The sequence below is a fragment of the Camponotus vicinus genome, unplaced genomic scaffold (assembly GCF_025532165.1).
Source record: "Camponotus vicinus isolate PSW18456_S1 unplaced genomic scaffold, iyCamVici1.0 SCAF_3, whole genome shotgun sequence".
NCBI classification, from domain to species: Eukaryota; Metazoa; Arthropoda; class Insecta; order Hymenoptera; family Formicidae; genus Camponotus; species Camponotus vicinus.
In genome coordinates this window covers 8799869-8871957 of record NW_028141967.1, presented here as the reverse complement: position 1 = coordinate 8871957, position 72089 = coordinate 8799869, and the positions used below count along the sequence as shown (strand labels likewise).

Here is a 72089-nt window from a genome sequence, read left to right as displayed (position 1 = left end):
CGCTACCCCGAAATTTGCGCAGTCAAAGCACAACGTTGCCGGTGGTATGACCGCATTAGGGAAGAGGTGCGACAGGATCCAGCCGCCAGACCAGAATACAAGATACATGAGGGAAAGCTGTACAGACACATCTTACACACGCTAGACTTCAAGGAGACGAGCAACGAGACACAGTGGAAACTGTGCGTTCCAACATCGGTACGGCAGCAAGTGATGCGGAAATTCCACGACGAGCCAATAGCAGGGCACTTGGGAATAGCAAAGACAATCGCACGAATAGCTGAAGGATATTACTGGCCAGGCATGTTCCGAGACATCACGAAATACGTCCGGAATTGCGGAAACTGCCAAAGTTACAAGGCAGCACAACAAAGACCGGCAGGGAAGTTACACGCCACAGAGGTCAAGCGTCCCTGGGAACAAGTCAGCATTGACCTTATCGGGCCGTTACCACGATCATAGAGGGGCCACACTTGGCTACTGGTAATGCTGGACCGATTTTCGAAGTGGGTAGAGCTGGTACCGCTACGTAAGGCAACCGCCGACGTTGTCACACAAGTCGTGACAAACAACGTCATTCTCAGGCACGGAAAACCAGACAGTCTGCTCTCCGATAACGGTACCCAGCTAAGATCAAAACAGCTGGAACAAAGATTAAGAGAGTGCGGAATAAAACACATTACAACACCGGCATACGCCCCGCATTGTAATCCTGTAGAGCGAGCAAACAGGACGATAAAGACGATGATCGCCCAATTCACCGGCAGGGATCAAAAGACATGGGACGAGAAACTAACATCGCTGCAATTCGCAAAACCGCAGCACATGACGCTACCGGATATATACCGGCCTATCTGAATTGCGGCCGCGAGCTCGTATCTCCGATGTCCGAAAAGTCATCGGACGAAAGAACACCCGCACCAGAAATCATGAGACAGCAGCTCGAAGAAGCGTACGAATTAGTCCGCATCCACCTCGCCAGAGCTTTCGGAAAACAGAAACACCATTACGATCTAAGAAGACGAGCGTGGAAACCAAAAATCGGTGAATGGGTATGGAGGAAAGAACATCTTCTATCGAAAAAGGCAGACAGCTTTAACGCGAAATTGGCGCCAAAATACAGCGGGCCGTACGAGGTCCGTCGGCTAATTTCGCCGGTAATCGTGGATTTCCGAAATAACCGAGGAAAGTGGTTGCGACATATACACATACAGGATTTAAAACCGGCAACCGAAAAAGGAGACGACACGGAGGACGACGACACGGTAAACAACAACACCGACAACAAAGGAGACAACGACGACTAAGCCGAGATGGAGCGTCACAAGAGCTCAACATGTCGACCAGCGAAGACATATTAAGAGCGATCGAGATATACCTCGGCGAATCCGCCGACACCGAGACGCAACCCGCGCCACCGGCTCCATCACCTGAGCCGCAGCAGCCGCCGCAGTCGCGGCCGCCCCGAGTCGGAACGATAGTTCAGCGTTCCGACCGAGAAAACGCCAGGAAGCGGGAAATTTTCCTGGCGCAACCGCCGCCAACACCAGCCAGGCGTCCGACGAGGCCTTTCGAGAGGACACCGCCACCACCAGCAAAGGCGACGACCGGGCCGAAGGAAGAGATCTTGCGACCGATGGGGCCTCTGACAGTACCGCCCATCAAGGTCGAAATAGAGCCCGGCCTAATTGTTGAGGTACCGCACTTCGCGGTACATGTCAGCCGGCGTTACAAGCCGCGAACGCCGCAGGGACGGTGGATCCTCCGTTTCTCCGGGGACGGAAAACTCCGTTACAAGCGGAAAATTGATTGAGAGATTCCGGCCGTCCGCTTGTCCGTCCGTCCGTCCGTCCACGGATCCATCCGTCTGACCGTACATCCGTCCGACCGCCGCTCCGAACAGCGAGCATACAATGGCCTCAAATTCAGGCACAATTCTAAGGGGGGGGGTGATGTAACGATGCACCCTGCGCACCCCCTTGAGATGCATCGTATTCCCGGCATGCGATCCGCCGGAAGCTGCCGCCCGGCAGAACACCCGCCGGGCAGAGGCAGGGGCGCGGTGCGCCCACATTTTTAAATGTTGGAACACACCGCATTAACGGCTTTAAGCCGTTAGGCTAAAATTAGCCGAAAAGAACCGAGCGTCGCCGATGCGGCCCGAACTGCCGATCGGCGAAAGCTCGCGTTCGGCGCACTTCCCGAACCCCTCCGAACGGGCCCGACCGTACCGCTTTTCCGAAACCCGTTCGGAAGGGGTAATACCGCCGCGCGCCGACGCGGGTAATTAGCCGGTATAAAAAGGCCGCATTCGGCGAATTAGTTACCTATTTTTCCTATCCGCTCACGCAAGTGAAACGATCCGAAACCTAGACCGCTCCAAAGAATTAGCCAGCTATCAAGATCTGGAGGTAGAGAGAACTCTTCCTCCATCGAGCACTCTCGATTCTTGTAACAGGCTCCTTCCATCTGAGCATTCTTCCGACCGAGAGAAACCGAATCAGAGTGCACTCCGGTTCGATCGAGAGATCTCGATATCGGTCTAACATCCGACCGCCTAAACGCCGGTGCATCTAACTCGAGGTAGAGAGGAGAGCTACCTCGGACGAGAATTCTCGTCGGCACGGCGTTCCCGAGAATATTCCATCGGAAACCGGGAATTATAAAAACATTTCTGCGAAAGCGACGCTAAGCTCCTCATAAAAACGGGGCTAGACTTATCGCCAGACGCGCTACAAAAACCGCCGAGACACGCGCTACGTCAAACGGTCATTGACCACGAGCTATTGTAAACACGCGCGGTATACGAACATCATAGCATGCGAACGCGTTTCGAGATATATCGAAACGCGAATTACGGCTGCACATCTAGCAAACCGAATCCGATTGCAGGCGAACGCATCGACGAACCGTTCGCAATCGCATATTATATTCACGCGTCTTAAATCCATCGTGTAACGCTTGATAATAAAATCTCAGTCTTTTGTTCCCGTACACACGCTCTCGTTTATTTCGACCGCTCATCGAACTCTGATCCCGACTCCGCTTATCCGACGGCATTTCGCGCGGAAGTCGTCCGTGACAGGCTTTTGCATTGTTTAAAGAATTTTGTAGCGAAACCCTTTGGCTAAAGGGACACGAGTCGTAGAGTCAATATTAGGTAGGGTCCGTCGTTCAACCGGAGAGGTGGGAGCCTTTGGCTATGGAAGCGCGGCCTCATAATCTTCTTGGGACCACCGCGCTTTCGAACGGCAGTCGTGTCGCGTAATTTTAAGATAGCTACTGATTAGGTAAGACTGCTCCAACCTCAAAAATTCCGACTGTCCACAGACCGGCACCTGGGTGTGTCATGAGGCCACATCCTACCCACCCGTCCTAACCACATCCCACTCCAACCAAATCTCCGGCCGACAGGGTCAGAAAGCGTGCATCCGGGCAGGGTGCCAATGGACAGGCCTTCCCGTGGTTCCCCGTGTACACTGCCAGTAGGGGGTGGAGCAATGAATCGGACGCGAATGTGCAGACCGGCGGCTTTAGGTGCTCCTGGGTGGCGTGGTAACGAGGCGCCTCACTGGTATGTGACCGAACTGTCCATTCCCGCGATAAGGATTCCGTGGGCGCATCTGGATTTTTCCATCGCCCGTCTCGGGGCGGTTTCGATAGACAGTGGATGTATATAATGTGGCGTATGCCCGAAAGGGCGAGGTAGCACGAGTCGTTAGCATCTGTGGTAACGGCTCACACATTAACTGTCCCTATCTACTCAGATCTCCCACACCAGCAGGAGCCCGTGTATGCAAAATTTACGACGACGAGGTGAGGAACACCCTCAAAGTCTCCACGAGACGCCTCGGAGGCATTCGCCATGCATACGAAGAAGGTCTGGTAGTCCTCGGGCCCAGGGAAGCCCACTGAATGATGTTAAATGATTACTTTCAGTCCCTGGGGTATGGTGTTAGAGTCGGGGAGCTTCTCCCGCGACCGGTCGCCAAATTGAAACTGTGTTAATGATATTAAGGAAAACTGGCGACACCGAGGCTGGCAGCTGGTTGTCTCGTCGTCTAAGCTAATTGAAATGGGCAAACGATGGGACTGTTGGACGATGGTTGGATTATTGTTGCGTATGCCTTCGCGGGCGAGGAAGTACGTGGAGAGATTCTTCGGAGCCTCGACACAAATAATAGCTGTCCCTATCTACTCTCTCTCGTGGGGCACGACCTTGACGTGGTGAGGGAGCTCTAAAGCTAACAGTGCCTCGTACGACCGTCCGCTGGAAGTCGTGCACGGCGGGAAACTGCCGGCCGTTTCCACGCGTGAACTGGCCGTAAAAGTAGGGGAAAAATCTACGTGGGTAATGGTACTCCAACTATCCCAAGAAAGCTGATTTAAACAGTGAATATTTCGGTAAGTGGCAACGGGGTAGCAGGTAAGGACGTATTGTTGCTTTACGGGACGGGCTTATCAATAGCCGGTCCCAAAGGTCGTAAGACTATTTAGAGACAAAAAGTTCTAGAACTCGAAATGTTGCACATCCGCTGACATGCGCTTCGAATGGTAGGCCATGCCCTAGTATTGCAACTTCAGACCTCGTCCTTGCGAGGTAGAGGTAATAGTGCTAGTAAATGCAGCACCGAAATTCGAGCAAATAGGTAGTCCGTGGCGGAGCGCCGGCTACGCCTGGAGACGAACCTTAACTACTGGGGTGGCCATTCCACCCTCCGGCGCACTATAGCCCTGCCTCGCCGAGCGATAGTCGTAGCGAGACGGGACGCTTGTTGTCCTCTTACCTGCTGTTGCTTGTGCAGAGGCGGGGCTTTTTACTGCAGTCGCGCTGAGGTTTCCCAAAAGGGCCTATGACCACGGCATCCGGTATCATTCCGGGCCATAAAGTCCCGCTGCAGATCTCCCACACCAGCAGGAGCCCGTGTATGCAAAGCCAACGACGACGAGGTGGGGAACACCCTCAAAGTCTCCACGAGACGCCTCGGACCGGGGGAGGTATTCGCCATGCACACGATAAAGGTCTGGTAGCCATCGGGCTCAGGGAAGCCCACTGAATGATGTTAAATGATTACTTTCAGTCCCTGGGGTATGGTGTTGGGGTCGGGGACCTTTTCCCGCGACCGGTTGCCAAATTGAAACTGTGTTAATGATATTAAGGAAAACTGGCGACACCGAGGCTGGTAGTCGGTTTTTCCGTCGCTTACGCTAACTGAAATGGGCAGGCGATGGGACGGCTGGATGGAAAAATAGGTTATTGTAGCGTATGCCTGAAAAGGCAGTGAAGCACGTGGAGGTCTCTTCGGGGTCCCTTCACGCACAATAAAACTTGTCCCTATCTACTGTCTGGACGTATTGTGGGTCGTTGTCCATGCATATTTTGCTGGAGAGATCAGAGTTGCGAGCAGAACTGACACATAATGTATGAAAGGCTACACTTAGGGACGAAAGCACAGATCTTGGTGGATAAAGCGAAGCCGGCTGCGGCTGGTGGTGCCACTTGGAGTGGCAGGCATACAAATTTGACCTCTGGCGCTTAAGCGGCACGGAGAGAAGCAGCAGAAGGCCCTAGTAGGGGGGCCATAATAGTTAACATCCAAAAAAGAATGTAGGGAGAGGAACGTATCTTCGCGATGCTTTGGCTTGCCTGCCGGGCTCCGATGGCGTACCTGCTCCCGAACGGACTGATCTTAGGCGCGGAATTGCGCTTGGATGGAGACTGGTCATCATGTGTCGCAGCGTGTCCTGACTTCTGTAGGGGCGAGACGCGCGCTGTTGATGCGTATACCGGTTTTCATCTGAGTGCAATCCTGAAGATCAGTCCAAGAGCGCTTAGCGCTCGTGTTTGTGGCAGCGTCTCCCACGGCACGCGTTGCGACGCACTAAGGGTGGCTCAATGCTCTCCACCCTGAGAAAATATTTTCCCTCAATTTTTTATTTTATTTCATTTTTTATTTTTTTTCTATTTTATTTTTTATTTTCTGCTGCTTCTTTCCTCTTTTATTTTTCTTCTTTTGAGAAAAACTTTTTTTTTCTTTTGGGTCGCGGGCGCCTCAGGCTCAGCTCATGCTGAAGCCTCGAAGCAACACGCCGCAAACCATCTTAGGCGTTTCGAGGTCAGCTTCTGAAAGCAACACGCCGCCAGACAACTTAGGCGTGACCCAGGGAACATCATCTTTCGTAATTGAAAGCAACACGCAACCAGCAAACATCATCTTTCGTAATTGAAAGCAACACGCCGCCAACAAACAGGCGTGCCCAGGTATGACGGCAAATTTTCACCTCTTGGTGCTTAGCAGAACGCTGACCTCGTGGGGTCATATCTTGTTATGTCTGCTGCACCATATTGGTGCTGCTAGCAACACTGGCCGGGCCATGGAGCGGCGCCGCAGAATTTTGGCGGAGCGGCAAAAGCAACACGCCGCTGGAAATGCTGTCTGCTACACAGCATCAGCAGATTTTGGGCACCGTCAGCATACGCCGGGAACGGTGGCCCTGGTAGTGCATGGCCTGCTTGCTGCTCTGGTTGATCCAGCGATATAGGAGAAAACACCATCTCTCTCCTGCTGGGCAATGACCCGTGATACGGGGCGAATGCGTTCTCCCAGAATAACCATGCATCTCTCTAGGACGTCTAGGTGTCACTGCTCTGCTGAGCTTGCGTCTGAAAGCGCAAGTGTAGAGCAGGTAAGCCCAGGGACTTGAGAAGCGATGGTTGGACCGTTGATGCGATTTAGACCTCTAGTTAGGTTTAGCCTCTCACGAGCCCCGAGAATCTGGTAGAGAACGTGCGTTGTCGGGTACAGGATGCGCATTCATCAGCCTCTCTGTGTCAATTCAGTGCTTTCACACCTCCTCGTGGTTCCCGACGGTAACGTTGTGCCATCCAGTACAACGGCTAAGTGATCGCTGGCGCCGTATGCTCCTTAACAGCCGAACACCAGGCTAAAATAGTGCAAACAGGTCATCCTAACAGAAGAAAATATATTATATTACGAATATACTTATCAACAGCAGAAAAAATGTGGATCGAAGCGTACAGTCAGAATCCAAGGTTTGAAGGCACCATGCCGATGGATGCATGGCCGTTGGGACTCAAAGCTGCAACGATCGCGAATGGTCCCTCCAGGGTATCTGCCGTCCCTCTGAAGCAGACTAGGCTTGCCAACGTATTGAGGGCTCTATGTGGGTCGACCTCTGTTTCCCTCATACTCGTGGGACTAGAATGGATAAAAATAAATTAAATCTAAAATTAAAAACTGGACTGATTAAAACGACGACGACCAAGCCTAAGACCCCAGACGCGAAATGGAAGCGGAAATATTTAGAAGGAGTACCTCTACTCCTAGATCTCCGCCAGCTAAGAAAACAGAGTCTAGGATAGACTCAAATATAGAACAGAGAACCTTGACTACGGAAATGATCGAACTTGACAAGGATTATTCCTTGGAAGAATATCCTGTTCTAGCTGATAATGTAAGGGAAAGAGCGATACTAGAGGAGTTCCTATTCAATGAGAATAATAAAATCTCCAAAAGTGCAATTAAGTTTATTCTTGGTAAATAGAGCTTCCTGGAAAGCAAGCTGTATGAAGATAGAATAGAAATAGAAAAACTTAAAAATACGAGGTGTGTTCAAAAAATAAGGTGACTTTGTAATTTTCTCAAAAAATATTTATTTATTCATCAATATTTATTTTGTCCCTTTCAAAGTAATCCCCCTCAGATATAATACATTTGTGCCAGCGCTTTTTCCAGTCTTCAAAGCACTTCTGAAATGCACTTTTTGGTATGTCCTTGAGTTCTTTCAGCGATGCGGTCTTTATTTCCTCAATCGTGGCAAACCTCCGTCCTTTCATGGGTCGTTTGAGTTTTGGGAACAGAAAGAAGTCGCAGGGGGCCAAGTCCGGTGAATATGGTGGTTGAGGCATGATTATGGTGTTGGTTTTGGCCAAAAAACTACTAACAAGCAACGATGTGTGAGCAGGTGCATTATCGTGATGCAAAAGCCACGAATTGTCTTTCCACAAATTAGGGCGTTTTTTTCGTATTGCATCACGCAAATACTTTACGGCGCATAACTTCAAGGTAATACTCCTTATTAACCGTACGACCTTGTGGTAAGAACTCGTGATGCACTACGCCGTTGTAATCGAAGAAAACGGTGAGCAAAACTTTCACATTTGACCGAACTTGGCGTGCTTTTTTCGGTCTTGGCTCGTCTGACTGCTTCCATTGGGATGATTGGGCTTTGGTTTCGACGTCATAACCATACACCCATGTTTCGTCACCAGTTATGACCCTTTTGAGCAAGTCTGGATCGTCATTGACGTCATTAAGCATCTCCTGAGAGATGGACATGCGACGACTTTTTTGGTCAAAATTCAGCAGTTTTGGAACAAACTTTGCTGACACACGTTTCATGCCCAAAATATCGGAAAAAATTTCATGGCATGAGCCAACTGATATGCCAACATCTTCAGCAACTTCTCTGATAGTGATTCGACGATTATTCAGAACCATTTCCTTTGCTTCTTTAACATTTGCATCTGTTGTTGACGTGCTGGGGCGTCCAGGGCGAGCTTCATCTTCAACATTTTCTCGGCCTTCTTGGAAGAGTTTGTACCACTTATAAACATTTTTTTTACTTAGAGTACATTCACCATATGCCACTGTCAACATTTCAAGCGTTTCGGAGCACTTAATTCCATTTTTTACACAGAATTTGATGCAAATTCTTTGATCCATTTTTTCGACAGCAACAGATCGCCGAACACGCAAAACAGTTCTAACCTTTATGTCTCTCACATACAAACAAAAAATGCTATATAGCTGAAACTGTGAACATATGTTCGGGACGAGTGTACCAACATAAGAAAAAAAAAATTAAAAATCGAACGTACCTAACCCGCGAAATTTGAAAAGTCACCTTATTTTTTGAACACACCTCGTACTTATCAAAATAAGGGTCCTACGAAGCCTTACGCCCAGGTGTTGTCCTATCCGATGGGCCACGCTGCTCCCGTGATGAAACCTGAAACAGAAAATAAAATTATTAGTAACGAACATGAAGTGGTCTTAATCAGACCGATAGAGGAAAAGGACAAGAGGAACAATGAACAGATAAGATAGGATTTAGTAAAAGAGCTACACGGTTTAAGAAACAAATTAAAAATATGTGGAATCAGACAGATGAGAAATAAAGGAGTAATAGTGGAAGTGAAGGATAGAAATGATGTGGATTTGATAAAACAAACAGACTTGAAAAGAATTGGGTTGAGAACTGGTGAGCCAAATAAACTCAATCCATCTCTAATAATATATGATATTGAGTAGGAACACAAAGTGGACGAATTGAAAGAGGATTTTATTTATAAAAATTTTGAAAATGTGGACGAGACAAATTGAGACGCTGAGAAAGGAAATAAACTTTAATTTTAAGATCAAGAGTTCGGAGAATAAGGTTCACTGGATTGTTCAACTGCCAGGTCCACTATACAGAGAAGTAATAGGCAAATCTAGAGTATTCATGATGTGGAAGACATAAGATAAAGGAATATTTAAGTATAATGAGATGTTTTAAATGTCATGCCTATGGTCACATTGCTAAGAACTGTGAATCTCCGGACCAACTATGCGAAACATGTGGCAGTAAAGATCACCTAAAGACTACCTGCAAACAGGGAGACGCACCGTCTTGTATTAATTGTATAAGAAATAAGAGGAAGGATTCGAAACATAGTGTACGTAGCGAGATGTGCCCAGAATTTAGAAGGCAGGTTGAAATATACAGACAAAATAAAATGGGATTGAAATTGGCCCAGATTAATGCCCAGCGATCCTCTGCTGCATCTGCGGAATTGGAGCTGATTATGCGCGAACAAAATATAGATATTCTATGTGTATAAGAACCTTACGCATATAAAGGAAGGGTTAGAAAATTTATTTCATCGAATCTTAAGATAACACACCCTGATTGTGTTGCGCCATGGGTGGCAATAATCTCCAAAGAAAAAGGATATACAGATATTTAGAGTGACAGTAGAAGAAACAAAACATGTAATGTGTGTACACATTGTCATGGAAACAGATGATCTATATATTATAAATATATATTGTCAATTTTCTCTGCCGATAGAGCCGTTCCTCGAAAAGATTGAAGGAATCTTAGACAAACTCAAAGGAAATAGGGTTCTAATCACAATGGATTCGAACGCAAAATCGCTAACGTGGAACTCTAAAGAAACGAATGAACGAGGAAGAATTGTGGAAGAGTTCTTGATCCGTAATAATTTACACGTTGCTAACACGTTGTGACATATCTACTTTTGTGTCGAGTCAGGGTGAATCGAATATAGATATAACGGTGGTAAGTGGAGGCATTTTGTTGGCGATACATAACTGGAGTGTCTCTAATATCTGTACTACAAGCGATCACAACTTGATCCTATACGACTATAACCGATGGTGTAACGGCAGAGTCGTTTGAGAGTCGCGGCCTACCCCACTGCAACATGCATGAGCGTGTAGGGGTATCGCGTGGGGGTAACCAGCCGGGTATGTAAGGCGACCACTCCGGCAGATCGAGACCTATTCCTGTCCCGACTCTCGGGACGCTCGAAGCCACAGGGCGCACTCTGGGCATTCAAATCTTACCGAGCTCCTATCCTTGCTCAGATCCAGAGCACGATCGCTACCGTGCCCGGTCGGGTGCACTCGATAACCTGTAGCATCCTGTTGAACCACGGACGATCCGGTCCAGGGTACGGGCGCTCTCGTACTCGGTTGGTTGCAACCGACGTCCGGAACTGTCCGGCTCATCCTCGAAGACCGAACAGCCGTTTTCACGGCTCCTGATCGAATAGCCGTTCTCACGGCTCCTGACCGAATAACCGTTTTCACGGCTCCTGGACGACAGCCGCTTCCCCGGCTCCCGGACGACAACCGTTTCCACGGCTCCTGGACGACAGCCGTTTTCACGGCTCTTGGCATAACAGCCGTTTTCACGGCTCCTGGAACGAATAAAGAACAACCGCCTTCACGGCCTCACTTCCTAGTCGTATTTCTTACCCGACAGCGGTATCCGCGGTCTTCGACCAAACCGACCGTTTCTTTGGCCTCGCGTCACGCCAAACCGCGTCCGTTAGCTGTACTTTGGGTGACCTGTCTTAACTCCCCTGGTCTAGAGCCCGGTTGCTACCGGGCCCGGTCGGTTGCAACCGACATCCAGTATCTCGGTGTACTACGGGTGTTCTCGTGTACACCACCCTGAGGACGGGTGCTCCCGTGCTCGCTCGATCACGGTTGGCAGACCCTGCTAGACCCGTGTCCGTGCCTCGTTGCAAGCGACCACCCTGTAGGTCTTTCGTGCCCGCGTCCGCGACTAGGTTCACGCGACCACCCTGTAAATATCTTCCTCCCGCATCCGCGCCTGGCGTTTACGTGATAGCTCTGTAAATACTCTGCGTCAGATCCGTGTCGTGTAATACGCGATTATTCTGTACATATCCTGTGTCACTAGATTAAGGTTTGTGTTCGTAAATAAGTTGCGCCCGATTCGCGTCGTGTAACACGCGATCGCTCTGTACATATCCTGTGTTACTAGTTAAGGGCTGTGTTCGTAAACTCGTCGCGTCTAATCCGCGTACACATCTTATATTCGTCGCGAGAAATCAGTGTCCGACACGAACTGTACGCGATCAGCGCGTGAAGATCTTGCGTCCGCATTTCTAGTTGTACGTGTCCTCTTAGAAATACACTTGTTTGTGTAAACTTAGTAAAAGGATTTCGGAAATAAAGAGTTTGGTTCAAAATTAACAAGTGTAGTTCTGCGAGCCTGAGCCTCTCCTCCTCCCGAACCCTGACTCCGGCGAGCCGATCTGCGGCGTCGGGAAAGGTGCTCCGTTACATGGCGCCCGAACAGGGACCTGACCGTTAGAGGCTCCGACTCGCAAGCTACGTCCGCCCTGATCCATGCTCTCGGAAATTTACCGACTCAACAAGACCGAGATTATCGCGAGATTATCCGCGGCCGGGCTAGAGACTACCGGGAATTTTGATACCGTGCGTCAACGTCTTCGAGAACACATTATCGCGGAAAACGCCGAGATGGCTAAGTCCAAAGGTGAGGGGTTCCGAAGCGCAACCAGTACCCCAGATCCTCCGATAGAGGATCTAGCACCGATCTTAAATCAGATGAGAAAATGGGGCTTACATTTTGACGGGAAAGATCCCCTTTCGTTCCTTGAATGTGAAGGAGAAGAGCCTTGATGTAGAAGAGCTTAGTGCTGCATATGGCTATGAGGGGTCACGCTTGTTAACGGGCTTGCCCGAATTACTACGGGGCGATGCCTTACTATGGTATCGAAATTGTCGAGCCACCTGGCAAACTTGGGAACAGTTTTGCGAAGATCTAAAAGATTAGTATCTGCCCCATGGCTACCAACGCCAGAAACGGCGAGAAATTCAACGCCAAAAACAACAACCAAACGAGTCCTTCAAAAAATACGCTACGACCGTTCTGACGATGCGTAGAGCTGGTGGTTATACCGCCCAAGAACAGATTGATCAACTGTATGAAAATTCCGATCCGGATTTCCAACTCTACGCCCGAATTAGCGAAATAACTACCCTGCCCGAGCTATTCCGCCGGGTCGCAGAATACGAGACCATCAACCAGCGTCGCAAAGATCACCCGAAGGAGGTTAAGAAAACTCCCGAGGCCAACGTGGCCACCGCATTCAGTACGACCGCAGCACTTATTGCTGGCCTTGCAAACAGCGAGGACACACACGATTGTAAGCGCCCACCTCGAAAATTCTGCTCGCGATGTGGGAAAGACGGCGTCCTAACTCGAGACTGCCATCCCCCGTCGGGAAACGACCCACAGGTCGGCGACAAGGCGGCCGAATAAGATACACACCACGGCCGCATATCCAGGTACACGCTCATGGCGTTGCTGTATGGGCGCTCATCGACTCCGGGTCCGAAGTCTCGTTCATTAACGCCGAAACCGCCGAGAGAATGAAGGCGGCAGGACGACCGTTGCAAAACGCAGAGGAGCCAATAATCCTGGCAGACGGCACTGAGGCCACGGTGAGAGCTACCACCGATCTCACGATTAAAGTCGGAGGGACCAGGGTTGATCATCGGTTCGGGGTCGTACCCACGTCTAGAAGTACCATGGTCATCGGTACCGATCTATGGGCTAAGTTGGGGATTATCGTACCAGCCCCACCGCTTGACCAAGATACGTTCGCGCCACAAGTAGATACCATCACCGGTGATATATCTACGGGAATTACCCCTCGATCCCAGACGGAAGACCGACGTTTCCGACAATTCCTAGAGGAAGAACTGTTAAAATTTGAGTCCGTCCGAGGCCCCACTGACCGTATCACACACACAATCCGTTTAAAACCCGGGTCGCCAGTTAAACAGAGATACCGACCTAGGAACCCGGCAATGCAGGCCGTGATCAACACCGAAGTAGACAAGATGTTGGAAGCCAGAATCATAGAACCCTCCAACAGCGCATGGAGCTCTCCCGTGGTCCTCGTAAAGAAAAAAGACGGGGCTTATCGATTTTGTATCGACTTCCGAAAGTTAAACCAGGCCTCGGAGAAGGACGCTTATCCTCTTCCACATATCACCGCGACGCTGGATAAGCTAAGGGGGGCTAAATATCTCTCTACGCTTGATCTAAAAGATGGGTACTGGCAAGTGTCCCTCGAACCCGCTAGCCGACCCGCTACCGCATTTACGATACCTGGCCGAAGCCTCCTACAACTTCGTGTAATGCTATTCGGCCTTCACTCCGCACCAGCTACCTTCCAGCGACTCCTCGATAGCGTTATAGGCCCAGAGCTAGAGCCCCACGTCCTAGTGTACCTGGACGATATCATCGTCGTCAGCCACACCTTTGAAGAACACTTGGCGCATCTAGAGGAAGTTTTCTGTCGATTACGACAGGCCCGTCTACGATTAAACGTCGCCAAGTGTCATTTCTGTAGGGATCGCTTGAAATATTTAGGCCACATTGTAGACCGAGAAGGGATCCGTACCGACCCTGAGAAAGTGAGCGCTATTAACAATTGGCCTGCACCGACCACCGTTCGCCAAGTTCGACAATTCCTGGGAATGGCCTCGTGGTACCGCCGATTCGTGCCGAACTTCTCTACTATCGCGGCCCCACTAACGCGGCTCACGTGGAAAAACGCCCGATTCATCTGGGCCAATGAGGAAAAGGAAGCCTTCGAACGACTAAAAGAAACGCTCACAACGGCTCCGGTCCTGGCCTGTCCCGATTTTAACCGGCCGTTTATCTTGCAAATCGACGCTAGCGCATATGGCCTGGGCGCCGTCCTCACCCAAAATCTAGAACACGGGGAACAGGTGATCGTCTACGCGAGTCGGACGTTAAATCAAGCCGAAAAGAATTATAGCGCTACCGAATTAGTGTCTTGCCGTAGTCTGGGCAATCCGCCGTATGAGAGACTACCTTGAAGGCTATCGGTTCACAGTAGTCACTGATCACCAATCATTAAAGTGGCTATAGCGACTCGAATCTCCTACCGGCCGTCTAAGAAGATGGGTGTTTGAATTACAACAGTTCGACTTCGACATCCGGTATCGAAAGGGGGCTCTAAATAAAGTAGCCGATGCCCTGTCTCGGCAACCAGAAAGTAGCGCTATCCAGAGAACTAGAAGGTGCCCGTGGTACCAGCAGGTTCACAAAGGCATGCGGAAAAACCCAGTAGACTACCCAGACTTTCGGATACAGGAAGGCAAGCTCTACCGACACGTCTTACATAGCCTGGATTTCAGGAAACTCCCGTTCACGAACAGTGGAAGCGGTGCGTAGCCACCCCAGACCGACCAGAAATATTGCGCCGTTTTCACGACGACCCGACCGCCGGTCACCTAGGGATTTCAAAAACGATCGCGCGGATAGCCCGTTTATATTACTGGCCCGGGATGTACCGGGATATAGCCCGTTACGTACGTAACTGCTCAGGCTGTGCTATATATAAGGCCCCCCAACAACTACCAGCGGGTCGTTTGCACGCCACCAACATAACCGCACCTTGGCAGCAAGTTTCCATAGACTTAATAGGCCCATTGTCGCGTTCCACGCGAGGGCATACTTGGCTGCTCTCGATGCAAGACCGTTTTTCTAAGTGGCTCAAGTTAGCCCAGTTGCGCCAAGCTACCGCTGACAGCGTCGTAAGGGAGTTCGCAAACCGGATAATATACCGTCACGGGTGTCCGAACGTACTAGTGTCGGACAATGGCACTCAGTTCAAGTCCCGTCAATTTAAAAAGCTGCTCCAAGCGTTCGGTACCGTTCACCGTACTACGCCGGCCTACGCCCCACCATGTAATCCGGTGGAAAGGGCCAACCGGACGATAAAAACTATAATCGCGCAATATGTAGGAAATAGACACCGATACTGGGATGAGAACATACCCCAGTTACAGTTCGCCTTCAACACGGCCAACAGTAGGCCACCGGATACACTCCTGCATTTTTGGTGCATGGAAGGGAACTCGCGCTCCCACATCCGGATGATCGGCGGCCGTCGCGAATCACTACCGCACCAGAGACAGTCCGTCAAAGTCTCGAGAACGCGTTTGAGGTCGTGCGCATCAACCTTGCCCGCTCGTTCCAACGGCAACAGCGACATTACGATCTGCGCAAGCGCGACTGGCGACCGCGAATAAGAGAACGCGTGTGGAAATGTGACCATCCGTTGTCCAACAAATCAGATGGCTTCAACGCTAAACTAGCGCCGCGTTTTCAAGGGCCAATGACCGTCCGGAAAATTATTTCCCCAGTTATCGTAGACCTACGCAACGATTCCGGTAGGTGGCACCGCCGCGTACATATACGCGATTTAAAGACCGCACCACCAAGCGATGACGAGGGGGAAGTCCCGCAAACGGTTGCCTCACCACTCGACCCGGCCTCGCCTGGTATATGAGGCGAGCACACGCAACACTGTCTATCATTTCGCAATGAAGAGAGCACTCATCAAAGATCTATTTGGAAGCGACTCCGAGGAGTCTAAGGAGGAAGAAAGACGGAAGAGGAAGAGGGATTGGAGTAAGGAAAAACGCAGGCCGCCGCCGATGCCAGGCACAACGGTCTAGCGGTCAGATCGCCAGCAGGTCCGAAAAGCGGCCATCTTCCTGGCCATACTGCCGCCGCCACCACCACGTGCCCGAGGCTCGCCAGCTACGGCACCACGTCGCCGGGGAACCATCGGACAAGTGCGCCAGCCTGCGCCGTCAACGGCAACCAGCTCCGGGACCGCGCCACCGACACCGGTTGCGATTCCGGTCTGCGCAGCGGCTACACGGCCGACGGCCGACCCGACTCTGCCCCCGCCAGTTCTAGTCCATCTGCCGGACGGAGAGACAGCAGAGGTCCTACACTACGCCGCACATAAATCGCGCAAATTTCATGTGCGCACCACGACAGGACGCTGGTTGGTCCGTTTTGACCTTGGGCCGCCAGCGTTCCTGTAAACGGCTTCAGGACCGCATCCGAATGTAACGAAGCACCTTCCCCGACGCCGCGGATCGGCTCGCCGGAGTCAGGGTTCGGGAGAAAGGGAGGCTCAGGCTCGCAGAACTACACTTGTTAATTTCGAACCAAACTCTTTATTCCCGAAATCCTTATACTAAGTTTACACAAACAGGTGTATTTCTAAGAGGACACGTACAACTAGAAATGCGGACGCAAGATCTTCACGCGCTGGTCGTACAGTTCGTGTCGGACACTGATTTCTCGCGACGAATATAAGATGTGTACGCGGATTGGACGCGACAAGTTTACGAACACAATCCTTAACTAGTAACGCAGGATATATGTACAGAGCGATCGCGTGTTACACGACACGAATCGGGCGCAACTTACTTACGAACACAAACCTTAATCTAGTGACGCAGGATATGTACAGAATGATCGCGTGTTACACGACACGGATCTGACGCAGGGTATTTACAGAGCTATCACGTAAACGCCAGGCGCGGATGCGGGAGGAAGATATTTACAGGGTGGTCGCGTGAACCTAGTCGCGGACGCGGGCACGAAAGACCTACAGGGTGGTCGCGTGCAACGAGGCACGGACACGGGTCTAGCAGGGTCTGCCAACCGTGGTCAGCCGAGGACGGGAGCACCCGTCCTCAGGGTGGTGTACACGAGAACGCCCGTAGTACACCGAGATACTGGACGTCGGTTGCAACCGACCTGGCCCGGTAGCAACCGGGCTCTAGACCAGGGAAATTAAAACAGGTCACAAAGTACAGCTAACGGACGCGGTTTGGCGTGACGCGAGGCCACAGAAACGGTCGAAGACCGCGGATACCGCCGTCGGGTAAGAAATACGACTAGGAAGTGAGGCCGTGAAGGCGGTTGTTCTTTATTCGTTCCAGGAGCCGTGAAAACGGCTGTTATTCCAAGAGCCGTGAAAACGGCTGTCGTCCAGGAGCCGTGGAAGCGGCAGTCGTCCAGGAGCCGTGAAAACGGCTGTCGTCCAGGAGCCGTGGAAACGGCTGTCGTCCGGGAACCAGGGAAGCGGCTGTCGTCCAGGAGCCGTGAGAACGGCTGTTTGGTCTTCGAGGATGAGCTGGACAGTTCCGGACGTCGGTTGCAACCGAACGAGTACGAGAGCGCCCGTACCTTAGACCGGATCGTCCGTGGCTCAACAGGATGCTACTGGTTGTCGAGTGTACCCGACCGGGCACGGTAGCGACCGTGCTCTGGACCAGAGCAAGGATAGGAGCTCGGTGAGCTTCGAATGCCCAGAGTGCGCCCTGTGGCTTCGAGCGTCCCGAGAGTCGAGACAGAAATAGGTCTCGATCTGCCGGAGCAGTCGCCTTATATACCCGGCTGGTTACCCTCACGCGATACCCCCACATGTTCATGCATGTTGCAGTGGGGTAGGCCGCGACTCTCAATCGGCGGCTCTTAATCCGCGGCTCGGTCGAGGTGTTCAATCGGCGGCGCAAGCGGGTGTTCGCAATTTCGGCTCTAGTAACGGCTCCGCCGTTACAATGGTTAAATAAAAGACGATCTTTACAAAAGCAAAATAATTATAATATCAAAAAAGCTGACTGGGACAAGTTTGAGCAACTAGTTGAATCCAAATTTGACGACAACGTACTGCTGAAACTGGCCTCACTAAATTGCGAAAAGGCTGTACATCTTTTTATAAATACCTTGTAGGATGTATGCAGCTGCTCCATCCCCAGGAAAAAGGCTAGCTTTAGGACGGTTCCCTGGTGGAATATCGAGATTGCCAATCTAAGACGAGAAGTAAACAGAGCTAAGAAGCAGATGATGCGAGCACTTAATATGAATATCAGAAATTCCATCCAGGATTGTGAAGCTGTTTACAGGATTATTAGAAATAGATACGTAGGCGCAATCAAGAAAAGTAAGAGGGACACGTGGAGACAGTTTGTTACGGAAGAAGGCAATAAGGACCCGTGGAGTATCGTATACAAAATTGTCAGGGAAAGATACCAACAACTGAAACTGCGTGTTCTCTAGTCTTACTTTGTAACGACACCGCAGTGCCGTACTAATCGAACGGCCGGGCCGACCAACCGTCCGAGCATTTTCGGCGCCTTTGGGCGCTCCCCAAGCGTTTCCGCCAGTGGGCAATCCCACTCCGATCAACCGCCCCACTTCGCTGCCACGGAGCGCCAGTGGGGATCCCGGCGAGCGGTATATAAGTCGGCCGGAGCGACACTTCGCTACCTTATCCCAGCCGGCCTCTGACCGGCACCTAACCTTCGGGTACAACCGAGGACCTCCTGAACCGCTTCCCAGTGAACCATCCTGACCGTTCCTGCCGACGGAGACGGGCGCAACCTCTCCGCAGCCAGGTTATCACCGGCGTTCGACGCTCCTGACCATTCCTGCCGACGGAAACGGGCGCAACCTCTCCGCAGCCAGGTTATCACCGGCGTTCGACGCTCCTGACCGTTCCTGTCGACGGAGACGGGCGCAACCTTTCCGCAGCCAGGTTATCACCGGCGTTTGACGCTCCAGACCGTTCCTGTCGACGGAGGCGGGCGCAACCTCTCCGCAGCCAGGTTATCACCGGCGTTTGACGCTCCAGACCGTTCCTGTCGACGGAGGCGGGCGCAACCTCTCCGCAGCCAGGTTATCACCGGCGTTCGACGCTCCTGACCGTTCCTGTCGACGGAGGCGAGCGCAACCTCTCCGCAGCCAGGTTATCACCGGCGTTCGACGCTCCTGATCGTTCCTGTCGACGGAGACGGGCGCAATCTCTCCGCAGCCAGGTTATCACCGGCGATCGACGCTCCGGACCACTTCTGTCGATGGAGACGGCTGCAACCTCTCCACAGCCAGGTTATCACCGGCGTTCGACGCTCCTGACCGTTCCTGTCGACGGAGACGGGCGCAACCTTTCCGCAGCCAGGTTATCACCGGCGTTTGACGCTCCAGACCGTTCCTGTCGACGGAGGCGGGCGCAACCTCTCCGCAGCCAGGTTATCACCGGCGTTCGACGCTCCTGATCGTTCCTGTCGACGGAGACGGGCGCAATCTCTCCGCAGCCAGGTTATCACCGGCGATCGACGCTCCGGACCACTTCTGTCGATGGAGACGGCTGCAACCTCTCCACAGCCAGGTTATTACCGGCGTTCGACCCTCTTGATCGTTCCGACCGACGGAGACGGGCACAACCTCTCCGCTGCCAGGGCACCACCGGCATACGATAGCATTAAGCCATAGCAAGTAGATTCGCGTGCATGAATTGTTAGTTCATAAGATATTCTGTCTTAGTTATAAGTCCTACTCTTTGTTAACCAAATCTTTAATAAACTCTGTTTAAACCACCATACGGGTCTCGCAAGTTTGGCTCTTTCTCCTACTCCCGGATCCTGGGAACCGGCGAGCCAGTCCGTGGCGTTCGGTATAGGCGAACCGTTACATGGCGCCCGAACAGGGACCCGATTAAAGGAGAGCCCGGCTTGCGTAAACCCTCATGACTGCCTGGAAATAACCTATCTAAAGAGCAACTATTGGAACACCTACAACGATACAACGTCGACGCTACCGGCCAAGTGGACTTGCTACGACGCCGGCTACGGCTACATTTTGCCACCAACCCGAGCGATAACCCAAGGGGCAGTACCGTTGAAAGGACCGAAACCATGCCCACACTAAGCCCGATAGAACGGATCAAGATTATTAACCAGATCCGGAAATGGGGTCACCACTTTGACGGGAAAGACCCGCTCTCCTTTTTGGAAAGAACGGAAGAGCTTTGGGCCAGTTATGGTCTTGAAGAAGATCACCTGCTCCTGGGGTTGCCGGAGCTTCTACGGGGCGACGCCCTGCTATGGTACAGAAACAACCATGAGGCTTGGGGAAGCTGGGCCAGCTTTTGTGAACAGTTCCGCGGATACTACCTACCACCCGGATACATGAAACGCCTCAAGCGTGAGATCAGCGGACGATCCCAACGGACGGGAGAATCGTTCAGAGCCTACTCCGGCGCAGTACTTACCATGATGCGGCGGGCCGGAGGATATTCCGAACGGGAGCAATTGGAACAGGTCTACGAAAACATGGATCCGGACTACCAGCTATACGTCCAACTCACCGACCAGATGTCCATGAGCGAACTACACGCCAGGGTCGCAAATATCGAGAAAGTTAACCGTCGCCGGCAGGAGAACCAGCCTGAACCTGCGCCGGCTGCCAAGTACACTGTCTCCACGGTAACCTACAGCCATGAGGAATGCTGCTGGCGATGTAAGCAGAGGGGCCACACCAGGTTAGATTGTAAACGCCCACCCAAGAAGTTCTGCTCGCGGTGTGGCAAGGATGGTGTCCTGACAAGAGAGTGCCATCCACCGACGGGAAACGCTGGGCGGGCCGGAAACGTAGCGGTCATCGCCCAGCCCAGCCGCGAATAGATTACCGCCCTCGGCCGCATATCAAAATACGAATCCGGCAGCACCGATTTCCTACGCTCCTGGACCCGGGGTCCGAAGTCTCGTGTGTTAGGGCGGAGACGGCTCAACTTTTCCACGAGTACCCGAGAACGGCCCAACCCCAAGGAGATTATATCCTCCTGGCCAATAATACTCGAGTAGAAGTCACCGAAACGATCCGATTACCGCTCCGATGGCAGGAGAGGACCTATTGGCACGATTTCTTCATACTGCCTGGATTCGCAAGCAACGTACTGGTCGGTACCGACCTATGGGCCAAACTGGGGTTCGTCTTGCCCCCACCGCCGCTGAACCAGACAAGTATTTCTCCGAAGGCCGGCATGATCACGGCCGGAATTGGACACAGAACCGCCGATGAAGAATCACGGCTCCAGGAGTTCCTGACGGCGGAGCTGCCGCAATTCGAGTCTATTAAGGGGCCGACCGACCGAGCCGAACACCGTATTCGACTAAAGCCTGGATCACCCATCAAACAGCGGTACCGCCCGAGAAACCCGGCTATGCAGGCCATTATCGACCAAGAAGTTGATAAAATGCTCGAAGAGGGCGTCATCGAGCCCTCCACCAGTGCCTGGAGTTCGCCAGTGGTCATCGTACGAAAGAAGGACGGGCGACATAAGTTTTGCATAGACTTCCGCAAACTCAACGCCGCCTCCGAGAAGGATGCCTATCTTTTGCCACACATCGCGGCCACATTAGACAAATTGCGAGGGGCACGATATCTAACAACGTTGGATTTGAAAAGCGGTTACTGGCAGATACCACTGGCACCCAAGAGCCGACCGGCAACCGCCTTCACCGTGCCAGGGAAGGGCCTCTTTCAATTTACTGTGATGCCTTTTGGCTTGCACTCGGCTCCGGCGACCTTCCAAAGATTACTGGACTCGGTGATCGGTCCTGATCTAGAGCCGAACGCCCTTGTGTACCTAGACGATATCGTCATTACCAGCCAGACATTCGAGGAACACCTCCGACACCTTGGGGAAGTTTTCCGGCGGTTACGCGAGGCGAAGTTACGCCTAAACCCGAACAAGTGCTACTTCTGCCGTGATAACCTTCGCTATCTAGGCCACGTTGTAGACCGACAGGGCATACACACCGACCAGGAAAAGGTGAGCGCGATCACGGGGTGGCCGGCGCCTACAACCGTACGCAGGGTTAGACAGTTCCTGGGCATGGCTTCCCGGTATCGGAGATTTATACCAAGCTTCTCGACATTGGCCGCACCGCTTACCGCACTTACGAAGAAGAACGCCCGATGGTCATGGGGAGACCCCGAAGATACTGCCTTCCGTCGCCTGAAGGAGGCTCTGACCTCAACGCCGATACTGGCCTGTCCAGATTTTGCCGTGCCATTTGCGTTACAGACTGACGCCAGCTCCCACGGGTTGGGGGTCGTGCTGACACAACATCAAGCGGAAGGGGAGCGTGTTATCGCATATGCTAGCCGCACCCTTAATGGCGCGGAACGAAACTACAGCGCCACAGAATTGGAGTGCCTCGCCGTGGTTTGGGGCATTCGTCGGATGCGGGACTACTTGGAGAGGTACCGGTTTACCGTTGTGACCGATCACCAGTCCCTCAAATGGTTGCAACAACTGGAAAACCCGACCGGACGCCTAGGGCGCTGGCTCTTCGAGCTGTAGCAGTTCGATTTCGACATCCGATACAGGAGAGGCGGCCAGAATCAAGTGGCTGATGCCCTTTCTCGGGAGCCGCAACTCAGCGCAATCAGTCGCAACTCGACATGCCCCTGGTACCGCCGTTGTCTTGATGAAGTGAAAAATCGACCAGCCGATCACCCGGACTATGAGATACGGAATGGCCAGCTCTTCCGGCACATCCTTCACAACCTGGACTTCAGCGAGATACCGGCAGCTGAGCAATTGAAGCAATGCGTTCCCCGAGATCAACGACTAGACATACTGCAGAGATTTCACGACGATCCGACCGCCGGTCACCTTGGCGTGGCGAAATTCATCGCCCGCATTGCCCGACTCTACTACTGGCCGAGAATGTACCGAGAGATCGCCCAGTACGTGCGGCATTGCCCGAGTTGCCTGGCGCACAAGCCCGCGGGAAACCTGCACGCAACACCAGTCACCGCCCCCTGGCAGCAGGTGTAGACCTGGTTGGACCACTGCCGCGGTCCACTCATGGCCATACCTGGCTCCTGACCGCGCAGGACCGTTTCAGCAAGTGGGTAGAAATGGTGCCCCTACGACGGGCCACCGCCGCAAATCTAGCAAAGGAGGTGACGCGCCGTGTCATATACCGACATGGGTGCCCTGACCAACTCATCTCGGACAACGGTACCCAATTCACCTCACGCCAGTTCCGCGCCCTGCTATCCTCATTCGGGATTAAGCATCGAAACTCGCCCGTTTACGCGCCGCACTGTAACTCCGTGGAAAGGGCGAACCGTACGATCAAAACAATGATCGCCCAATACGTTAGGGACCAGCACCGGGATTGGGATGAGCGCATCGACGCTCTCCAATTCGCCATAAACACGGCCCGACACAAGGCAACAGGATATACACCGGCGTTCCTCGTCCATGGGCGCGAATTGGCCTTCCCACACCCAACCGATCGGCACCCAGCCCAAGGCTCAACTACCCCGGAGGTCCACCGGCAACGCCTCGAGGAGGCGTACGAGGTCGCCAGAATCCATCTCGCGCGAGCATTCCAACAGCAAAAACGCCATTATAACCTGCGACGATGAAACTGGTGCCCGCGTCTAGGGGACAAAGTGTGGAAGCGAGAGCGGCCCCTCTCGAAACAAGACGAGGCGTTCAATGCCAAACTCGCTCCGCGATTCGCGGACCCAATGGAGGTTCGCCGTATAATATCCCCAGTCATAGTAGACCTGCGCGACGAGCGAGGAAAATGGTACCGATATACCCATGTCCAAGACCTGAAACCCGCACCGAACACACCAGAGGATTCCGCTGGTGACGAGGACGCCATCTAACTCATAGACTGACGGAAACAGCGCCATCTCTGCCCGCCACCGCGAACCTTGTTCACGGGGAGCCCCCTAGTACCGGGGCTTCACCGAACGGCTCTGACTGTCCCCCACCACCGGCGCCTTTTGGGGTATATAAGGCGACGCGAGCATTGCTCCAGTCACCATTCGCAAGCATGAGCTCGAAGCAGTTGCTAGCAGAACTTTTTGGGGAGCTGAGCTCCGAAGAAGAGGAGGGGGCGCCACCGATCCCCGGACAGCCGACCACCGGGCAACCGACCACCGGGCAGCCGATCACTGGGCAGCCGATCACCGGGCAGCCGATCACCGGGCAGCCGACCACCGACCAGCCGACTACCGACCAGCCGACCACCACGACGCCGTCTGCACCGGACCCCGACATCGCCCGAGTACGGCGAGCACCCAAGCCGGGCACATCGGTCCAGCGATCCGACGCGGTGAACCGGCGGAAGGCAATCCTTCTCACCACGCCACCACCGCCCAGATCACGATGCAGAGGACGAACCATGTCCCTGGCGAGGGGCACGGCCCCATACCCGCCAACACGGCCACCGACCGACCGACCGTCGGCAACCACCGGGCCACCAATCACCAGGCCACCGATCACCAGGCCACCGACCATTGGGCTGCCGATCCCGAGTCCGTCGACCCCGAGCCCGCCGACCACGAGGCCGTCGACCACCAGATTGTCGACCGCGAAGCCATCGACCAAGAAGCCGCCGACCGCGAAACCACCGACCACGAGACCGTCGGCCGCGAGGCCATCAAACATGAGGCCGTCCAACCACTAGGACGTCGACCCCAAAGCCATCATTCGTGGGGCCAATACCATTGTCTACAGGGCCGCCAATCACCGGGCCGCCAGTCACCGGGCCCAGTGATGCCAGGCGGGTCAGGTTTTTCGCGCATGCGCAGCGAACGCGGCCTCAATGAAGTATCTAATACAGATAAAAAGGTGTGCCGCTGATCGCCCGAAAAAACGTTCTCTTAGAAAATTATTCCGAGTAATCAACGGCACACATTTTTATCTGCGTATATATGCGTATGTGTTTACACACACACATAATATAAAATACATAAAATATACACGATATAAAGTACATAAAATTACTTATAAAACATTGGTTATTAAAATACATAAATTACACATACACAAAATAAATAAACATATTAATAAAACTAAAAAATAAGCATCTTTTTTACATATCAATATAAAAAACAATCTTATATGTATATTAAAAATAGTATTAATATATAAAAACAATAAAATAAATTTATTTTGTAATAAATAAAAAATATTTATAATTAATTTTTAAAAAATAATATTATTGACCGTTTTTTTTTTTTCGATCGACGAAAGGGGAAAATGCATTATGCACACCTCGCTAGCCGGTCAAGCGAGGTAGTGTGGGACTCTCACCCACTAAAAACCCCTTCTCCAAAAATAAATAATTAATAAAAATTAAAAAATAAAATATTGCACATGAAATTGCACAGCAAACTATATAATATATAAAAATAAATTCTTATTGTTAAGTAAAAATAAATATAACAATAAACTCTAAAATAATAAACTTTGAAAAATAAACTCTGAAGTAAAAACTCAAAAATAAACTCTAAACTAATAAACTAAAAAAATAATATACATGCAGCGTGCATAAAGAAAATAGTGTCATGGCTAGATAAGTAAAGCTAATAGAATGCAAAAGCTTTCATGCAAAATAGTACAAAAAAACAAAAATTAAAAAAAAATTTTATTATTTTTATAAAACCATCAGATTTGCGCTATGTCTCCATATAAATTTAGCGTATTATGCAGTTCTAAATGCCTTGCGTTCACGTCAAAATTAATACAATTTTTTTCCGCGTCTTGAAAGCTGGACCGAATTATATAAATCGCGGAAACTGTATCATTAGATAATCGATTTCGTTTTTTATTTCTAACATCAGTTACAATAGAAAAGATTCTTTCGGCCTCAGCATTTGAGTGTGGAAGAGAAAGGATTATTTCAACTAACAATTCTAAATTTGGAAATATTTTTGTTCCATCTAAATTTTTAGAGTTTAATATATTTTTCCACATCTCATCTATTTCAAGAGAAGCTAATTCTAGTTTCTTTTCTTCATTAAAGATTGAAGGTAAAATCCTCCATTCAAAAGCTAATTGAGTGATATTATTGTGTCTAATTCGCGTAGCAATATGAGTCAAATCTTTAATTTTATTTCTACCTTCATTATATAAAGCTATTTTCGGATCTAAAAACGTTAATTGTTGAAAAAAGAAATCATTACACGGTAAACGTTTTAACATTTCTTGAACTGCAATAATATAAAAATCTAAACATTTAAATTTAATTTGTTGCGCGCATTCTAAAGATAAAGTTTCTAAAAAACTTTCACATTCCGATCCTACATATACATTATCTATATGTTTTATATTCTTTCGATCATTTAAATTTAAAATAAAAATATCATTTAATATGTCAAGATTTACAAAATTTTGCGCAAATTGAAATACTAATTGTTTACTGCTTTCATATAATTTATGTATTAAAATATTACGCGATTGAAACAAAGCGTTAAAATTATTTAAAAAATTTAAAGAATATTTCAAAAATAATAAATATGCTTTAATTGAGTTATTATTCAAACTTTCTAAAATAATCTCTGCCGATTTTAATTTATCTTCAACTACTGCTAAAATAAAATAATTTTTTAACACTTCCCAATTTTCCAAAAGTCTGAAAACACATTTATGTAAACTAAGCCATCTAGTATTGGAAAGTTTTAATATTTTATGTCGCTCTATATCAAAAAAATTTTGAAATTCAACCAAAATTGCACATCTCTTTGCACTGCCCGAAATGTAAGTGGCAATTCCTTTAATTAAATTTTCGCAAGATGAAGGTAATTTTTCACAAGCTTTACTAGCTACGAGTGCAGACGAATGACAAATACAATTTAATGTTATTAATTCCGGTATTTCTGATTTTAAATGACTCATAAAAGAATTATTGCATCCTACCATAACAGATGCATTGTCACACGCTAATCCAATAATATTTTTAATGGGAATTTCTTTTTCTTCCAAAAAATTTTTAAATGTTTGGAAAATTTTATTTGCTGAACAATCTGTCGCATCTAAAGTTAATAATTCTAATAATCGAGTAGAAACTTTTTTATTTAAAGGAGAAACATGCCGAACTAAAATGCACATTAATTTATTATCTGATATATCTGTGCTTTCGTCAACTAAAATCGAAAATCTACGCGTTTTTAAATATTCAACGATTTTTTCTGATTCGTGTTTTGCAATAATATTTGACAATACTTGAACACTTTGTCCGAGCAAGTGAAAGATCTTGTGCAATTTCAGAATCTATACAAATGTCTTTTAATAATGGAATTAAATGATCTACAGTGGAAAAAGCAACATTATGCTCCGCGAAAAAAGCAGCTAATTTTATTTCCGCGCGTTTGACTCTATCTTTATGTGATAATATATTATTATTATTATTATCGGCTTTATAATTCAACATCCTTATTTTCTCAATATGTTTGACCGTATGTGAATGTTCAATTAAATTTGTTTTCCGACAACTGATAGTTTTATTACATGCTGTGCAAAGCGCTTTATTTTCTGAAGGATGAGGAGCTAACCATCCTTTAAAACTACTTTCATCTAGCCAAGAAATTTGAAATTCCCTAATTCTACGTTTTTTAATAGCTCCTTTATTAAATTCCATCTTTTTTAAATATTAATAATATTTATTAACTTACCCAAAACTCTCCTAACCAGACCTGATCGTTTAATCCCGCCAAATCGTTCTTTATTTTTATTGCACTAAAGGTATAAATAAACTCACTATTATTAACACTCACTATTAACACTCACTACTATTCAGATAAACGATATTAAATATCACTAAACTTTTAATAAACTGTTCACTATGTTTGTGCACCCAGTAACTTTCCTTCAGCCCGCCAAATCTTCCATGTGATACCCGATACCAGATACCAGTGATACAGCGCTGGTTAGCCGCCATTATTATCGCGCATGCGCGAAAAACCTGACCCACCTGGCAACTCTGACCGGGCCGCCAGTCACCGGGCCGCCAGTCACCAGACCGACAACGTCCGGGCCGTCAACCGCTAGGCCGCCGAACCTCCGGTCAACCGCCCGGTTCACCCTCACCGACGCACCACTCGTAAGAGTGCGGCTCGACGACGGCACCGTGGTAGAGGTGCCGTTCGGGTCCGCCATCATCGGGCGGAAATACCGCATGCGAACCGCGTCGGGCCGGTAGATTATCCGGTTCGACGCCCGTGGACAACCGCGAGCGATTCGACGCCTCGCCGATCCCCCTTGAAGGGGAGGGTGGTGTAACGACACCGCAGTGCCGTACTAATCGAACGGCCGGGCCGACCAACCGTCCGAGCATTTTCGGCGCCATTGGGCGCTCCCCAAGCGTTTCCGCCAATGGGCAATCCCACTCCGATCAACCGCCCCACTTCGCTGCCACGGAGCGCGAGTGGGGATCCCGGCGAGCGGTATATAAGTCGGCCGGAGCGACACTTCGCTACCTTTTCCCAGCCGGCCTCTGACCGACTCCTAGCCTCCGGGTACAATCGAGGACCTCCTGAATCGCTTCCCAGTGAACCATCCTGACCGTTCCTGCCGACGGAGACGGGCGCAACCTCTCCGCAGCCAGGTTATCACCGGCGTTCGACGCTCCTGACCGTTCCTGCCGACGGAAACGGGCGCGACCTCTCCGCAGCCAGGTTATCACCGGCGTTCGACGCTCCTGACCTTTCCTGTCGACGGAGACGGGCGCAACCTTTCCGCAGCCAGGTTATCACCGGCGTTCGACGCTCCAGACCGTTCCTGTCGACGGAGGCGAGCGCAATCTCTCCGCAGCCAGGTTATCACCGGTGTTCGACCCTCTTGATCGTTCCGACCGACGGAGACGGGCACAACCTCTCCGCTGCCAGGGCACCACCGGCATACCATAGCATTAAGCCATAACAAGTAGATTCGCGTGCATGAATTGTTAGTTCGTAAGATATTCTGTCTTAGTTATAAGTCCTACTCTTTGTTAACCATATCTTGAATAAACTCTGTTTAAACCACCATACGGGTCTCGCAAGTTTGGCTCTCCCTCCTACTCCCGGATCCTGGGAACTGGCGAGCCACTCCGTGGCGTTCGGTATAGGCGAACCGTTACAACCTTCCGGACACATAACGATGGGCTGGCGGGAGTCCTTTGGAGCACTGATGGAAAAGGCGGTTCCTTCTGACAATTTAGAAAGTGAGGATTTTAGACACAAAAAAATATTATAGACAAAAATGAAAAATAGTTTAACTATAATGTTGAAGAACCAATAACGGAGGAAGAAATCGACAATTCCATAAGGGAGCTCAAAAATAACATAGCACCAGGAATTGACATGATCCATAATGAGGTTCTTAAACATCTATGGTATAAGAACGGTGCAGCTATACGTAATTTATTAAATAACTGTCTAAGGGAGGCCTGTTTTCCCACGAAATGGAAGACAGCGGAACTCATTTTTATATTAAAAGACCAAAATAAAAGAGAAAAAAGCGGCTTTTTACTCCAAATGCGTATAACTCGGCGAAAAATCATCGTATCGAGATGAACAGAAAAGCATTTTAAAGAGGAATCTCTGTACTATCATATGCTTTTGACCCTATTGACCTGCGACATTTGATTCTCGCCATGTGTCATGGCAAACTCAAACAATTATTTTTCAATTTTGCATGATCTCGTTTTATCATCCGTCGTTTTTAAAAAATTGTCGCACACAATTGCGATATAAAATTTCAAAAAGTAGACATTCGGACCTTTAAAATGCTTTTTTAAAAATCTTGCTAGCTGTATTAGATGCTGAAACATTCAATTTTGAATTTTTAATAACGCTGAATTGGAAGAATGAGAACCTTGTGGTTCGTCAACTCCACAGTATTTTAAGACTCCAAACCCTCCTTGTGATGTGTGTGTATGTGTGTGTGTGTGTGTGTGTGTGTGTGTGTGTGTGTGTGTGTGTGTGTGTGTGTGTTAATAGTGGGTATGACCTCCTCGTGCGCGTATTACCTCATTCATGCGATGGAGTAAAGAGCCGCTTTTTTCTTCAAATGCGTATAACTCGGTGAAAAATCATTGTATCGAGATGAACATAAAAGCATTTTAAAGAGGAATCTCTGTACTATCATATGCTTTTGATCCCATTGACCTGCGACATTTGATTCTCGCCACGCGTTATGGCAAACTCAAACAATTATTTTTCAATTTTGCATGTTCTCGTTTCGTCATCCATTTTTAAAAATGTGATCTCGCAACATTTCGGAGAACCTAGTTTAAAGTAGAGATTTCAAGCTTTATTTTCATTTTTTATAGACCTTTCTATCTTTATTATTTACAAAGTTATCGTCATTTGAAATTTGGTGATTTTTTTCCAAATTTCAAGTGTACCGCTTTTTTTGGAACTGAGTGTATATTACATATGATGACAATAAAAAGAAATTAAAGGAAGAGTCTACATTGAATACAAAATAGGATAAAGCGGCAATGAGCTGAAGCTCGAGCCGCAGAAGAGTCGTCGATCAAACGAAAAAAAAAATGTCCCTATCTACTCCTCCTCGTGGGCACACCTTGTCGTGGTGAGGGGGCTCAGTAACCGAAAGGCGAAGCGAACGTGTCCAGTCCTGTCTAGCCGCTCTAGCTGTGCCAAGATGGGACGAATAATCCTCGCAGCATAGCCACGAGTCGACAATGGCTCCTATGTGGCAAGCGCGTCGGTGCGTCGGTGGAGCGTGTCGACGGCCGTGCTTTAGGCGGAACCTCCGTCTCATTCGAGGTGGTGGGACGGCACGTGCTCGTTGGTGCGCTTCCGTTTCCGTCGGACTGGGAAGTCGCAAGTGGGGCTTGCCTCAATCTGCCGACGAAAAACAGTCCACTCCCATCCTCTTCCTCCCCCTGCCTCCTTTCCAACCGGTAGCCTATCCGTTCGCCTCTTTCACACTTCGGTGTGGAAGAGGAGAACAGGGGCCATCCAAGACCCACCGGGCCATGCGCCTCTGAGGTCCAAGACCCGGAGATGACGGAACCGGGGGTTTTTACTAATTTTTCTCTTTCTTTTTCAGAGCCCCTTTCAGAGTCCCCTACACAGTATAGCCACGAGTCGGTGTCAGCTCTGCTGACCAAATGGCTCATATGTGGCAAGCGCCCTTCCGCGTTGGAGGAACGGTCGACGGCCGTGCTTTAGGCGGAACCTCCGCCTCATTCGAGGTGGTGGGCCGGCACGTGTTCTTCGATACGTTCCCGTGCCCGTCGGGCCGTGAAATCGCGGACGGGGTTAGTAAACCCCGCTCCGTCGGTGGAGCGGTCCACTCCTATCCTTTCTCCTTCCCCACTACCTCCATTCCACTCACACCGATGGCCTACCTTTACTCCGTTCGCCTCTCTCACACTCCGGTGTGGAAGAGGGAAACAGGGGCTGCCGAAGATCCACCGGGCCCTGCGCCTCTGAGGTGGATCCTGGACCCAGCGGCGACGGAACCGGGGGTTTACTAATTGTAAGGATTCAGGCTAGCGGTTAGGCGGGATAATTCGAAGCAGGAGAGCTCTGGCGCTAAGGATAAAAATAACACGGGTTATCCTATTTTCGTCTGTAATACTTCAGACATTGATTTATTCGCACTCGCAAGCCGTACCGTCGTCACGTCGTATATCGCACACACACGCACACACACACAGTCGCCTCTCTTATGCGGACAGAAACGCTGCCCCCTGTCAGCGCCACTACCGTGTCGCTCAGGAACTCAATGCTGCGCGCGCAATCAAAAGATGGCGGTGTCAAGTAAAGCTAGGTCTACCCTAGGTTTACAGCTTCGGCTATTCCTGAAGAAGTCATTCGTCTCGAATGATATATCGCGCGCTACAATAGACTAATTAAATTAAATATCGTTTCATAAATTGAACAGTTAGTAATACCTTTTTTTGCGCAGTAATACAAATAGAGTTATATATTAACTTATTTTCTAAATAAATGTAACATAAAGTAAATAATTTAAGACGCAAGTAAGAAAACAAAATTTGGTAAATATCACAGAGTGAGAAAATAACTAAAAGTATGCCTCCGTAAGGCTTCACAAATGAACTTATATGCTATTGTATTAAAAGCTTATTTTGTAAATAAATGTAACATAAATACATCAAGGAAGTAAAAAAAATGTTAATCGTCAATAACTAATATATATGTGAAATAGGATAACTAACTCCTGAAAAAGAATAATAATATTGTATTTACTGAGTAATCAAACAAAATATAAATCTAAATATAATCGGCTTTATATAGATATACAGGGTGAGTCAAAAGTATGTTTTAAAAATTTGTGAGCGTGTTCCTGGATAAAAAGAAAGAACAAATGTTCATATGAACATATGGTCGCAAATGCTTTGTTGTCGAGATAATGGACATAAATCAGCAGTATCAAATAATGCTTTATTTGAACGTTTACAATTTTGTTATTGTTGTTTTTTTTTGTTTTTTGTTTTTTTTTGGTTGGTAGTGTGGTTTGGTTTAGTTTTGGTCATGCGGACGTCGTGCTCAAGCATGTGTTGAAAATGATGGAGGACATGTAGAACATCTCTTATAAACAACAATAACAAAATTGTAAACGTTCAAATAAAGCATCATTTGATACTGCTGATTTATGTCCATTATCTCGACAACAAAGCATTTGCGACCATATGTTCATATGAACATTTGTTATTCCTTTTTATCCAGGAACACGCTCACAAATTTTTAAAACATACTTTTGACTCACCCTGTATATACAGGGTTTAGCAAAAGTGTGGAAACCCCTTAATATTTCGAAAAATACGCTCTTTAAAAAAAAATGTTTCATACAAAAGTTATAGGGTTTTATGTGGCGCATTACACAGCAACATTATTATGACCTCGAATAGCGTTGTCAAGGTTATGTGAAGGTCACCTCCAACTTTTTAAATGGGACACCCTATATGCTTTTGCATATTCTTGTAGCTTATCTCGAGAGCTTTTCAAAACACTATAATTAAGTTAGTTTTCATTAAGTACTTTCCGAGTTATGAGGCTTGAAATCATTTCTTAATTTTACATAAACCATAAAATATCTTGTAAAATATTTATTTTTCGATTATCTTAATACTTTTATGTACAAAATAATAAGAGTAATCAATTGGTGTAAAGAAAACATACAGTTGTTTTTAAGAAAAAATATGGAATTGTTAATTGCAAATTACATATTTTTTCTTAAAAACAACTATGTTTTTTCTTTACACCAATTGATTCCTCTCATTATTTTGTACATAAAAGTATTAAGGTAAGATAATCGAAAAATGAATATTTTACTAGATATTTTATGGTTTATGTAAAATTAAGAAATGATTTCAAGCCTCATAACTCGGAAAGTACTTAATGAAAACTAACTTAATTATAGTGTTTTGGGAAGCTCTCGAGATACGTTACAAGAATATGCAAAAGCATATAGGATGTCCCATTTAAAAAGTTGGAAGTGACCTTCACATAACCTTGACAACGCTATTCGAGGTCATAATAATGTTGCTGTGTAATGCGCCACATAAAACCCTATAACTTTTGTATGAAACATTTTTTTTTTAAATGCGTATTTTTCGAAATATTAAGGGGTTTCCACACTTTTGCTAAACCCTGTATAACTAAGTAATATCAGGTACGGGTTTTATCCATGGTTTCATACGGTCTGTAGATAATACAGAATTATATGCTCTAGATGTTAAATTAAAGCCTGGAATGTGCTGAACTACGTATCTATTTTTATTTAAAACCTTTGAGACCATGTAGGGTCCTTTATATAACGGTTTTAACTTCTTGTTCTCACCTGGTTTGATAATTGAATCTTCTCTGATAAGAACGTAATCGCCTGGCTTATATTGAGACGGTTTCTTATGCTTCTCGTCATAATATATTTTGTTATATTCTTTAATTTTATTTGTGGATTCGGTGGCTAATTCTCTGGCAATGTTTCGTTCTTCTATGATATCTAGACTTGTTTTAGTTAGATCTTTGAGGAAAGTAACCAATTTACTATCAGGGTGGTTACGCATTTCGATACCAAATAATAGTTTTGATGGAGAGGCTTTGGTGGAAGAGTGGAATGTATTATTAATCACATATTGAATAGTAGTGATGTGCAAATTCCAAGAAAGGTCGTCATCGATAATTTTCCTTAGGGAAGATTTTAGGAATCTATTAACCCTTTCTACCAGGCCGTTTGCCCAAGGCGCTGCCACCGCCACTTGACGATGAAGTACATTATAATACTTAAGGAAATTTGAGAATTCCTGGGAGGTAAAAGCAGTACCTCTGTCTGATACTAGTATAATGGGATTAGCAAAATTTTGAAAGAGATACGAAAGATGTTTTATTGTCTCTCTGGAACTTGTAGATTTAGTTGGAAACAACCAAGTGTATCTAGAAAAGGCGTCGATTACTACCAGGATATGCTTAAATCCGTCGTGAGTTTCTTGGATAGGACCGAAGTGATCCGTATGTAAAATTTGAAACGGATGAGAAGGAGTGTCAGTTATTTGAGTTCTCCTTGAGTTCTCCTTCTCGTGAGTTAATAGTTGAGTTAGCTAGAAGGCAAATTAAACAGTTATCTAGATAATTTTGAATTTTCTTTTTAAGGGATGGAAACCAGTAATTAGAAGAAATTCCTTTGACTGTTTTATCGAAACCACAATGTGCCATGTCATCATGATAGTAACGAATTATATTAGAAATCATTACCTCCGGTACAACGAAGCGAGGCCTATCGTGACCCTTTCTAAAAACTAGACCATCGAGGAGTTCGTAGTAATTTTGGTATTCTTTAGATTCCAGATTTTCTGCCAATTTTTTCAATTTAGGGTCTTGCAATTGTCTGAACTGAAGCTCCTTTTCTAAAGGCATAGCTTCTATAGCGTGAGTGATGCGACTTAAAGCATCAACGTGTACCATTCTTCGACCATCTCGATGAGATATCTTAAATTTGTAATTCTGTAATTTTAAAGTCCAGCGAGCTATGCGGGGGTTGATATGCGCCTTAATGACCGCATATACTAGCGCGTGACAATCTGTTACAACAGTAAATTCCAAGCCATATAAATATATATGGAACCTTTCTACGGATTTAAGAATAGCGAGCATCTCTAGCTCAAAGCTATGATAATTAGCCTCCGCTTTATTAGTGCATTGACTATAAAATGCTATCGGAGCCCACTGACCCGATTTTGATTTTTGTAATAAAATTCCAGCAACCGCAATAGCGCTTGCATCAGTATGTAATTCTGTTTCTAAATGAGGATTATAGAGTTGAAGAGTTGGATATGAAGTTAGTTCTTTTTTAAGAGTGTTAAATGCCTGAATGCAATCAGAATTGAAATTAAATTTAACTGATTTCCGCAGAAGAAAATTGAGGGGTTTAACAATGATGGCATAATTTCTTATGAATTTCCGAAAATAATTAGTTAAGCCTAAGAATCTTTGTAATTCTATTATTTTAGAAGGTATTGGAAAATTAGTAATAGCTTCGGTATGACGAGAACTAAGAGTTATCCCAGAAGGGGAAACTATGTAACCGAGATACTCTATAGTGGTTTTCAGAAACTGACATTTTTGCAGATTAATTTGAAAATTATAACGTTTAAGTTGTAATAATACTTGCTTTAATGTGTCTAAATTATCCTCGACTGATGTAGAAGGAATAAGTATGTCATCAATATAAACCAGTACTTTATCTTGTCTAATGAAAGACTGTAATATTGAAACAAGGCGCTTTTGAAACTCTGCGGGCGCCTCACAGAATCCAAAAGGTAATCTTAAATGTTCATATTGACCGTCTGGGGTCGCAAATGAAAAATATTTTGTATACTCTGGATGAATTTTGATATGGTGGAAACCATCTTTGAGATCAAGAAGCGTAAACACTTTTTTATTACTTAAACGAGCTAAGCAGTCTTCAATAACCGGAAAAGGGTATTTTTGTTTAACAGTTCATTTAGCGGTCGCAAATCTATGCAAAGTCTTAGTAAACCATTCTTTTTACGAATAGGTACAACGCGTGCGCAATACGGAGAATTGCTTTCTCTGATAATATTTCTAGACAACAGATCGTCTGTTATTTCTCTTATTTGAATTCTTTCTTTGTAAGCAAAGCGTCTGGGAGAAAAAGCGAAAACGGATTCGTCTTTCAAATTTATCTTGACACAATAGTCATCATCTATTGGAGTGATATTACTTTTCTGGATTTCTTTAATGATAGATATTAATCGATTTTCAGTATTAATGTCGGAGTCGATATCAATGTTTAATAATAAGTCTTCTTTTTTGTCGTTTAATAGAATTGTACTGTTAGCGAAAGCGACTTGGGAAAACAAGTTGATTCTATCCTTTAAGTCTTTTTTAGAAAGATTGACCGTGATGGAAATTTCATTCTCTTCTAGAAAATCACGTCCAAGTATTAAATATGATGATACAGAATTGTTTGAAAAAACTAAAAAGGAAATGTTAACTATTTGATTTATAAGTAGCTTTAATTTAATAGGAACTGAAATTGATCCAATAATATTAATAGGAGTACCATTTAGAGCATTATAAGATTGAGTAACTTTTGTACACAAATCAGAAGGATTAAAATACTTGAAAAAGATTTTATCAGAAATGAAAGAAACAGGATTTCCCGTGTCTAGTAACGCCAACAAAGTACACGATATATTATTAATATGTGTAACTTCTAATAAAGTGTTATTAGTAATGATTTTCCTATCGTTAGTGGAGTCTACGTAAGCTATCGTGTTTAACGATGTAGCCATTGAGTCACTGACCGTTGCTACTGGAGGAGTAGGAGATTGCGCCGGCTGTGGACTTCTTGACCTTCTTTCTTTTTTCTTGAGTTTAAAACACTCTTCTTTTGTATGGTTTCTGCCACGACAATAAGAGCAAAAAGTATCTTCAGTACATTTATTCTGGGAATCTGATTTTTCTGATGAAGCATTCTTATCTGCAGGATTGTTTCTGCGTGTGAACGTAGGTGAAGATTTCTTGAGATTGCATGAAGAAGTGATATATTGCATCTTCCTCATAAATTCATCCAGTGAATCTTTAGGCAGTGACGCTGCTGCTGCTTTGATAGATAAACTGGAGATTCCATTGATAAGTAGGTGAATTGCGTCTTGATCTGACAATCTTATAGATTTCATTAAGGTTATTTTATCAGTAGCGTACTCTGAAAAAGATTCTTTATAGAAAAGCCATTTGCGAAGTTCAATTTTCTGTATCTCCACAGTGTATAAGATGTCTCTTTTGAAACGACTAAGCAGTGCTTTTCTGAAATACAGCCAAGAAGTATTAACAGGCCCAGAAACTTGGTCAAACCACTTACGTGCTGTTTTTGCCAATTTTATTATGGCTGCTGCCAAAATAATATTATGGGATGATCCATGAATTTGAGCCAGACTTTCCAATTTCTCAAGCCATAACTCAACATCTTCTTCGTCTGATCCATTGAAATATGGGATCTGATTGGCTAAAGCTTTGGCGGCACTATATGAAGCTGTTGTAAAATCCTCTGTGCATGTGAAGAACTGGAACGGTGGTTGTGCGATGTATTTCTATCTGGTGAGTGTTCTCTAGATAAAACTGATGATAATGTTTGTATCAAAACTTCTTGATAATGACGCATTTGCTCATTTTGATGTTGCATTTGAATAGTTAAAAAAGAGCAAAATTGAGTGAAGATATTAGAATTAGTGTTATCTGTTTCTTTATTAGCAGGTTGGTTTATTGAATTATCACCGACCTTAGGTAAAGACTGAGTTGCTGAAGGGCCGGCTGAGTTAATTTTTCCTTCAACTGTTTTTTCACCACAATAATCCAAAGGAGGTGCAGACCTTTCCAAGAAGGTCATAATCACGTCAATGCATTTGTTACGGTTGTCATCTACCGAAAGTCCATAAGATAACGCCTCTTCTTGCAATTCCCGGAGGGAAAGATTTTCCAAACGGTGTCGATCCATTGTTTTTTACTGGTGTTTATTATTTATTTGAGTTTTACGTGCATACAAAGGCAGGAATACTGTTATATCACGTGACCACAATGGCGGTTACACTCCCGTATCACGTGATCACAACGGCGGGCTAACTTTCGTGAGATTAAAGTGCCCGACCGGCTATTGTTTGTATAGATAATATTCATAAAATGTTTAATGAATATCGCGCACTATCAGTCTAAAATTCTGAATTAGCACATAAATTGCAACTTTATATGCTTAGAGTACATAATGCCGGAAAACACTCAGCGAAGACAAAGCAAGAAAAAAAAACTTCGAACGATAATCCCACTTCTGAGCTGTAAGGATTCAGGCTAGCGGTTAGGCCGGATAATTCGAAGCAGGAGAGCTCTGGCGCTAAGGATAAAGGTAACACGAGTTATCCTATTTTCCGTCTGTAATACTTCAGACGTTAATTTATTCGCACTCGCAAGCCGTACCGTCGTCACGTTGTACATCGCATACCCACACACACACAGTCGCCTCTCTTACGCCGACGGAAACGCCGCCCTCTGTCAGCGCCACTACCGTGTCGCTCAGGAACTCAACGCTGCGCGCGCAATGAGAAGATGGCGGTGTCAAGTAAAGCTAGGTCTACCCTAGGTTTACATAATCTTTCTTTTTCTTTTCAGGTACTTCGGGTTTCGGCTGTTGCCGTCTGTGGCTTCGTCGTTAGGTCGTCGTTGTCGTCGCGGTTGTTTTCGTCGCCGTCGGTCCCGTTGTTTTAAACCTGAAGATTAAGGTGTTAGGAACCGTGCCTAGGGTCTGCATGGTCGCGTAGACTTTAAATGTCGCGGTCGCGAACGGTCCGTCCCGGGATACCTGCCGTCCTCCCGGCGTATTTAGGTTTGGCGGCGTAATGGTGGCTCTACGTCGTACGACCACCCCTTCCACCGTACTCCTGGGAACAGAATGAAGTGCATAAATATTAAAACTTTAGATGTGGTGAGGACGAGGGTCAATGTCCTGATAGAATGGGCGGCGGAACTCGGCCTGAGTATTTTAAACTCAGGTACGAGGAGCACCTGCGTGCGGCCACAGGGGCAATCCATAGTTGACCTGTCTTGGGTCAGCCCCTTGGCCGCGCGCCTAATAAACGACTGGAGAGTGGTGGTGAATGCCGAGTCCCTTTCGGACCATAAATATATAGAGATGGCATCCGCCCCCGCCTCCAGAGAGGTGCTCACCCGCCGCCGTGAGGCCAGGGATAGAACACGGCGATGGGCCCTCAAAAAGATAGAGGAGGACGCTCTCTTCTCCTCGATTCTGGCGGTCATATGGGAAAGAGAAGGGAGAGGTGCAGAAGAAGAACTACCCTTTGAGGAAGAAGTAGAATGGATCCGGGGTACGATGCAAGGCGCGTGTGATGCATCAATGCTCCGGATCCTCCCCTCTCCCAGGAAGGCAGCGTGTTGGTGGACGGAGGAGATTGCCGAACGTAGGTGCTCCTCTGTCCGCCTACGCAGGAGCTACGACCGGGCAAGGCGGATAGCCCGTAATAGTCGTGGCAGAGTCGCCAGAGGAGGCGTTGGAAGCGTACAACGCCGCTCGGCAAGAGCTCAGGGCGGCTATTAAAGCCGCGAAGGCCAGGGCCTGGGAGGAGTTAATCCTCACCCCGGATTAGGACCCGTGGGGTCGCCCCTACAGCATAGTAATGCGCAAGCTGAAGGGAGGGGCGCCCCCCACTACGGAGGTCCTGGATCCCCAATTCGTCCAGCGGATCGTGGCGACCCTCTTCCCAGATGGGGGGGCGCGTCGCGACCGCCCCCGTTCCGGAAAACGGTACGGAGCGGGAATGGGACGAGGAGGAATTGAGGATCACCCGGGGTGAGATGAGGAACGCCGTCAGGAGAATAAAATCCGAGAAAGCTCCCGGCCCTGACGACGTCCACGGAAAAGTGTGGGCCCTGGCCTTCAAGGAACTTGAAGGCTACATGAGGTACCTCTATAACAGGTGCCTCAGAGAAGGTCGCTTCCCCGCGGAGTGGAAGAGGGCCAATCTGGTCCTCATCCCAAAGGGGGGCAAACCGGGGGACCAACCCTCAGCGTATCGTCCCATTTGTCTGTTGGATGAGGCGGGAAAGATTGGAGAGAATCATCGCCAACCGCCTCGTCCGACACTTGTCCTGGACCGGTTCCGACCTCAGTCGGGACCAGTACGGCTTCCGCAGCGGGCGGTTCACAGTGGACGCGATACTTCGCGTCCGGTCCGCTGTGGAGGACGGCGGAGTGTTGATGGCGGTGTCGTTAGACATAACTAACGCCTTCAACACGCTGCCATGGCGGTGGATACTGGGGACGTTTGAGCACCACGGTGTGCCCCGGTATCTCGTCGCCACGGTCCGAGACTATTTTAGAGACAGGGTCCTGGTCTTTACAGACCGAGACGGGACGGTACGCGAAAGGAGGGTGGAGTGCGGGGTTCCACAGGGCTCGGTATTGAGCCCACTATTGTGGAACCTTGCCTACGATCACGTCCTCTGATCAGCCCTCCCCCCGGCAGCAGTGTCGTATGCTATGCCGACGACACGTTAGTGCTTGTCGGGGGACAGACCTGCGGGGAAGCGACGATTAGGGCAAACATCCCTCGAGGGCCCTCGAGAGCGTGGTGTGTTCCATACGAACCCTGGGGTTGGAGGTGGCGGTAAGAAGAACCGAAGCCGTGATGTTTCGGGCACGGCGACGGTTCCGCCGCCTCCGGGGCACGGCAATGGTTCCGCCGCCTCCAACTTTCATCCAGGTAGGTGAGGCTCGCGTTCAGATTGGGGAGAAGATAAAATATCTTGGACTCCAACTGGATGCGACCTGGTCCTTCGGCGAACACTTTCGCTGTCTGGCCCCGAGAGTAGAGGGAGTGGCGATGGCCTTGGGCCGGCTGCTCCCAAACCTCGGGGGACCGGGCGGAAGGGTTCGCCGAGTATACGCCGCCGTGGTGGCATCGGTGGCCCTCTATGGGGCTCCTGTGTGGGCAGAGGATGTGGCAGTCACCCGTCGCCTGCGAGACCTACTTCGCAGGCTGCAGAGGCGGATGGCCATCCGAGCGGCGAGGGGCTACCGAACCATCAGCCACGCGGCGGCTACGGCCCTGACCGGCATGACTCCGTTGGATCTCGCGGCCCGCATGTACAGCAACATGTACAAAAGGGTTCGTGGGATCCGGGAGAACGGAGCCGAGGTCACCGGCGGGGTCCGTAGAATGATACGGGACCAGGCTCGACGGTCCATGGTCCTCGAGTGGCAACAGTCACTCGAGGATCCGCACATTGCGGGAAGAAGGACCATCGAGGCCATCAGACCCGTCCTACCAGAATGGGTAGAACGGGTCAAAAGGGAAGGAATCACCTACCGGATGACGCAGGTGCTCACCGGACACGGATGTTTCGGTGAGTACCTGTGCAGGATAGGCAAGAAGCGCACCGCGAAGTGCTACCACTGCGACTACCCGCACGACTCGGCGCAGCATACGCTGGAATTCTGCCCAGTGTGGGCGGCCGAGCGTGCAATTCTGGTGGCCGCGGTAGGGGCGGACCTCTCCCTCCCGGCCGTAATACGTGCTATGGTCGGGAGGACAGAGGCGTGGCAGGCGATGTCCTCTTTCTGCGGCAAAGTGATGCTGCAGAAGGAGGACGCGGAAAGGGAGAGGCGCAGCGAAGGTCGTCGCCGAGGCGCCCCTCCTGATCCGGCGGGAGACGGGGGGATGCCTCCGCCGGATGGGGGTCCGCCCCCAAGAAGGCGGAGGCATCACAGCCCCCGTCGTCCTCCCCAGAATAACACAGGGGGAGGATGACCTCGACGGGGGGCGGGGGGCCGCTTTAGCGGCCCCTCCGCCCCCTGCCAAGGAGAGGGGGGGTGCCGTTTCGGGGAGTCATGAGGTTCCCCGCAGCGGCACCCGTGAGGAGAGACGGAGCCCTCCCGGGGCACTGCCGAATCCCACTCCCTATGGGGAGGGGAGGGAGCATGCCCCTGGAGGGACACCAAGAAGAGCCCGGAGTGCTCGCCCGATCCCCCTACCTATTCTGGGGGGGGAGGGAGGCCCACTCCGGGTTCGGAGGGCCGGGGCCCGAGCGGGACACTCGGACCCCAACCCCGCCCACCGGAAACCCCGAGGAGGGCGCGGCGTGGAGGTGATGCCCCTCTGCGGCGCAACTAGAGAAAGGCGCTGCCAATAGGCGACGTGTGCGGGTCCCAAAGCGTTTATCAATGCCGAGGGGCCCGCATACAGGGTTAGGTCGAATGGGTGGGGGAGGACGATCCGGACGTAGTGCCTCGAGCATCCCCGGTCCTCCCCTCATACACCCGAGTAGGCATCCGGAGAGTTTTAGCTGGTAGGCCCGTTAAATAGGGAGATTCCAGCATAACCCGCCCTCCCTCCCCGGGGAGTGCGGGTATCCATAAAGGATTTTTTTACAGTTATCAAAAAAAAAAAAGATGTGAGGAGAAGTGTCTGCCTGGCCGACCGCTTCCGGTCTGGCGTGGCCGCTGTTAGTACGCTTAGCCGGGCGGTACCTACGGCCTCGGCGCAAATCGCGACGCACCAAGTCGGCTCACGGCGGTACCTACGACGCGTAGCCGGGTGGCACCTACGAGACAGCTCTCGGGCGGTACCTACGGCCTCGGCGCGACTCGCGACGCACCAAGTCGGCTCTTGGCGGTATCTACGACACGTAGCCGGGCGGCACCTACGAGACAGCTCTCGGGCGGTACCTACGACGCGTAGCCGGGAGGCACCTACGAGACAGCTCTCGGGCGGTACCTACGGCCTCGGCGCGACTCGCGACGCACCAAGTCGGCTCTCGGCGGTATCTACGACACGTAGCCGGGCGGCACCTACGAGATAGCTCTCGGGCGGTACCTACGACGCGTAGCCGGGCGACACCTGCCAGACGCGGCGTGTTGCTTTCGCCGACGAGCGAGAAAATTACAAGTCCCCTCGCGGCATGTTGCTTTCGCCGACGAGCGAGAAAATTACAAGTCCCCTCGCGGCGTGTTGCTTTCGCCGACGAGCGAGAAAATTACGTATCCTCGTGGCGTGTTGCTTTCGCCGTCGTACGACGCGCGCGTGGGGTCTCGTCTAACCGACAAGACGAATCCCCAATCCGAGGGCTGAGTCTCAACAGATCGCAGCGTGGTAACTGCTCTACCGATTACAACACCCCGCCAGGTACCTAAGTCGTCTACAGACGATTCCGAATCTCGACATCGAACTCGCGAAACCCATGATTGACCGTTAGACGCCGTGCCGTCGTAGCGGTGAGATCCCGACAACAGGCGATGGCGCCGTACGGCAAACCGGGCTCGTGCGACGACCGGTCCGGGGACCGGCCGCCTAGTAGTGTCACATTGTTTTGAGCCTTTCGACTCACGAGACTCCTAGAGATATCATTGCCACCTTCGACTAGAGATGATACAGCCTTAGAGGCAGGGACCCGGACCGAACCGGAATTGAAACCGAAAACCGTTCCGTAACCCTTTTTTTAGATGAACCGATACCGGAACCGAAACCAAATTTTACAAAGTTTATAACACCGAAATCGTAACCGAACCAATAATATTATTTAGGGTTAACAGTTTTTTTCGGTTCTTTTTCCGGTTCTTAATCTATATATGTATAGATCTGTTCTTTATAGTTGAATCAATATGGCGACTTAATGCTCGACGCTCATTGGCTCAGCAGTGCTATGTAACCATAGCCCTAAGAAATAGTATGATAGCCAATCATTATCTTTCATACTTCAGTAGGTATTTCTCATATTGCTATGCATTGTGCTTAAAAATGTGGGTTAGTCGATACTTGTCGGATAACCTGTTGTGACGTGATAAACTGTTGCATCATTTCATATCGTACGAGATATTAGTGTACTTTTTGTGTCAGAATTACATTACGTTACGCTTTGTTGCAATTCTTTCACGTTTGGCATCTATTGTTCATTGAATTTATTTTGAGTTTATCCTATATACATTTTCGTAAGTTAGTTAATTCAATTTTATATTTATCTAAAGTAATAAATCAATTATTTATATTTATTGTGAAATACTTAATTTTTTTCTATGATATCTGATTTTATTCTTACAATTAATGTTTATAAGTTTTCATATTAAAAATTAAAATAATTGATGATAGCAGAATACTATATGTATAAGTGAGACATGATTTTAAAAGGTTATAATTATTTTTCCAGGTTCAGAAAATTAAACTTTATAAAGAAAACTATTTCATTAAATCAGAAGTGAAGTGTGTTATATGGAAAACCGAAATATAACTTATTAAATCAGTTTTTAAATCTGTCAGTTTGAAAAATTAAGATATATGTATATTAATTCTTTTTGAAATTAGAAACCATGGGTAGAAAACATAGTAACAAAGCACATAAACATTTTATTTATAATAAAGTAGAAGATACGTCACAATGTATTATTTGTAAAATATCACTAAAGGTATTATTTTTATTTTCTTATTTATATAGGTATGAAATATTAAAACTAACTTTTGACATATATATATATATATATATTGTTACGCCCGGGGCGGGGACTTCGATAGATATCGAAGTCGCGCGGTAAAGAGATCGGCCGCTCGCGGGACGCGCTAAATAAACAAGCACTTAAGGAAACTAATGAACTTTAATGCACTGCACAATTACAACACAAACGGTAACTCAGAACGTAAATACACAATAATAATAACACGGATCGACTCGTAAGAGAAACGCGTCCACACAGCCTGACAGCTGGCTCCAGACTAAAATGACAGCCGCCGCTGTCAACAACCTCTTGACAACGGACTTCTTCTCGTTCCACGACGGACTCGACCGCGACCCGAACCAGGGACGTAACACTTGCTCCCCTCTCGAAAGATTGTCGTCCCGACAATCACGTTGTGGTAAGTCTTCAAAGGAATCTCGTTGTATTTCAGCTCCCGACGTGTCTCCATGTTCTCCCTGAACTGCTGTTGCAGGTTACCGAACCACACGTCTTCTTGGGATCAAACGACTTCGCAGATTCCAACGACTTCACTGATTTTCTCCTTAGAGAAAAATCTTCAGGCAAGAGGGGGGTATCTTCCCGTGGACCCTCCGTTCTCCCAAGAGAACTCCTCAGGCCCCTGCCTCGGCATTTGCCCGAAGACCCACGGGAAAACCACGGGTCAAAAACCGTGGGTGAGGCAGCTTAGATCCCTTTCGGTTCCGCTCAAACTTCAGTTTCTTCAACTTTCACTTTTATTTCACCTTCTTTGTCGAGCTTCTGAAAGAATTTAAAAAAAAAAGAGCAGAAAACTTAGCTTTTCTAAAATTAATTCTTATTAAATAGCGGGCTCCCGAAAACTCCTCCCAAAACTTCGTTCGTGAAAAGGGGCCAACCTATCGGAATGAATCACCTTACATCTGTGTCTATTCGACTTCCTTATTCCGAAGACAACATCACTAAGCTTTCTAACTATTTCATAAGGTCCCTCCCAATTACTTTGCAATTTAGGAGATTTTCGCCTTACCCTACGAGGATTATAGAACCAAACCTTTTGACCAATATTAAAATTAACTTTCCTAGCCCTTTGATCATAACGAATTTTGGAACGAAGAGATTGAAGATTCAGATGCCGCCTAGCTTCACTATGTACGTCATTTAATCTCTTCTTCAGTCTTTGAACGTAGCCTTCAGAAGAATCTTCCTCCCCTCTCTCTGGAGGGCTTCCCCGTAATAAATCCAAAGGCAACCGTAAATCGCGTGCGAAACAAAGTTCCGCAGGAGAGGCCCCCGTCGCCTCATGTTTGGAAGAACGATAAGCTAACAAATACATGGGAATCCAATTATCCCAGTCCTTCTGATCCTCCGCAACAAATTTAGCCAAATAATTCAAAATTGTTTGATGATGACGCTCGATCTGACCATCTGATTGTGGGTGCAAAGCAGTCGTCCTAGTTTTCTTAATTCCCAAAAGGTGCATTATTCCCTGAAAAATATTCGATTCGAAATTTTTCCCTTGATCTGTGTGGACTTCTAAGGGGACTCCGTGGCGGGAAATAAACTGCTTCACAAAAACATCCGCTATTGTAGTAGCTCTAATATTCTTCAAAGGGAAGGCTTCAACCCATTTAGTGAAACAATCGATGACCAGTAGTAAATAGCGATTTCCTGCTGTAGTCATCGGAAGAGGGCCCAGTATATCCATCTGAACTCTCTCGAAAGGAGAACCCGAATCGTAAACTTGCAAAGGAGATCTCCCCTTACCCGATGGGCCTTTCTTCGCCACGCAGACTCTGCAGGAACGACACCAATCTTCCACATCATTCTTACAAGTAGCCCAATAAAACCGTCTACGGATTTTCCCCAATGTTTTGTTCACTCCAAAATGGCCTCCAGAAACGGAATCATGAGCCTCCTCCATAATCTGTTTGATGAAATTCCTGGGAACGACTATCTGAAAAATCTCAGATTTGAAATTCGGAGACTCCCATTTCTTGAATAAGACTCCCTCCCTTAAAATTAACGCATCCCAATAAGTCCAATAAATTTTCGCAGAAACGTCATGTTTTACCTCCTGCCAACTGGGGCGTACCCTAAGTTCTTTTCCTCGCAAAAACAAAACAATGGTAGGATCCCCTTCTTGCCTTCTCCGCCACTCCTCAAGATCCTCGCCTCCCAAAATTATTCGAGCAAAAGAACTTTCCTTCAATTCCACCTTCGCGCAATACGAACAACCGAATACAGAACAAGGGCGCCTTGACAATCCATCAGCATTCTGGTGAAGATGACCCTTACGATGGACTATCTCAAACTCGTATTGCTGTAATCTTTCCAACCACCGAGCTAGTTGCCCTTCCAAATCTCTGAAAGACATCAACCATTTAAGAGAAATATGATCCGTCCGAATCTTGAATTTTCTCCCATACAAATAATGGTGGAAAGATTTTAAAGAGGCCACAATAGCCAACAATTCTCGTCGTATAATACAATAATTCCTTTCAGCTTTATTTAACACTCGACTATAGTAAGCAATAACCTTTTCTGCGCCGTCTTGGACTTGTGACAGGACCGCCCCTACACCGTGATTGGAAGCATCCGTATCTAAGATAAATTGTCCTTGCTCCTTGGGAAAGGATAAGATCGGTGAAGAAATCAATTTCTGCTTCAATTCTTGAAATGCTTTTTGGCAAGAAGAAGACCATTCGAATTTTACCTGATGCTCCGTAAGGGAAAACAAAGGTTTAGCCATTAACGAGAAACCTTTAATAAACTTCCTGTAATAGGAACAAAACCCAAGAAAACTACGAAGCTGCTTCCTATTCTGAGGAATCGGCTAATCCTTTACAGCGGAGATTTTCTCAGGATCCGTGGAAATTCCTTGCTCAGAGACGATATGTCCCAAATATTTCACTTCCCTTCCAAACAGAGAACATTTTTGGGGATTAATTTTCAAATTTGCTGAACGCAAGCGAAGAAAAACCTTTCTAAGATTAGACATCTCCTCTTCAAATGTCCTGCCAAAGACAATAACATCATCTAGATAAACCAAACAAACTTTCGATAGGAAATCTCGTAAAACTTTCTCCATCAGCCGCTCAAAAGTTGCTGGAGCATTGCAAAGGCCGAAAGGCATGACCCTAAACTGCCACAACCCATTACCTATAGAAAAAGCCGTCTTTTCCTTGTCCTCCGGGCTTACCTTCGTTTGCCAATACCCATTCTTTAAATCAAGAGTGGAGAACCAAGAATTCCCTGATAATTGATCTAGAATATCTTCAATACGAGGCAAAAAATATGAGTCTTTTACCGTAACCGCATTCAACTTCCTGTAATCTACGCAGAATCTAAGCGAGCCATCCTTCTTTCTCACCAAGACTACAGGGGACACCCATGGGCTCCGAGATTCTTCAATGACTCCCCGTTGCCTCATCTCTTGGATGATACGCTCGACCTCCTCCCTAAGGTGTAACGGGATTCTTCGAGGAGCCTGCTTTATAGGTTCCGAATCTCCCACGTTAATCGAATGCTCCAAAATCTCACAATTCCCTGCGATTAAATTTTCTGAGAACACATCCTGAAACTCCACTAGGAAATCGGCGAAAATATCTTTCTGAAAACAAGACAGATTTTTAGAGTTTTCTTCGAAAAACATTTGCAGAGAAAGGGGGACTTTTCCTTCTGAAATTCGGAAACAAGGAAATTCCATTTCATCCCTTTTCTGGGGTTTCCCGAATTCTGACTCGAAGACCCTATCTAGTCCCAACTTCTCAAGAAAATCCGACTCTAATATACATTCGTCAGAAATGTTTGCCACCAACATCGGGATTTCCAAACGATACTTCCCTAATTCGATCTCAACGATAACCTTATATTTGACTGGAATGGTCTCTCCAGTCGGATATTTAAGGAAACAATTTTTGACCTCAAAACGACGCTTCGGCCCCTTAATCATTCTCTCACTTGCAACAGAAACGTCGGAGCCCGTGTCTATTTTAAATAAGCAATTCTTCCAATCAAGAAAACCTTTGTAAACAAAAGAGCTTTTCTTAGGTCTACTTATCCTAAAACATTGTTCAATTTCTGGGGCATTGGCCATTTTAGTCGAACCTGCCCCATAAAGTTCGACTAAACCTTGTTTCCCGTCAAAGACGGGCATTCTGACCGGAAGTGCCCCTCCGCGCCACATTGCCAACACTCTTTCTTCTGAAGATGGAATTTACTCTTTTTGTCTTTATAATTTGAAAACCTTTCTTTATTTCCTTCCCCTTCCTTCTTTTTATTCTCCTCACTCTGCCCGTTAAATCTATTATTCTTGCTAAATTTGTTAATTTTGTTAAGTTTATTGTTAAATTTATTGTTTTCGTTACTTTGATTGAATTGATTGAATTTATTCCTCGTAAAACTATTCTCCTGAATGACCTTTACAGCCATCGCTCTTTCCACCGCGATTTTTAAAGAAGTGATATTCTCTAACTGAAGAGTTTTTCTCAGGAAACCGTCCGATAGCGCAGCTATAAACTGGGCACAAGCGATCTTATCCCTCACTTCGTGAGAACACTCAGGGTAAGCAAGACGCGAAAGCCTCTCCAGATCTGCACCCAAAGTGGCCAAATCTTCCGAACTCTTTTGTTTTCTGTTGGTAAACTGGGTATAGTAAGTCTGGGCCAAATGCCCCTCCCCGAAACGCAACTCTAACTTTGATTTCAGCTCGTCGAATTTCAGATTCTCTATTTCAAAAATCCCATCCAAAATTGAACGTGCCTTTCCCCTCAAACAAGCAGCCAAGGCCACGGTTTTCTGAGAATCGCTCCAGTTATTTGCCCGCGCTATCAAAACGAATTGAGTGAGAAACTCACGCAAGGGGACACTCCCGTCATAATTATCGGTTTTTAATTTTAGGCCCAAGCCGAGATTCGAATTTTCTAATCGCGGACTATTATAAGAAGGACTTAGCTGTTGGTCCTGTCGTAATCTCCCCTCCAGACGTCGGAGCTCGCTGTCTCGCTCCCGGAGCTGCGCCTCAAATTCGGCTCGCATCTGCAAGCGTTCCTCTCGCAGCTCCCGGATCTCTCGCATCGCCGCCTGAAGAGTGATCGTCTCTGCCGACGGGCTGGGAGTCGCGGCTCGTATCCTCTTTCGTGTAGAGACGCCCGTGGGATCCTGTTGCCCGATGTTTGTCGTCGACATTCTAAATTCAGCGTCCTCACAAAGTTAGCAAAATCACGTCCCGATTGATCCTTCAGTATCCCGTCGATCCCGGACGAGCCCCCAAAATGTTACGCCCGGGGCGGGGACTTCGATAGATATCGAAGTCGCGCGGTAAAGAGATCGGCCGCTCGCAGGACGCGCTAAATAAACAAGCACTTAAGGAAACTAATGAACTTTAATGCACTGCACAATTACAACACAAACGGTAACTCAGAACGTAAATACACAATAATAATAACACGGATCGACTCGTAAGAGAAACGCGTCCACACAGCCTGACAGCTGGCTCCAGACTAAAATGACAGCCGCCGCTGTCAACAACCTCTTGACAACGGACTTCTTCTCGTTCCACGACGGACTCGACCGCGATCCGAATCAGGGACGTAACAATATATATATATATATATTATTTATATACATATATATTTATAAATTTTTAATTTCATATGTTATGTAAGGGTAATCACGGTACAAATTTGAAAAAACATTTGATGCGGAATCATGAATTCAAAGAAGAATATTTTGAAGTTTCTTTAAATCAATGAAATAAGAAAGTTGATAACATATTGCAAAAAAAGCAGAGAAAAATACAACCACAAATAAATGAGATAAATACAATAAAATTAAATATGACGAGGAAAGATCTCGAAAATAGTTGTGTAGAACTGGTGACAGTAAATGGAAGACCATTCAATATTTTGAATGATTCAGGATTTCAAAATATTATAAATCCAATTAAGTATGCAATAGAAGAAAAAAATAAACAGAAATTCTCTATTTCATCAGAATCTATACAAAAAAAGGTATTTGAAGAAGCTGATAGAATAAGAGAAGAAATATCTGAAGATACTAAAAATATTTTAATTTCGTTAGAAGTCGATGCTGTTACCCGATTAGATAGATCATTTATTGGAATAAATATTCAATACATTAAAAATTCAAAAATTAGATTAAGAACATTAGCATTAAAAGAACTAAAAGAAAAACATACAGGTAATCAATATTATATAGTTATGTTTAATATTAATATATGTACAATATATGTGTGTATATTTTTTAATAAAAACATTTCTTATTAATTATAGGTGAATATATAAAAGCAATTATTAAAAATGTATCTTCTTCCTTTAACATATCTTTAGACCAAATATATACTATAACAACCGATAACGGTGCCAATATGTTAAAAGCAGTAAGAATATTAGCTTTAGATGAAGATTGTGATAACATTTTAGAACAAATTGAAGAGTCTGAAGACAATACAACTAACAACATCGATTGTGATATATATTTAGAAAAAGATGAGAAAGATGACGAAACAGATGAAACGGATTACCTAAACGTTTTTGAGAATATTGAAAGTGATGATATAAATTCTAATTTTCAAAATAATATTTTAACTTTAACAGGTAAAGAACTTTTAAATTAATAACTGTATTATTTTAAATTTTAATTATTGAAAAATATTTGTATAATTTGTTTTTATTGTTTATATTTTATATTATATTTACATTGCTAATAATTTGAAACTCGTAGCTTAGTTTTATTTTAATTTCTTTTTATCTTTAATAAAACATAAATGTCTTATTATATATTGCACATGATAAATATTACATACTTGTACTTGTAATAATATATAATAATACTTTTTTTTATTTACACTTTACACTATATTAAATCAGAACTTATCATCTCTCTCTTAATAATAATATAATCAATATTTAATACTTATTATTAACTTAATATAAAAATTTTTAGGTATTAGATGTGCAGCTCACTTTACAATTAGCAATTGATGATGTTTTAAAAAAAAACAGACTATATTACAGTTAATTTTAAAAGCTAGAAATTTAGCAAAAAAATTAAGAACTCAAACGTTTATTTATTTAATAAAGAAACAACACTTGAGAAAGCCTACAATTGATTGTCCGACTCGGTGGTGTTCTACTATAGATATGCTTGAAAATCTGTTACTATTAAAAGATTATTGTGAAGAACTATCTGTAACAAAATTTCAAAATTTTGTAACGCTAAAAGATACTGAATGGTCAAAAATTAAAGAGATATGTACAGCTTTGCGACCGGCAAAAATTTGTACCAAAAAACTTCAGAAAGAACAATTGACTTTAAGTGAATTTTTTGGAGTTTGGTTTGAAACAAAAGTAGCAACAGAGGCAGTACAAACTCCTTTCGCTACTTTTATCGTAGAACAAATGGTATATCGCGAACAGAAGTTAATAAATAATGATATATTATTATCCGCTGTTTACTTGGATCCTCGATACAAAGTGTTATTAAGTAATACACAATTAGAAAGGGCTAAAATTCATTTAAAACATCTTTGGGCCAAAATAATATCATTAAATCGCAATGATAATTCAATGAATGAATCAAACGAAAATTTCAATGAAAGTTCTTCAAATTCAAGTGAAACAGTTTCTACACACGATGAATTTGAAAATCTTTTGAAACTCAAAGAACGACAGCAAAATTTAACAAAGACATGTTCATCTAGAGAATCGGATTTGTATCGAATAGAAACTGAACTTGAAAGATACAACATTGAACAAAAAAGACTTAATAGAAAAATAAATGTATTACAATTTTGGGATGAAAAGAAACAAAATCAACCCGAATTATATAAATTAGCAATGACTGTTCTAGCTGTACCTGCCACTCAAGTCAGTGTAGAACGATTATTCTCTGGATTAAAATTCATTTTGTCTCCATTGCGGACAAATATCGGTGAAGATATTTTAGAAAACCAATTGCTTGTTAGAGCTAACAGAATATTTTGTCATGAAAAAGAGATGTAAGTTTTTTTCAGTTTATTTGTTAATAGTTAATATTATGTAAAAGTAAATACACATATACAGGGTGACCCATTTTAACTTAGGCAGCCAAATAACTCGAAAAATAAGCACACTACGAAAAAATGTTTAGAATCAAAATTTTGTCATTTCGAGGGGGACGTACAATGACGTTAAAATGAGCCCCCCCACCCCTCCCCCTGGGCGGTGAGGGGGGGCAAGTTTGAAATCTTAAATGGGAACCCCTATTTTTTATTGCATATTCGGAATCTTTGGCTAAAAACACATACAATTTGTCTGAAACATTTTTCTCGATTCATGATAGATGGCGCTGTAATCGACGAAATTCAATTTCTTCGATTTCTCTTACTGAGAACCCATGCTTACGATTCTGCAATAAATTAACAATAAAAATACCACGTTTTCATTGTTAATACTCGAAATTAGTCTTAAAACAAACTTCTCATTATTTTTTATTACTCATTAATTACTTCTCAAGAAACTGCTTTTAGCGTAACCTGCCCTTTAGGCAACTTGAATGGTCCAAAGTACCGAGACATTTTGGACTTTCCATCTGATGGAGTTCCTCTAAGTATCCCTCCAAAATTTTGTCCATTTAGTGCCAAAGTCACAAGTGTTTATGTATTTTTTTAACATTTGTACTCTGATAAAATTCTGGTAAAATGGCAAATTATACGCCTACAGAAGTAGTCGATATTCTTATAACCTTTGGCGAATGTGGTAGAAATTACAGACTTACTGCCCGTACTTATGCGGAGCGATTCCCAAATCGCCGCCATCCTACTGATCAACAAATTATAAACATTGAAAGGAGATCTCGTAATAATCCACTTCATCGCGAAAGGCGAAGGAATAGACTTCATAATAATAATGACCCTAGATTGCTCGCAGTTTTGGCTATGGTTCATCAAAATCCCCATATTAGTACCCGTCAAATAGAACGAGAACTGGGAATCCCTCAAACTACGGCACATAGATTGTTACGATCAGTCAATTACCATCCGTATCATATTACTCTGGTACAGGAATTAAGTGAGGCCGACTACGTACTCAGAGTACAATTTTGTAGATGGGCTCTTGAGATGTTAGATCAGAATCCAGATTTTTTTAGTAATGTTTGTTTCAGTGATGAAGCAACATTCATCAGCAATGGTAGTCTCAATAGGCATAATTGCCACTATTGGTCACCAGAAAATCCACATTGGTATCGTGAGGTGCTTAATCAACATCGTTGGAGTTTATATGTATGGGTAGGCATTTGCAATGGCCAAGTCATTGGACCTCATTTTTTTGAACGTCCAATTAATAGTCCAATGTATTTAGAATTCCTCGAAAATGATTTGCCAGCATACCTAGAGAATGTTCCCCTTGCAGTTAGACTAAATTTATGGTATCAACAAGATGGTGCTCCTGCTCATTATGCTCGTATTGTACGGATGTTTTTGAATCAAAGGTTCCCAAATCGGTGGATAGGGCGGGGTGGACCAGTTCTGTGGCCTCCGAGATCACCGGATTTGAACCCCCTTGATTTCTTTTTATGGGGATACGTTAAAGATGCAGTGTATAGTAAAGCTCCAACGACAAGATTGAATATGATGGAAAGAATAAGAAGAGCTTGTGAAGCTATAACTCCTTTAATGCTAGAAAATGTACAACGTAACTTTCGCTGTCGATTACTGTTATCCTTAGAAAATAATGGTGCACACTTTGAGCATCTCCTCCATGCGGAGAGAGCTGATAACAATGCAATCTTGCCTTAACTGGTTGGGTCACCACACGACCTTGCCTTCACTGGCTGGGTCACTACTTGACCTTGCCTTAACTGGTTGGGTCACCACACGACCTTGCCTTCACTGGCTGGGTCACTACTTGACCTTGCCTTAACTGGTTGGGTCACCACACGACCTTGCCTTCACTGGCTGGATCACCACACGACCTTGCCTTCACTGGCTGGGTTACCACACGTTCAAGCACCCCGAATTGTGAGAGGCGAGGGGACTCACGTTAATCAAGCACCCCGAAGGGAACAGAAAACTGCTACGTCCACGACGTTGTTCCTGGGTTACGCTAAAAGCAGTTTCTTGAGAAGTAATTAATGAGTAATAAAAAATAATGAGAAGTTTGTTTTAAGACTAATTTCGAGTATTAACAATGAAAACGTGGTATTTTTATTGTTAATTTATTGCAGAATCGTAAGCATGGGTTCTCAGTAAGAGAAATCGAAGAAATTGAATTTCGTCGATTACAGCGCCATCTATCATGAATCGAGAAAAATGTTTCAGACAAATTGTATGTGTTTTTAGCCAAAGATTCCGAATATGCAATAAAAAATAGGGGTTCCCATTTAAGATTTCAAACTTGCCCCCCCTCACCGCCCAGGGGGAGGGGTGGGGGGCTCATTTTAACGTCATTGTACGTCCCCCTCGAAATGACAAAATTTTGATTCTAAACATTTTTTCGTAGTGTGCTTATTTTTCGAGTTATTTGGCTGCCTAAGTTAAAATGGGTCACCCTGTATATACATACATACATATATATACAGGGTGTTTCATTTTAGTCCGACCAGTCGAATATCTCGAAAACCAAGCCCGGGAGAGAAAAATATTTCAGACAAAAGTTGTTTGGTTTCGAGGGGGCCATAAGATGGTGACAATGATTTGACCTTGAACAGTCATTTGAAGGTCACATAAAGGTCACCTTAAATTTCTTAAATGGAATACCCTATATATTTTTGCACATTCTTGTAGCTGACATCGAGAGCTTTCCAAAACACTATAATTAAGTACCTTTTCGTTAAGTACTTTTTGAGTTATGAGGCTTGAAATAATTTCTTAATTTTACATAAACCGTAAAATATCTTGTAAAATATTCATTTTTCGATTATCTTACCTTAATACTTTTACGTACAAAATAATGAGAGGAATCAATTGGTGTAAAGAAAACACATAGTTGTTTTTAAGAAAAAATATGAAATTGTTAATTGCAAATTACATATTTTTTCTTCCATCGGTCTTAGGACCACTCCTGTGGAACCTCGGATACGACGGGGTGCTGCGGGGCGCCCTCGAGAGTGGGGGTGGCACTAGTGGTTGGCCGTATACGCGCTATGGGGCTGCATGTGGCTCTTCATAAGACCGAGGCAATGTTTTTTGCAGAGCCTCGGCGGAAGCCGCCACCGCAATCTCACCTTGATATCGAGGGAATCCGCATCAAGGTGCAGTCCCAGATGAAGTATCTGGGACTGCTCCTTGATAGCCGCTGGTGCTTTAAGAAGCACTTCTGCCGCATGGCCCCCCCGAATAAGGGCAGCAATTAATTCCCTCGGGGGACTGCTGCCCAACATCGGGGGGCCTAAGGACAGGGTCCTCCGCCTCTACATGGGGGTGGTCGGATCCATGATCCTTTATGGGGCCTCCGTGTGGTTCAAGGATCTGATGGCTAGCCGATGCAGCACTGCCGTGCTGCTAGGTTTGCAGCGGAGGCTGGCCATCAGGATCACACGGGGGTACAGGACCATCTCCTGCGAGGCGGCTCTAGCGGTGTCGGGGTCTATCCCATGGGACCTGCTGGCGGGGATGTATGCTTCTTTATATGAGTGGCGTACCTTTCTCCGCCGGCGGGGTATTACCCTGACACCGCGTGCGGCGGAGGTTGCCAAGCACCAGTCCCGACAGCAAGCTATTGCTAAGTGGAAGGAGAGACTGGCCAATGCAAAGACCGGCCTCCGTGCTGTCGGGGCCATCCGCCCCGTCCTCGAAGACTGGGTGGATTGGCGGCATGGCGGACTCTCTTTCAGGTTAGTGCAGGTACTCACCGGGCATGGCTGCTTCGGTGAGTATCTGCACACGATGGCAAGGTGCGAGCCAACCACTGAGTACCACCATTGTGGCGGAGACCGGGACACGGCGCAGCACACCTTAGAGGTGTGCCCGGCATGGGCCGAGTCGCGCCGTGTCCTGGTTCAATCGATAGGGGCGGATCTCTCCATCCGGCCGTGGTTGCGGCCATGGTCGGAGGCGAGGATGCCTGGGGCGCCATGGTCTCCTTCTGTGAGAAAGTTATCTCGCAGAAAAAGGCCGCGGAACGGGAGCATGAGGATGATCCGTCCTCCGCTCCCATCCGTAGGAGGAGGGGAGGTGCTAGGAGGAGGCCCGAGTTCCCTAGCGCCTCCAGTGGGGGGCAATAAAATGCCCCTCACACCTCCTCCAGAGGCGAACTGGGGTGGATGATATAACATGCCACCCTGGCTGGGGACCGTGGGAGCGTTATTGCGTGAGGGACGCAAGCTCTCCCGATATACGGTCTCCCCCGGAGTGGTGACAGGACGGCGTGGCATCTGTCACCAATAACATCGAAGGATGGAGGTACTTAATGTACCCCCAATAGAAGGGACTCCTCCCCTTAGGGAAGGGTCTTGCGCGCACGGGGGGGTCGCGGACGAATGCGCAAGCGAACTCGCGGCCCTCCCCAATTGTGCGCGACGATGCCACCATGGGGTTTTAGCGGGTAGTCGGGAATGTATTTTCCCGGAGTCCGAACGCCACTCTGACACGCTTGGCTCTAGAATACCGTGACCGCCGGGGCGCGAAGCCCTCGGGGCACGCGCTCCGCCTAACCGAGTAAGTAAGGAAATGATGAAAGTAGTGGTATTTCACCGGCGATGTTGCCATCTCCCACTTATGCTACACCTCTCTTATGTCTCCTTACAGTGCCAGATTAGAGTCAAGCTCAACAGGGTCTTCTTTCCCCGCTAATTTTTCCAAGCCCGTTCCCTTGGCAGTGGTATCGCTAGACAGTAGATAGGGACAAGTTTAATGTGTGAGCCGTTGCCACGAATGGTAAAGGCTCGCGCTACACCGCCCTTTCAAGCATACGCCACATTTTATATCCACTGTCCATCGAAACCGTCCCGAGCCGGGCGATAGAAAAATCCAGATGCACCCACGGGATCCTTATCGCGGGAATGGACAGTTCGGTCACAAATCAGTGAGGCGCCTCATTACCACACCACCCAGGAGCACCTAAAGCCGCCGGTCCGCACATTCGCGTCCGACTCAGTGCTCTACCCCCCACTGGCCGTGTACACGGGGAACCACGGGAAGGCCTGTCCATTTGCACCCTGCCCGGATGCACGCTTCTGGCCCTGTCGGGCGGAGATTTGAGTGGAGTAGCATGTGGTTAGAACGGGTGGGTAGAATGTGGCCTTATGACACACCTAGGTGCCGGCCTGTGGACAGTTGGAATTTTAGGTTGGAGCAGTCCTACCTAATCAGAAGCTATTTTATGGCTACGCGACGCGACCACCGTTCGAAAGCGCGGTGATCCCGAGAAGATTACGGGGCCACGCTTCCATTGCCGAAGACTCCGACTTCTCCGGTTGAACGACGGACCCTATCTAATTTAATTCTACGTTTCGTATCCCTTTAGCCAAAGGGTTTCGCTTCAAAAGTCGATAAACAGTGCAAAAGTTTCTTGACTGGACATGAAGAAGCGCGCAACGTCCGGCCACTGCCGCTTACCTTCCGGAACTACGCTGAGGAGGGCCTCTCTGCGCGTCGAAAATAGGACATTCCAACAGGAAGTGCTGGACCGAATCTGTCCTACTTCCACAAATGCACGCTTCGCTATCTACGAAATTTAGCGCGGCTAGTCGGGCCCTAAAATCGCCGTGTCCGGTAAGAGCTTGCGTGCTCCAATGGTTCGGTTCTATAGAACGCGCGGTTAGTCTATCTCGCACGTTGCTAAAATAGGCGAAAGTGGTACGACCCTTATTTGAAGATGTCCATTTGGTCTGCCACACGTTAATCGCCTCGTCTCTAATCTTTTCCATCACGATTTCTTTATCGGTTCCGGCGGATATCTCCATATTACCGATCTTGGCGTCCTTTTCCGATCTAACCTGGTATCGCGCGACATTTGCGCGAAGGACTATATCGACCGGAATCACTCCCCCGACGACGCAGAGCGATTCCCACGAGGCTGTGCGATATGCGCCGGTTATTGAAATGAGGACACGGCGCTGCAAAGCTTTTAAGATCCTAATGTCACTCTCCGTACATAGGTCGGCCCACCCTGCGGCGGCATAAGCCACCGTCGGTGCGAACACGCCCCGGTAGATTGTGGAGAGTGCTCTAAAACGGAGGTCCCAATGGGCTCGGGCTAACCTACCTAATTTAGCGAACAGCAACCCGACTTTGCTGTTAAGATACGCGCAGTGAGATCTAACCTTTAGATTCCTATCTATATGAGCGCCAAGATATCTAACCGTTTCTTTAAATTCTAACTTCGCGTTACCGATCTTAATAATGGGAGGCCTATTTTCGAAATCGACGGTTCTATTTGCTGTTTTTCGCTTCCTATCCGGTCGTGCTCCTCTCCGTCTACCTATTGGGTTTCGCTCGATCGCGTTATATTTCAGAATGATGGCTTCAGTTTTGCGCTCGGAAATCTGAAGCTTCGCGGACCTACACCATTCTGTTATTACGTCAACTACACGTTGGCCTTCTGTCCTCTAGTTCCCTACACGAATTTCCACTTATGACGACCACGAGGTCGTCCGCGTACGCGGCAAATCTATCCTGAACCGTTCTTTCCAGTATCTTCAGAAGGCCATCAAACATGAGGTTCCAGCAAGCCGGACTGAGAACGGAGCCCTGCGGGCACCCCCTCGTTGCTCGCTTGGACACCTCCACGGAACTAAGCGCGATCCTTACTTTACGGTCGACGAAGTAGCTCCGGAGCACCCCAAATACGTTCCGTGGGCAATCGCGTTTCTTCAAACTATTTAAGACGAGGGGCCACCAGACATTATCAAAAGCTCCGGAGATGTCGAAGAGAAGTGCGACAGCATTCCTCCCTTCGGAGGCAGAGACCATTCGCCGCAACTCCACAACAGCGTCCTCCGTCGACCTTCCGGGCATGAACCCGAACTGTCGACGGGAAACCTTATCCGGTGCCAATGACGTGTCCATCAGTCGGGATTTGAGTAGTTTCTCAAATAACTTTCCTACCACGGAGAGGAGACATATGGGTCTGTAGGATTTTGGGTCCCTCTCATCCTTGTCTTCGCCCTTCAGAAGAACTCGAAGCGAGCCCTCCTTCCAGACAGAAGGAAAGACGCCCCACTGGAGGCACCCATTGAAAAGCCTAACTAATTGACCGGGGATTAAACTACAGGCTGCCTTGAGAACGGCAACCTCTATTAGATCCTGACCCGGAGCTTTCTTATTTTTGAACGATTTAACCGCGTCAGCCACTTCCTCCACCGTAATGAGAGGGGCGTCGGCTGTATCCGGAGCACCTCTATTCGTGACTCTAATTTCACGCTGCTCAGGCGTGTCCCGGTCATCCGGAATATGTACGTCCAGAAAGTAGCTGGCGGTCTCCCCTAATGTTTTTGTGGAATATTCACCACACCGGAGTGTGCTCAGCACCCCCTCAACCTGGAGTTTGCTCGCCTGTTGCTTGTAAACAAAGCCCCATGGCTCCCGGTTGCCGTGCGATGTGACGAACTTCCGCCAGCTCTCGAGTTTCGTCCGCTTTACCCTTCTACTGTACTGCCTTCGTGAAGAACGGTACTCCAGCAGTACTTCGAGGTAGGCGGGTTCTCCTCGCACTCTCTGGAGAACCCTATGTAACCTATACATCTTTTTCTTCGAAACCATTATTTCCTGTGTCCACCACGGGTTGGACTTCTTAAATCAGCGCTTTCTAGGCATTGACGCGACACAGGTCTCCGTGAGTACAACTGTGAGCGTTTCTGCCATCTTCTCTACTTCTACTGTGGAACACAGATCGATAGCCTCTAGTTGCGATCTTGAAAGATCTGTCAGGGTTTCAGAGAACCCTTCCCAGTCGGCCCGACTTGTGTCGAACCTCGTGTTTGCAGCTCCCCGACCGCCACCTGACTCTTTGGGCACTCTCCATCTTATGTCCACTGCCCTGTGGTCGCTGGTAGTCCAGTCACTCCTCAAATCTTCCCTCATCTTCCAATCCCAGATGAATTTGTTCATGGAGGGCGACGCCAAGGTCACGTCGATGAATGACGAGTCTCTTGTCGTCCAAAAGGTGGGTGAATGTCCAGCATCGTTGACCATGAACATGCCAAATGCCCTGATTAGGTCCTCGAATTTGGCACCTCTATCGTCTGTCTCTTGGGGACCCCAGAGTGACGACCGAGCATTGGCGTCTACACCTATGATGAATCTCTCCCCCCTCAGTGAACGAAACATCATCTCGAGATGACTGAGGTGCTCCTCAATCTCGTCGCTGTACTGAAAGTAGCACGAAACAACGTAGAAGGAGAAGCTGGGGACCTGCACTTCCACACAGACACAATGTGTAGTGCTAAGCTGCGAGACGAAGACCATTTGGAAGTTGGGATTACAGATCGCCACTGCTGCCCACGGACGTTGCGAGCGCACAGCGGCAACTTTCATCCCTATACCTAACCCTACGAAGGTGTGACTCAAGCCCTGCTTCCTGACGTGTGGTTCCTGCAATAACAGGACATCAAGTCGCTTCCCGACTACGAGTTGACGCACCTCGCCCGTTACCACAGTCGAACGTCACATGTTCAGCTGTAGTATCCTAAAACCCGTGGACGCATTACCCAAAGCTGCCAGATCTCCCCCCGCAAGCAACATGCAACATGTCGTGGAAGGGGTAACGAGGATGTGAGCGTAAGCGTACGTGTGAGCTCGGCGCTTCGGCTAGCTTCGGATAGTAGAAGAGGGCAGAATACAGTCTTCTGTCTTCTTCCTACCAACGAAAGCGACGGCCGACGCGCGACGCTACACGCTGTTCGCTCCTCGATATCTCGATGTTTCTCTTACAGCTTTTTTATCGTATAACATGTTTATAATATGTATGTGTATATATATATATACATATATATATATATATATATATATATATATATATATATACAGGGTGATTCTAAATAACTTTATGTTTTTGCAAAAACATAATCTTGACCGAATTCTAAGACGATTTTTCCTTTGACAAAATTTCGTCCGAAGCTTAGTTTTTGAATTATTAAAGGAAGTAGTTAACGTATGACGGGTTGAATACAAGAGGCAGGCAAGGGTGGCGCGATTCACCGTCAGACGCGGGTGCTTACGCGGGGCGCCTGCTGCGATCAGCTGCTCGCTATACACATACAGACACACATACGAACACATACATTCTCTCTCTGTCTGTCTGTCTGTCTGTCTGTCTGTCTGTCTGTCTCTCTCTCTCTCTCTCTCTCTCTCTCTCTCTCTCTCTCATTCGCTCACTCATCTGTAATTTTTTTTTTTTTTACGAGAGAGGGGAAAATGCATTTTATACATACCCACCGGTCGATCCAGTGAGTTATGTGGGACTCGAGTACCAAGTCGAATTACCAACTCGGTACTCCCTACTAAAACCCCCCCACTAAAAACCCCTCTCTTTTCACGAATTTCCTTTGACACACTGTCCCTCTGATTTCCCGAGATCTGTTTTCACATAACGTCAAAAAATAGTTATTATTACCTTGTTCGATGACTTTTGATGTATTGCTGTAATTGCTTGAAGGAGAAATGAATTTTCCGATAGATCGTACGTTCTCAAATTTAACGTAGATATCACGTTGCAAAAGACAAGAAATCCACACTAAATTATTAACTGAAAGTTTTTCTTCTTTCATGAACTGTATTCTTTTATAAACTTTAACGTAATCACATTTATTTACTCACTCGATGAGACGAGAAATTTACTAATGACTATCACTTATCACTATTAATCACTGTCGAATAATAACTGTTGGCGATTAAAAATCACTCGATGAAAGAAACACGCGCGGACACGTTACTACACGACGCGACAATGCGACGATAATTACTCGGCGACTGCAAGCAGTTTTTTGTCATGGTAGGTTGCGGTAGGTTAAGGTACTACTAGCGCTATCGAACGCGATCATGTGTTCGATTTAAGAATGCGGTAAACATAATAAACATTTAACATATTAATACTATTATTATCATGAATGTGTGTGATATTCATACATCGTATGATATCTATTTAAAAATTAATTAGATTAAATGAGTGTTTTCAAAGAATTTATTACTTTTACTATTATCATATAAAATATTAATATTAAATATTTATTTAAGTACCTTAACCTACCGCAACCTACCATGACAAAAAACTGCTTGCAGTCGCCGAGTAATTATCGTCGCATTGTCGCGTTGTCGCGTCGAGTAGTAACGTGTCCGCGCGTGTTTCTTTCATCGAATGATTTTTAACCGCCAACAGTTATTATTCGACAGTGATTAATAGTGATTAGTGATAGTCATTAGTAAATTTCTCGTCTCATCGAGTGAGTAAATAAATGTGATTACGTTAAAGTTTATAAAAGAATACAGTTCATGAAAGAAGAAAAACTTTCAGTTAATAATTTAGTGTGGATTTCTTGTCTTTTGCAACGTGATATCTACGTTAAATTTGAGAACGTACGATCTATCGGAAAATTCATTTCTCCTTCAAGCAATTACAGCAATACATCAAAAGTCATCGAACAAGGTAATAATAACTATTTTTTGACGTTATGTGAAAACAGATCTCGGGAAGTCAGAGGGACAGTGTGTCAAAGGAAATTCGTGAAAAGAGAGGGGTTTTTAGTGGGGGGTTTTTAGTAGGGAGTACCGAGTTGGTAATTCGACTTGGTACTCGAGTCCCACATAACTCACTGGATCGACCGGTGGGTATGTATAAAATGCATTTTCCCCTCTCTCGTAAAAAAAAAAAAAAAATTACAGGTGAGTGAGCGAATGAGAGAGAGAGAGAGAGACAGAGAGAGAGAGACGGGGGGGAGAGAGAGAGAGAGAGAGAGAGAGAGAGAGAGAGAGAGAGAGAGAGAGAGAGAGAGAGAGAGAGAGAGAGACGGACAGACGGACAGACGGACAGACGGACAGACGGACAGACGGACAGACGGACAGACGGACAGACGGACAGACGGACAGACGGACAGACGGACAGACGGACAGACGGACAGACGGACAGACGGACAGACGGACAGACGGACAGACGGACAGACGGACAGACGGACAGACGGACAGACGGACAGACGGACAGACGGACAGACGGACAGACGGACAGACGGACAGACGGACAGACGGACAGACGGACAGACGGACAGACGGACAGACGGACAGACGGACAGACGGACAGAGAGAGAGAGAGAGAGAGAGAGAGAGAGAGAGAGAGAGAGACGGACAGACGGACAGACGGACAGACGGACAGACGGACAGACAGACAGAGAGAGAGAGAGAGAGAGAATGTATGTGTTCGCATGTGTGTCTGTATGTGTATAGCGAGCAGCTGATCGCAGCATGCGCCCCGCGTAAGCACCCGCGTCTGACGGTGAATCGCGCCACCCTTGCCTGCCTCTTGTATTCGACCCGTCATACGTTAACTACTTCCTGTAATAATTCAAAAACTAAGCTTCGGACGAAATTTTGCCAAAGGAAAAATCGTCTTAGAATTCGGTCAAGATTATGTTTTTGCAAAAGCATAAAGTTATTTAGAAACACCCTGTATATATATTATAAATATATTATACAAATATATATACAAATATAAATATATACTAATGTTTGAGCGAAAGCGCGAGATAGGCTGGGAAGTGATCGCGGCACGAGAGAATACAGAACGATAAGTCTCGATATATGTATAACTATGTACAAGTTCTTTATTCTATTTCACAAATATAACGTTTTAATATATTTACAGTCTTAATTACTAGCGAAACAAAAAGGATCGAAAATTCGAGTTGAATTCTTTAATCCGCAAGCAACGGAGATAGTTGATTAATTCCGCGAGCAACGGAAAGCACGTTTTTTAAATTCGGAGAGCTAAATGAGCGCGTCGGAGACTTTTCGACTAAAGGCGCAGCGCTCTCCGATCGCGTCAATTTATACTCAAGCCCTTCTCGAAAGATCAGATTCAAGCACTCGACAGTTACTGAGCTAACATTTAAAATTTAACGATCTAACGTGTCTTGTTGTTATTAGATCTTTCGAGAAGGACGAGCGTTGTTTTCGGATTTGCGCTGACAAAGAATTATCTCGCTATCGGCTGCCGAATTAAAGATCGGGCCCTCGACTCTCTTTTCAATCGAGTATAATTACGTTTATGAGTCTTAATTTTTTGATGCTTCGAATCTCGAACAACTAATTATATTACAAAAATATATTATAAAACTATTTAATATAATAATTTAACTTGTTTTCTCCATACATATATATTTAAAATAATAAAATAAAAAAATTTAATGAGTGTGGCGATTTTCCACACCACCCACCGGGTATCACCAATGGCGCGTTAGGTTTTTTTATGTGGACCTTCACCTAGAGTCCTATTATACCACATTGTATTGATATGTATAAGAGAAAAAAATATCTAGGAATAAAGGATAAAAGGAAGAAAATATTGGATAAATAAATATTCTATGAATTATTTATTATTTTTTTATTATTTATTTATAATATTAATAATAATAATAATTTTTGATTACTTTTGCGCCTCGGCCGCCTGCTCGGCCCCAGCTGCCTCTTCGGCCTCGGTCGCCTCCTCGGGCCCGGCCGCCTCTTCGGCCCCGGCCGCCTCCTCGGCCTCGGTCACCTCCTCGACCGCCCGCGACGCCCCAGCTCCTGCTACGCTGAGCATACCAGCGAGCATGGACCCGCCCGCCTCTTCTTTTTTTTGTTTATTTTCTGAAAAATAAAACAAATAAATTATAATATATATATATATAATTTGATAAAATATAATTTAATATAAAAAATAATGTACCATTTTGCTCCTGCTGTTGCTCTTCCTGCTGTTCCTGCGGCGGCGGCGGCAAATGCTGCGGCTGCTGCTGTTGCTGCTGCTGCTGCATAAATGTTTGCAGCTGTCCTGCAAACAATTGTTGCTGCCGCAACAATTGTTGCAGCAGCTGCTGCATGCTAGGTGCATCCTGCAGCACCAGCGCATTCATTTCTTCATTGATGTTTTCTATAAAATTATTAACAAAAAAATTATAACAGAAACATTAAAATTTCTTAATAATTTTGTATAAATAATGATTTACTTACGAGACATTATCAATCTGTCGCCGTGCTTTGGTGAACAGACACTGAGGAACACTCGGCATTTGTTCATTTGTTTCATGCCGTTTCATTTGTTTTATACCGTTCATTTGTTTCGCGGAATTATTTTTCATCAGATAATTTTGTCGTCTTGTACTGTCAAGTAAACGTATTTTTTTATACGTGCTCTGAAATCTTGGTGTTCAAGAAACTGTCACAATCCCGATTTGTAAGTTCTGATTATTTCAAATTTTTATATATCTATCATTTTTCATCTTTAGCTTCTTTTATTCACTCTTCTTTAATTCTTTGTTTCTGCCTATTTTTTGTTTCACAAAAATGTGTGATGAATTAAGAAAAAAAATCTAAGCGAAGCTTTTTAGATGCTTGGCTCAATGATGATCGAATTAAATGTTGGATACGCAAAGTAGCTTTTGATGAGAGCTTGTATCATTGTATTATATGGAATAAAAATATTTCGTGCAACACACATGTTTTAAGACATGCGGATTCTGCGTGTCATAAAAATAATATTAAAGAAAATAATTCATCCTTAAGTACTGATAATAAAAATAATAATAAAAATTCAGATAAAAAAATATTCGAAAAATATAAATTTCAAGACCAATGGCTAGAGATTGAATTATTTAAGCCATGGTTACGCAAAGTATCACATGATATAAATTCATTTTTTTGTTCATTTTGCGATAAATCCATGAGAGGTGATTTATCGAAAATTTATCGTCACGCAGAGTCCAAAGCACATATAGAAATATGTAAAATTAAAACAGAAACAAAGAATACAAACAAAAATATAAACATAACAGATGATTCACTTTTGTCGTTTGAAGAGCGAAAAAAAATAGCAGAAATTTGCTGCATTAATTGCTGATAAAAATATTTCGCATCAAACTGCAAAAGAAATCCTCAACTTTTTTCAACATATTGGAAAAAATCCTAATGTGTTAAAAAGCATGAGCATGGGCCGAACAAAATATAAAAACATTATTACAAATGTTTTGTGCCCAGTTGAAACAGATCGTGTCAATAAAATTCAGAATATAAAATTTTCAATTTTTATTGACGAAACATCTGATATAACTAATGATAAATGGATGACTTTTCTTGTTCGATACGTTGATCCAGAGACATTAGATATTCGCTCACAATTAGTTAAATTAATTGATATTGATGCCAAAGATTCAAGCGCAGAAAAGTTGTTTGAGGCATTTAAATGTGAAATGTGGAAATTACAGATACCATTTTTAAATATCGTAGCTTTATCATGTGACAATGCATCTGTTATAACAGGAAAACATTTATCGTTTAAAAAAAAATTAGAAGAAATATGTCCACATTTATTAACATTTTCATGCCCATGTCATTCCTCCGCATTAGCAGCGCATGCTGCATGTTCTAAAATGCCTGCATATTGCGAGGAATTTCTAAAAAAAAATGGCTACTTATCTCAATAGCAGTCCAAAACGTACGGCTATTTTTCGTGAATTTTGTGAGTGTTTCCAAGAAACAAATCGCAAAATATTGAAATTATGCGATACGCGCTGGCTTTCGCATTATTTATGTATCGAAAGACTTCTTGAATCTTGGGATACAATTAAATACTTTCTTACTGAAATGGTTGTGAGCGAAAAAACAAATTCTGGAGAATATCTATTGTCTATGATGGACAACGTAGAGATAAAAGCTTATTTTCTATTTTTAAAATACGTTTTGAATTTCTTTATGCATTTAATGCATTTTTTTCAAGCATTAGAAACAAGGATTCATTTATTGCATCCAAAATCTTTAAACTTTCTTTTCCAAATCTGTCGAAATTTTATAAAAGAAGAATATTTAAAACCATTTTCTCCAAATATTATATTCTCCTTAAAAGAAAATCAAAAACCTACTAATGAAATTATTTTGGGATCAGAATGTGAGGAATATCTGAACGAATTAACGCTGAAAGGTCACATAAACATAGTTACAATTGTTCGAGAGAATTGTTTAATATTTTATGTGACTGCTGCAGAAGAAATTCGTAAAAGATTACCTCTAAATAATATATTTTTATCAAAGTTACAAGTTTTTCGACCATATATAAGTTTATTTGATAACAATAGAGAAACATCATCCAATGATGTTTCTTTTATAGCTAAAACTATTGGCGGTTTTGATGAAGATGATTTAAAGAAAGAATGGATGGCCTTACCATCAGATTTTACAATGGAAGAAAAACAAAACTTTTCTAAATTAAATTTCGACAGCATATGGAAAAAAATTTTACAAAATGGACACAATCTTGCTAAATATCTCAATTTAACAAATGTTATAAGTACTATTAGAGCTCTTCCAAATTCAAATGCCGATCCGGAAAGAATGTTTTCTCTTTCAAATAATTTAAAAACAAAAAACGTAACAGTTTTTCGTCAGCTACTGTTAATGCTACTTGTGTATTTAAATCTGCATTAAAAACGAGAGGCGAGACAGCTACCAAAATGAAAATTGATGAAAAGCATTTGTCTCTTATGTCAGCGGATAAATTATGTTACCGTTGCTAAAAAAAATAAAAGTATTTTAAGGTTACATGCTGCAGATACTATTGACATAGCTGGCCCCTCATCTCATAAATAATAAATTTATTAAAAACATTACGCTTGTAAAAGATAAGTACGTGAAGAACATCTTGTCTGTGTAACAGACATCATACTTGTAAAAAGTAAGAGTATTAAGAATATTCTTGTCTGTGTAACAGACATCACATTTGTGGAAAGCAAAAGTATTAAAAACATCTTGTCTGTGTAACAGACATCACATTTGTGGAAAGTAAAAGTATTAAAAACATCTTGTCTGTGTAACAGACATCATATTTGTGGAAAGCAAAAGTATTAAAAACATCTTGTCTGTGTAACAGACACCATACTTGTAAATGACAAAATAATGCAATGTGGTATAATAGGGCTCTAGGCGAAGGTCCACATAAAAAAACCTAACGCGCCATTGGTGATACCCCGTGGGTGGTGTGGGAAATCGCCACTCATTAAATTTTTTTATTTTATTATTTTAAATATATATGTATGGAGAAAACAAGTTAAATTATTATATTAAATAGTTTTATAATATATTTTTGTAATATAATTAGTATATATTTATATTTGTATATATTTGTATAACATATTTATAATATATACATATATATATATATATGTATATATATATGTATATATATATATATATATATATATATATACACACATACATATTATAATCATATTATACGATAAAAAAGCTGTAAGAAAAACATTGAGCGCATATCGAGATATCGAGGAGCGAACAGCGTGTAGCGTCGCGCGTCGGCCGTCGCTTTCGTTGGTAGGAAGAAGACAGAAGACTGTATTCTGTCCTTTTCTACTATCCGAAGCTAGCCGAAGCGCCGAGCTCACACGTACGCTTACTCACATCCTCATTACCCCTCCACGCCGTGTTGCATATTGCTTGCGGCGGAGATCTGGCAGCTTTGGCATTACCTAATCTAACCGGAGAAACTAGCCTGTCTGATTTTTGTGGCACCGGGCCACTCGCTGTGTGGGGTGGGATGGGGTCCGCGAATCTAACCGTCTTTCGCACCGTTTTCGCAGTGTTCGCGGATCTAAGCGCGGATCTAATCGCAGGCCTATCGATTTCGCGCGTTACCTGTTCACCGTTATCGACGGTTCCTAGACTTCGCCCTAAAGTGAGCGACGCAGACCTAATTGCGGAAACCGAGCAACGTTCTAAAACGACGGACGCAGTTCTAATCGCGGTTACTTCGCAACGGACTAACACGGTTCTAACGGCAGGAAAGCCGTAATCCCGGGGCTGTGCACCACCGCGCAAGGCTACCAGATTGCACACGCTGCGTCCAGCGGCGGCACGATTTGTATCCCCACCACTTTCGCGCACTAAGGCATAAGCTCTCATCCGTGTACGCTCGACGTTCGGTCATCTTCGGTTTACAGAGGAAGACGGATAGATTAGCTTTTGTCCCCTTCTCTCCTGAGAGGTCTATTGTACCTTATCTATTTCTCTGAATACAATAGCTATGTGATCCTCGAAATCTCGAGCTGGCGAGTTGGCGATGCAAGTTGCATCGTTGCAAGTATCGCAGCGATACTTATCACACATAATATTTTCCTATTGATTTTTTTTTATAAAAGTTTATATGTTGTTTAAAAAAGAGAATATAACATATACAAAAACAAATTTTACATATTTTTATCTAAATTTTTATCTAACATATTTTTATCTCAATTTTTATCTAAATTTCTCCACTCTTGGCCAATATGTACGCTTTTTTATTAAAAAAAATTTCTTTAAAAAAATAATTGTAATAAAATAATATTTAAATTTATTTTAATAGAATTGTATTTTGTTATTATTATTTTGTATTAATGTATGACGTACATCTTGTTGCTCAACGGAAACCGCGAGAAGGTGGTGGTCTCTTCCGTTAAAAAGGAAATGTAAAAAATTTAACAAATGAACAATAATAAAAATAAAATTAAAATAAAATAATAAAATAATGATAAATAATAAATAAAAATAAGAAATAAAATTATAATAAAATAATAAAATATAATCAATTTTCTAATTGATAAAAGGTCAAAAGATTATTTCACATTTCCTTACATACATACATACATACACACATACATATATATATATATATATATATATATATATATGTGTGTGTGTGTGTGTGTGTGTGTGTATATGTGTGTGTGTGTATATATCTTTACACACTTATTTCTTAAGTGTATATAAAAATTTTTACACACTTAAAAATCTTTACACACTTATTTTTTAAGTGTATATAAAAATTTATTTTAAAATTATTTATCGCAGGAAGGGCCTGCTACGTCAGCATCCGCATGGACATTTAAATTGTTTTTATTAGCGGCATATAATTTATCCGCCGACATAAGAGATAAATGCTCTTCATTAATGAGCATATTTAAAGCTGTTTCTCCTCTAGTTTTTAATGCAGACTTAAACACACAAATAGCATTAACGGAAACCGTTGAAAAGCTATTACGTGTTTTCGTTTTTAAATTGTTCAAAAGAGAAAACATTCTCTCAGGATCGGCATTAGAATTGGAAACTATTAGAACGGAAGCGTTCGAATAGTATTTATAATATTCGTTAAATTGGAATATTTAGAAACATTATTCGTGTGCCGACGTTGTAAAATTGCTTTCCACATATTGTCAAAATTTAATTTAGAAAAATTTTGTTTTTCTTCCACTGTAAGGTCTGATGCTAATGCAATCCATTCTTTTTTTAAAGCATCTTCATCAAAACCGCCGAAAGTTTTAGCTACGAGAGAAACATCATCAAATGATGTTTGTCTATTATTATCGAATAAACTTACAGATGGTTGAAAAACTTGTAACTTTAATAAAAATTCATTATTTATAGGTAACCTTTTACAAATTTCTTCTGCAGCACTCACATAAAATGTTAAACAGTTCTCTCGAACAATTTTAACTATGTTTATGTGATCTTTCAACGTTAATTCGTTCAGATATTCCTCACAATCTGATCCCAAAATAATTTCATTAATAGGTTTTTGATTTTCTTTTAATGAGAATATAATATTTGAAGAAAATGGTTTTAAATATTCTTCTTTTATAAAATTTCGACAGATTTGGAAAAGAAAGTTTTTAGATTTTGGCTGCAATAAATGGATTCTCGTTTCTGACGCTTGAAAGAATGCATTAAATGCGTTAAAAAAATTTAAAACATATTTTAAAAAAAGAAAATAAGCTTTTATCTCTATGTTGTTCATCATAGATAATAAATATTTTCCAGAATTTGTTTTTTCACTCGCAACCATTTCAGTAAGAAAATATTTAATTGTATCCCAAGATTCAAGAAGTCGTTCGATGCATAAATAATGAGAAAGCCAGCGTGTGTCACATAATTTTAATATTTTGTGATTTGTTTCTTGGAAACATTCACAAAATTCGCGAAAAATAGCTGTTCGTTTTGGACTGCTATTTAAATATTTTGCAATTTTTTTTTTAAATTCATCGCAATATGCAGGCATTTTGGAACAAGCAGCATGCGCTGCTAATGCGGAGGAATAGCACGCGCATGAAAATGTTAAAACATGTGGGCATATTTCTTCCAATTTTTTTTTAAACGATAAATGTTTCCCTGTCATGACGGAAGCATTGTCGCATGATAGGGCAACAATATTTAAAAATGGTATCTGTAATTTCCACATTTCACTTTTAAATGCATTGAACAACTTTTCTGCGCTTGAATCTTTGGCATCAATATTTATTAATTTAACTAATTGCGAGCGAACATCTAATGTCTCCGGATCAA

The 72089-nt window shown here is 45.2% G+C and overlaps 1 protein-coding gene and 2 pseudogenes across 1 annotated transcript; 1 reads left to right on the top strand and 2 right to left on the bottom strand.

Annotated features, from left to right (window-relative positions):
- Window positions 1–7042: 7042 nt before the first annotated feature.
- LOC145968966 (histone-lysine N-methyltransferase SETMAR-like) lies at window positions 7043–8897 on the bottom strand. Its single transcript, XM_083094849.1, has 3 exons — window positions 8072–8897; window positions 7770–8019; window positions 7043–7220 (listed from the first exon to the last, which is right to left on the bottom strand). Exons 1-3 carry the CDS (start codon window positions 8745–8747, stop codon window positions 7043–7045), a joined length of 1104 nt encoding a protein of 367 aa, XP_082950975.1. The 5' UTR covers window positions 8748–8897.
- A 15901-nt stretch (window positions 8898–24798) lies between these two features.
- LOC145968965 (zinc finger protein 862-like) lies at window positions 24799–28252 on the bottom strand (annotated as a pseudogene).
- A 16209-nt stretch (window positions 28253–44461) lies between these two features.
- On the top strand, window positions 44462–52608 carry LOC145968964 (uncharacterized; annotated as a pseudogene).
- Window positions 52609–72089: the final 19481 nt, after the last annotated feature.

Bases quoted from the DNA above. Each gene is read 5' to 3' on its own strand.
- LOC145968966 (XM_083094849.1), bottom strand. From the start codon at position 8,747: ATGGATCAAAGAATTTGCATCAAATTCTGTGTAAAAAATGGAATTAAG. The intron at 8,020-8,071 runs GTAAAGTATTTG...ATTTGTGGAAAG, and splicing joins TTACCTTGAAGTTATGCGCC to ACAATTCGTGGCTTTTGCAT. The intron at 7,221-7,769 runs GTGCTTTGAAGA...TATCCATTCTAG, and splicing joins CCAAAAAGTGCATTTCAGAA to TCCCACGAGTATGAGGGAAA.